This window comes from Coregonus clupeaformis, chromosome 1, assembly GCF_020615455.1.
Source record: "Coregonus clupeaformis isolate EN_2021a chromosome 1, ASM2061545v1, whole genome shotgun sequence".
NCBI classification, from domain to species: Eukaryota; Metazoa; Chordata; class Actinopteri; order Salmoniformes; family Salmonidae; genus Coregonus; species Coregonus clupeaformis.
The window spans coordinates 66,247,450-66,310,320 of NC_059192.1; the positions used below are offsets into that span (position 1 = coordinate 66,247,450).

General features: G+C 42.7%; 2 protein-coding genes and 1 pseudogene across 5 annotated transcripts; all 3 read left to right on the forward strand.

Moving 5' to 3' along the window:
* Positions 1-18,894: 18,894 nt before the first annotated feature.
* Positions 18,895-24,630, forward strand: LOC121583452 (annotated as a pseudogene).
* Positions 24,631-27,185: 2,555 nt separating this feature from the next.
* On the forward strand, positions 27,186-47,858 carry LOC121572177 (transforming growth factor beta-1-induced transcript 1 protein). Of its 3 annotated transcripts, XM_041884112.1 has the most exons (13): positions 27,186-27,474; positions 30,142-30,192; positions 30,577-30,734; positions 31,169-31,233; positions 38,378-38,517; positions 40,166-40,265; positions 43,176-43,260; positions 43,719-43,811; positions 44,396-44,578; positions 44,916-45,089; positions 45,447-45,528; positions 46,922-47,070; positions 47,253-47,858. In XM_041884112.1, the coding sequence occupies exons 1-13, from the start codon at positions 27,462-27,464 to the stop codon at positions 47,517-47,519; spliced, it is 1,560 nt and encodes a 519-aa protein (XP_041740046.1). In that variant the 5' UTR covers positions 27,186-27,461; the 3' UTR covers positions 47,520-47,858. The 3 variants fall into 3 exon arrangements, with proteins under 3 accessions (XP_041740046.1, XP_041740057.1, XP_041740049.1); XM_041884123.1 differs by lacking the exon at positions 43,719-43,811; XM_041884115.1 differs by lacking the exon at positions 30,142-30,192.
* Positions 47,859-49,003: 1,145 nt separating this feature from the next.
* On the forward strand, positions 49,004-60,472 carry patl2 (PAT1 homolog 2). Of its 2 annotated transcripts, none has more exons than XM_041899623.2 (19): positions 49,004-49,094; positions 49,377-49,533; positions 50,315-50,580; positions 50,772-50,831; positions 50,915-50,968; positions 51,121-51,276; positions 51,458-51,529; positions 51,698-51,846; positions 52,067-52,141; positions 54,269-54,392; positions 54,695-54,812; positions 54,948-55,045; positions 55,149-55,202; positions 55,884-56,023; positions 58,143-58,299; positions 58,568-58,714; positions 58,850-58,947; positions 59,100-59,240; positions 59,378-60,472. In XM_041899623.2, exons 1-19 carry the CDS (start codon positions 49,074-49,076, stop codon positions 59,409-59,411), a joined length of 2,121 nt encoding a protein of 706 aa, XP_041755557.1. In that variant the 5' UTR covers positions 49,004-49,073; the 3' UTR covers positions 59,412-60,472. The 2 variants fall into 2 exon arrangements, with proteins under 2 accessions (XP_041755557.1, XP_041755561.1); XM_041899627.2 differs by having other exon boundaries at positions 58,887-58,947.
* The last annotated feature ends 2,399 nt before the right edge of the window (positions 60,473-62,871 follow it).

Here is a 62,871-nt window from a genome sequence, read left to right on the forward strand (position 1 = left end):
CCCTTTGCAGAAAAAACAGCCCCAAAACATGATGTTTCCACCCCCATGCTTCACAGTAGGTATGGTGTTCTTTGGATGCAACTCAGCATTCTTTGTCCTCCAAACACGACGAGTTGAGTTTTTACCAAAAAGTTCTATTTTGGTTTCATCTGACCATATGACATTCTCCCAATCCTCTTCTGGATCATCCAAATGCACTCTAGCAAACTTCAGACGGGCCTGGACATGTACTGGCTTAAGCAGGGGGACACGTCTGGCACTGCAGGATTTGAGTCCCTGGCGGCGTAGTGTGTTACTGATGGTAGGCTTTGTTACTTTGGTCCCAGCTCTCTGCAGGTCATTCACTAGGTCCCACCGTGTGGTTTTGGGATTTTTGCTCACCGTCCTTGTGATCATTTTGACCTCACGGGGTGAGATCTTGCGTGGAGCCCCAGATCGAGGGAGATGATCAGTGGTCTTGTATGTCTTCCATTTCCTAATAATTGCTCCCACAGTTGATTTCTTAAAACCAAGCTGCTTACCTATTGCAGATTCAGTCTTCCCAGCCTGGTGCAGGTCTACAATTTTGTTTCTGGTGTCCTTTGACAGCACTTTGGTCTTGGCCATAGTGGAGTTTGGAGTGTGACTGTTTGAGGTTGTGGACAGGTGTCTTTTATACTGATAACCCGTTCAAACAGGTGCCATTAATACAGGTAACGAGTGGAGGACAGAGGAGCCTCTTAAAGAAGAAGTTACAGGTCTGTGAGAGCCAGAAATCTTGCTTGTTTGTAGGTGACCAAATACTTATTTTCCACCATAATTTGCAAATAAATTCATTAAAAATCCTACAATGTGATTTTCTGGATTTTTTTTTCTCAATTTGTCTGTCATAGTTGACATGTACCTATGATGAAAATTACAGGCCTCTCTCATCTTTTTAAGTGGGAGAACTTGCACAATTGGTGGCTGACTAAATACTTTTTTTCCCCACTGTATATATATTTTCTGTTGTATTTTTTGACTTTATGTTTTGTTTTACCCCATATGTAACTCTGTGTTGTTGTTTTTATCGCACTGCTTTGCTTTATCTTGGCCAGGTCGCAGTTGTAAATGAGAACTTGTTCTCAACTGGTTTACCTGGTTAAATAAAGGTGAAATAAATCAATAAAATATATAAATAAAAAAGTAGTGAGTGTACAGCTTGTATAACAGTGTACATTTGCTGTCCCCTCAAAATAACTCAACACACAGCCATTAATGTCTAAACCGCTGGCAACAAAAGTGAGTACACTCCTAAGTGAAAATGTCCAAATTGGGCCCAATTAGCCATTTTCCCTCCCCGGTGTCATGTGACTCGTTAGTGTTACAAGGTCTCAGGTGTGAATGGGGAGCAGGTGTGTTCAATTTGGTGTCATCGCTCTCACACTCCCTCATACTGGTCACTGGAAGTTCAACATGGCACCTCATGGCAAAGAACTCTCTGAGGATCTGAAAAAAATAATTGTTGCTCTACATAAAGATGGCCTGGGCTTTAAGACGATTGCCAAGACCCTGAAACTGAGCTGCAGCACGGTGGCCAAGACCATAGAGCGGTTTAACAGGACAGGTTCCACTCAGAACAGGCCTCGCCATGGTCGACCAAAGAAGTTGAGTGCACGTGCTCAGCGTCATATCCAGAGGTTGTCTTTGGGAAATAGACGTATGAGTGCTGCTAGCATTGCTGCAGAGGTTGAAGGGGTGGGGGTCAGCCTGTCAGTGCTCAGACCATACGCTGCACACTGCATCAAATTGGTCTGCATGGCTGTCGTCCCAGAAGGAAGCCTCTTCTAAAGATGATGCACAATAAAGCCTGCAAACAGTTTGCTGAAGACAAGCAGACTAAGGACATGGATTACTGGAACCATGTCCTGTGGTCTGATGAGACCAAGATAAACTTATTTGGTTCAGATGGCGTCAAGCGTGTGTGGCGGCAACCAGGTGAGGAGTACAAAGACAAGTGTGTCAAGCATGGTGGTGGAAGTGTCATGGTCTGGGGCTGCATGAGTGCTGCCGGCACTGGGGAACTACAATTCATTGAGGGAACCATGAATGCCAACATGTACTGTGACATACTGAAGCAGAGCATGATCCCCTCCCTTCGGAGACTGGGCCGCAGGGCGGTATTCCAACATGATAACGACCCCAAACACACCTCCAAGATGACCACTGCCTTGCTAAAGACGCTGAGGGTAAAGTTGATGGACTGGCCAAGCATGTCTCCAGACCTAAACCCTATTGAGCATCTGTGGGGCATCCTCAAACGGAAGGTGAGGAGTGCAAGGTCTCTAACATCCACCAGCTCTGTGATGTCGTCATGGAGGAGTGGAAGAGGACTCCAGTGGCAACCTGTGAGGCTCTGGTGAACTCCATGCCCAAGAGGGTTAAGGCAGTGCTGGAAAATGATGGTGGCCACACAAAATATTGACACTTTGGGCCCAATTTGGACATTTTCACTTAGGGGTGTACTCACTTTTGTTGCCAGCAGTTTAGACATGAATGGCTGTGTGTTGAGTTATTTTGGAGGGGACAGCAAATTTACACTGTTATACAAGCTGTACACGCACTAGTTTACATTGTAGCAAAGTGTAATTTCTTCAGTGTTGTCACATGAAAAGATATACTCAAATATTTACAGAAATGTGAGGGGTGTACTCACTTTTGTGAGATACTGTATGTATTTCAGAGTAAACTTAATTATTTTCAAAGTATTTGAAGACCAGGAGGAATCATGAAAGCCCAAAACAGATCTCTCTATTATAAGTTTTTGAAAATATGTTGCTGTTGTAGGTCTTTGGTTGGGTAGGCAGTGAATTGGAGAATTGAGCATTTTGAAAACCCTGTCAATTACTGAAACCAACTCTTTTTGCGTATTTTAGGGTTGTCTTTCGTAGTCGCGTATTTTGACTTCAGATTGTGTAGATGCTACACAAAATGTGTACAGGTTGGCAGGTTTGTGGAATGTTACCACCAGTTTTATCAGAACTAAACCCAAAACTACAAATTGTACCACATGCACATGCAATATATCTGTTGACAGTCAATAAAAACAAAAACTGCTTTATCTATACCCACAGGGCATGGATAACAATAACATGGCAAATTATCAAACTAATAAAGCTTAAAAGAAAAAGCTGTCAAACTCGTGTTGGTCAGCATGTAAAGCTGGGTAGTGTGCAGCTTGACTAGACAACGCATGAAAGAAGGAGAGGAGAGTATGCGTCAGCTGTCTCATAAGTAATGTAATATGAATAAGAAATACTTTTTTCTTTTATATGATGCATACTACATTTGGGGTTTGTGAAGCGATGCACTCCTATCTTCAACATTTCAATCAGGGTCAGTCAATATGGAAAATGTCAAGAACTTTGAAAGTTTCTTCAAGTGCAGTCACAAAAACCATGAAGCGCTATGATGAAACTGGCTCTCATGAGGACCGCCACAGGAATGGAAGATGCAGAGTTACCTCTGCTGCAAAGGATACGTTAATTAGAGTTACCAGCCTCAGAAATTGCAGCCCAAATAAATGCTTCACAGAGTTCATGTCAGAGACACATCTCAACATCAACTGTCCAGAGGGAACTGTGTGAATCAGGCCTTCATGGTCGAATTGCTAACAAAGAAACCACTACTAAAGGACACAAATAATAAGAAGAGACCAAGAAACACGAGCAATGGACATTAGACCGGTGGAAATTTGTCCTTTGGTCTAGTGTCCAAATTTGAGATTTTTGGTTCTAATCGGCATGTCATTGTGAGACGCGGTGTGGGTGAACGGATGATCTCTGCATGTGTATTTCCCACCGTAAAGCATGGAGGAGGAGGTGTTATGGTGTGGGTTGCTTTGCTGGTGACACTGTCTGTGATTTATTTAGAATTCAAGGCACACTTAACCAGCATGACTACAACAGCATTCTGCAGCGATACACCATCCTTTCTGGTTTAATGGGACTATCATTTGTTTTTCAACAGGACAATGACCCAACACACCTCCAGGCTGTGTAAGGGCTATTTTACCAAGAAGAAGAGTGATGGATTGCTGCATCAGATGACCTGGCCTCCACAATCACCCGACCTCAACCAAATTGAGATGGTTTGGGATGAGTCGGACCGCAGAGTGAAGGAAAAGCAGCCAACAAGTTCTCAGCATATGTGGGAACTACTTCAAGACTGTTGGAAAGGCATTCCAGATGAAGCTGGTTGAGAGAATGCCAAGAGTGTGCAAAGCTGTCATCAAGGCAAAGGGTGGCTATTTGAAGAATCTCAAATATAAAATATATTTGTTTAACACTTTTTTGGTTACTACATGATTCCATATGTGTTATTTCATAGTTTTGATGTCTTCACTATTATTCTACAATGTAGAAAATAGTAAAAATAAAGAAAAACCTTTGAATGAGTAAGTGTGTCCAAACATTTGACTGGTACTGTATATAAACTCAGCATAAAAAGAAACGTCCTCTCACTGTCAACTGCGTTTATTTTCAGCAAACTTAACATGTGTAAATATTTGTATGAACATAACAAGATTCAACAACTGAGACATAAACTGAACAAGTTCCACAGACATGTGACTAACAGAAATTGAATAATGTGTCCCTGAACAAAGGGGGGGTCAAAATCAAAAGTAACAGTCAGTATCTGGTGTGGCCACCAGCTGCATTAAGTACTGCAGTGCATCTCATCATGGACTGCACCAGATTTGCCAGTTCTTGCTGTGAGATGTTACCCCACTCTTCCACCAAGGCACCTGCAAGTTCCCAGACATTTCTGGGGGGAATGGCCCTAGCCCTCACCCTCCGATCCAACAGGTCCCAGATGTGCTCAATGGGATTGAGATCTGGGCTCTTTGCTGGCCATGGCAGAACACTGACATTCCTGTCTTGCAGGAAATCACACACAGAACGATCAGTATGGCTGGTGGCATTTTCATGCTGGAGGGTCATGTCAGGATGAGCCTGCAGGAAGGGTACCACATGAGGGAGGAGGATGTCTTCCCTGTAACGCACAGCGTTGAGATTGCCTGCAATGACAACAAGCTCAGTCCGATTATGCTGTGACACACCTCCCCAGACCATGACGGACCCTCCACCTCCAAATTGATCCCGCTCCAGAGTACAGGCCTCGGTGTAACGCTCATTCCTTCGACGATAAACGTGAATCCGAGCATCACCCCTGGTGAGACAAAACCGCGACTTGTCAGTGAAGAGCACTTTTTGCCACTCCTGTCTGGTCCAGCGACGGTGGGTTTGTGCCCATAGGCGATGTTGTTGCCGGTGATGTCTGGTGAGGACCTGCCTTACAACAGGCCTACAAGCCGTCAGTCCAGTCTCTCTCAGCCTATTGCGGACAGTCTGAGCACTGATAGAGGGATTGTGCATTCCTGGTGTAACTCGGGCAGTTGTTGTTGCCATGCTGTACCTGTCCCGCAGGTGTGATGTTCGGATGTACCGATCCTGTGCAGGTGTTGTTACACATGGTCTGCCACTGCGAGGACAATCAGCTGTCCATCCTGTCTCCCTGAATAAAAATGTAAGCTTTTCACGTTGCACCTTGGTCTGACCCGTCTCTCAACGTTCGTGACAGAAGATCCCACCACAAAAGGACCAAGCAGCGTGCCCAGAAGGAGCAAACGCCTGGTACTCAACGGGAGGCTACGTTGGTAGATGTCCTCCTCGGTATGGGGAGAATCACCAAGGAGGAGGCCGTCCGTTACAGTAAGGCAATGAAGGAGGAAGCCCGGGTAGGAGAGGATCAACGGCGACATCAATGAAGCCGGCCGAAGAGGAAGCCCAAGAAGCAGCCCCAAGAAAATGTTGAGGGGGGGCTCACGGGGTGGACGACGAGGCAGCAGGAGGCCGGGAAAGGGCTGACTAGTGAGGAGGAGGCTGCTATTTCAGAGGTCCTCCAAGACCTGCGGATCGAGAGAGAGGAGCCCCGACCACTGCACCCATTGGGGTTCCAGTTGGAGTCCCTACGACCATGGGAACAGGAATGGGAACACAATGGTGCGCGTGGTGAGTACATTGGAGCGATGGGAGAGAGGTGGCATTTCTACACCTCCTCCAACCACACAACTCACCCGACCTCCAGCGACGGTCCCCTGCAGGGAGCACTTTAGCGTGTCGGTGCCCAGTCTGGGGCCGGCAACCATCCCAACGACCGGGTTGGAAACCACCTCTGCGTCGGTGCCCAGGGTGGGCACGACGTAGAGCCCCGTTTTGGAGCAGGAGCTCCTAAACGTGTCGGTGCCCAGTCTGGGGCCGGCAACCAGTCCTATTACAGGGCTGAAATGTTCCTCTGCGTCGGTGCCCAGGCTGGGCACGGCATTTAGTCCTGCTCCAGAAATGGGGATGGAGACGGGTCCAGAAGTTTGCTCCACTCCAGAGCCAGAGCAGACCGTTCCACCGGTGCCTGATCCAGCTCCGGTCGGTTGCTCCACTCCGGAACCAGAGCAGTCTGCTCCACCGATGCCTAGTCCAGCTCCGGTCAGCGGCTCCATTCCCGAGTCAGAGCATTCCGCTCCACCGGGGTCCAGTCCAGCTCCGGTCAGCGGATCCACTCCGGAGCCAGAGCAGTCCGCTCCACCGGTGCCTAGTCCAGCTCCGGTCAGCGGATCTGTGGTGCGTGTCTCCAGTCCGGCCCGGCCCGTTCCTGCTCCTCGCATCGCGCCGAGGTCCAGACCAGACCAGGGGCGCAACGGGGAGGCAGAGAGGAAGAGGTCGTCACGCCCGGAGCCGGATCCGCCTCCGAGGCTGAAAGCCCATCCGGACCCTCCCCTAATGAGTCAGGTTGGTGCGGCCGGATTACGCACCTTTGGGGGGGGGGGTACCGACCGGAGCTGGATCAGGCACCGGTGGAGCGGTCTGCTCTGACCCGTCTCTCAACGTTCGTGACAGCCATACATTAAATACATTTTCTGAGCCCTACATTAAATACATTTAATGAGCCCAAGCCCAAAAAAGCCCAAATGATTGTGCCGTTATACAATTGGCTACATATATAGGCTACTACTGCACATTATGCAAGAAAGAAAAACTTAAAAGACCATAGATGTAGCTAGCTATATACTCTCTTGGGTAAATAAATGAAACTAGCTCCAGTAGATTAATCTTTTTGAGTGTGAACTGTATTACTGTACTGTATTGTATTATACTGTATTATATGGACTGGAATTACGCACATCCTGTGGTTTAAGCATTGTTGTGGACTTAGAACCTCCAATTTTGTTGTTTCTCTATAACGAAAAGTGTGATTTTGAGAGTGAACTTGAAAAACGATGAAAATCTGAAACCTAGAAAGAGAAAAGAAAGAGCCAAAAAATTAAATGATTTTTTATGTTCCTGGGTTAGTTTTATATATTTTGCAAAAACAAAAATGAACTACAGTAACTGTTGGCATTTCATTTTCCCGCTGTACAGAAACCGAACCGTGACCCCAAAACCGCAATATGTACCGAACCGTGGGTTTGGCGATCCATTACACTTGTAGACCTACTGCACAAACCTCATTCCTACAGAACTGTTCTTATTAGGTTAATGTTTCATAGGCATACATTTTTTAAGGCATGTTAAAAATATAATCTGAGTGGTAGATCTAGGCTTGCTTTTTGACTGTGAAAGTGATCTTGACTCAGAAAATGTTGGTGACCATTGGCTAGAGCTAGAAAAGATTGGAGCATGCATGGTGTGCTCGCGTTAGGGGACATAGGCTGTGCTGATGGACAGATTTGTTCCTCTCTCAATCAATAGACGACATGAGGCACATTTGAAAGAAGTACCAAAAGTAACAAAATGTCATGTTCTACACTGAACATGCAACAATTTCAAAGAGTTACAGTTCATATAAGGAAATCAGTACATTTTAATAAATTCATTAGGCCCTAATATATGGATTTCACATGACTGGGAATGCAGATATGTATCTGTTGGTCACAGATACCTTTAAAAAAAAAGGTCAAGACGTGGATCAGAAAGCCAGTCATTTTCTGGCGTGACCACCATTTGCCTCATGCAGCGCGACACATCTCCTTCTCATAGAGTTGATCAGGCTGTTGATTGTGGCCTGTGGAATGTTGTCCCAGTCCTCTTCAATAGCTGTGCAATGTTGTGTACAGATCCTTGCAACATGGGAATAGTGCATTATCATACTTAAACATGAGGTGATGGCAGCGGATGAATGGCACGATGACAGTGGGCCTCAGGATCTCATCACGGTATCTCTGTGCATTCAAATTGCCATCGAAAAAACCCACAGTTTCATCAGCTGTCTGGGTGGCTGGTCGCAGACGATCACGCAGGTGAAGAAGCTAGATTTGGAGGTCCTCAGCTGGCGTGGTTACACGTAGTCTGCAGTTGTGAGGCCGGTTGGACGTACTGCCAAATTCTCTAAAACTACGTTGGAGGTGGCTTATGGTAGATAAATTAACATTAAATTCTCTGGCAACAGCTCTGGTGGACATTTCTGCAGTCAGCATGCCAATTGCACCCACCCTCAAAACTGGAGACATCTGTGGTCTTGTGTTGTGTGACACAACTGCACATTTTAGAGTAGCCTTTTTAAATTGCCTCAGCACAAGGTGCACCTGTTTAATGATCATGCTGTTTAATCAGCTTATTTTTGTTGTTGTTGAATGTTACATTTTTGCATTTTCCAATTAAGAACATTCAAAACTAAAATGAGAAGACATTAGACAACAATATAACAAAGTGACAACCTTACAAAAACAACAGACACAAATGTAAATGAAAAATAAAAAAATGAAAAAAAGAGACATGGTCACCTGCAGTAGGCTACATATTATACATTAAGTGTGAAACATTACATGGATTATACAGAGATGCAATCAATGTGATGTGAGGGGAGATTCTCCATATAATCAATTAAGGGGTTGCCAAATTCTGTAAAATGTCTGACTTATTCCTCAAGCAGTAAGCAATTTTCTCCAGTGGGATACAACTATTAACTTCAGATAGCCACATTACAACTGCCAGGGGAATCTGATTTGCATTTCAAGGCAATACATTTCTTTGCAATTGCTAGCAAAATGTATGTTAGCTTTATAGTGTGGTTTTGCCTAAGATTGGAATTAGTAAAGTTACCCAGTAGACAGACCTCCGGGTCTAAAGGGAATGCAGCCCCAACGGTGTAGTTTTTAACACTGCCAAGTGGAATGGAGGAATGTTCCTTCATCTGAGCCACATCTAAAACATAGGGAGGAGATACCAGGGTTGAACTTGTGCAATCTAGATGGGGTTATATAGAGCGGATGGAGGAAATTATACTGGATCCGTCTGTATCTGGAGTTCAATGTGGATGTAACACCATCCCTCCATAGGTCACTCCATAGACACTCATCAAGATTAATACCCAGATATTTTTCACATCTAAGTCAGGGTTTATCTAGCTCAGGCAGTGGTAATCCTGCCATAAGAGCATCGTAAACAAGGGAAATCGCAACTGCTCAGCATCCGACCGTAAGGCGCTACAGAGGGTAGTGCGTACAGCCCAGTACATCACTGCCATCCAGGACGTACATACTAGGCGGTGTCAGAGGAAGGCCCAAAAAATTGTCAAAGACTCCAGTCACCCAAGTCATAGACTGTTCTTTCTGCTACCGCACGGCAAGCGGTACCGGAGCGCCAAGTCTAGGTCCAAATGGCTCCTTAACAGCTTCTACCCCCAAGCCATAAGACTGCTGAACAATTAATCAAATGCCCCCCTTTGTTTTTACACTGCTGCTACTCGCTGTTTATTATCTATGCATAGCTACTTTACCCCTACCTACATGTACAAATTACCTCGACTAACCTGTACCCCCGCACATTGACCCCTGTATATAGCCTCATTATTGTTAGTTTATTGTGTTACTTTTTAGTATTTTTTTTTTTTACTTTAGTTTATTTAGTAAATATTTTCTTAACTCTATTTTCTTGAACTGCATTGTTGGTTAAAGGCTTGTAAGTAAGCATTTCACGCTCCATTGGCCCTTGAGATTCACCCTAATAAAATGTTGTAGTTGTAGTTAACTGAAGAAGTCCTTGTTAGACAAGTGGTATTTCTGTTTCAGCTGTTCAAAGGACATAATAATTCCCTCCTCATAACAATGTTTCAGAAGAGTGATACCCTTATCAGACCATGGTCTAAAGTTACTATTCTGGAATGACATATGAATCAATCTATTGTTCCATAGAGGGGTTTTAGGGGAAAGAAATCCCTCTCGTCTGAACAGCTCATGCAGTTTGCACCATGTCAGGACAGAATGTATAATTAAAGGGTTGCCTGTGATAGTTGTTTTTATAGATTTCATGTCCCATTTGTAAAACAAATCTGCCCCAGTGTCCTCATGTACCTCAGACTTTTCAATGTTCAACCATGAGGGAGAAGGACCATTGTCAAACTGAGCCAGAAATCTAGACTGCGCAGCTCAGTAATACATTCTGAAAATGGGGCGGTTTAAGCCCCCTTGACTGTAATCAAGGGTCAGTTTGTCGAGGCTACCCTAGGAGTTTTGCCATGCCAGATAAACCGTCTGGTCAGCTTGTCGAGAGAGGAAAAGAATGCTGCGGAAACCAAACTTTTCCAAAACACGAAAGAGATATGGCCATTCGACCCTATCAAAGGCCTTTTCGGCGTCGAGGGAGACTGCAACACTAGGTATTTGGTTTTTGTTAGCAAGGTGAATTATATCAAAGAACCTTCTGAGATTATTGGTGGACAATCTATTAATTATGAAGCCAGTCCAATCTGGGTTGACCAACAGGGGGAGGCATGACTCCAGTCTCTTAGATCGCATCTTGGTGACCAGTTTACAATCTGTATTAAGGAGAGAGATTGGTCTACTGGAGGCGCACGTTAGCGGGTTTTTCCCTTTTTTGTGAATTACTGTAATCACAGTTTGAGAGAAAGACTCTGGAAAGCAGTTGTCCTCCCCGGCTTTCTTAAGTATCTCCATAAGGTAGGGTACCAATAGCTCCTAAAATTCTTTATAGAACTCTGGAGGGAAGCCATCCTCCCCAGGAGATTTATTAGAAAGTAAAGATTTAATGGCCTCCAACAATTCAGGGACTGAGAACTGATCACTCAGGTGCTCTATGTCTTCCTCTGACAGGCACAGTTGTGGAAAAAGTACCCAATTGTCATACTTGAGTAAAAGTAAAGATAACTTAATAGAAAATGACTAAAGTAAAAGTGAAAGTCACCCAGTAAAATCCTACTTGAGTAAAAGTCAAAAAGTATTTGGTTTTAAATATACTTAAGTATCAAAAGTAAATGTAATTGCTAAAATATACTTAAGTATAAAGTATAAATCATTTCAAATTCCTTATAGTAAGCAAACCAGACGGCACGATTTTCTTGTATTTAAAATGTACAAGTAGCCAGGGGCACGTTCCAACACTCAGACAAAATTTACAAAAAAAGCATTTGTGTTTAGTGTGTCCGCCAGATCAGATGCAGTAGGGATGACCAGGGATTTTCTCTTTGTGAATTAGATAATTTTCCTGTCCTGCTAAGCATTAAAAATGTAACAAGTACTTTTGGGTGTCAGGGAAAATGTATGGAGTAAAAAGTACATTATTTTCTTTAAGAATGTAGTGAAGTAAAAGTAAAAGTTGTGAAAAATATAAATAGTAAAGTGCAGATACCCCAAAAAACTACTTAAGTAGTACTTTAAAGTATTTTTACTTAAGTACTTTACAACACTGGACAGACATGGGCGGTTGAGCGAGGAGAGAAAAGAGTAAATCTCTGATAGATAATCGCTTGATTGGGAAGTATAGAGGTCCTCGTAGTATTTCTTAAAAGTATCATTAATTTCAGTAGGGTCGAAAGATATCTCATTAGTAAGAGTTTCTATAGCATTAATTGTCCTCTTACTTTCCTCTGCTTTCAGTTGCCATGCTAATACTTTGTGTGCTTTCTCTCCAAGTTCATAGTAACGCTGTTTGGATTTAGTAATGGCCCTCTCAGCTTGATACGTGTTCAGAGTATTATATTTCAGTTTTTCATTTACCAAAAGCCTGTATAGGGCTTTAGTCGGGCCTCTTTGGTAGGTTTTCTCTAGCTCCAAGATTTTAGAGTCAAGGACATTCAGTTCGGCACCATGTTTTCTCTTCAACCCTTTAGTATAGGCAATGATCTGTCCCCTCAGATAGGCTTTCAATGCGTCCCAAAGAATGAAACTGTCAGGAGCAGAGGGTTTGTTTGTCAAAGTAAAAATATTGATCTGCTCTTTGATGAATGCAGAATTTAGGCTCCATCTATATGCTCCATTTACCTTCGTAGGAATGAAGATTGATAATACCAGAGGAGAACGGTCACTAAGCAATCTGGGGAGATAATCTGTATCTAATGCTCAATGAAACAGTTGGGTTGATAGCAAAAAAGTATCTATGCGTGTGTGTTGTGTGGGTGTGAATAAAAAAAGTAGTCCCTATCCTGTGGGTGCATCTTTCTCCAGATGTCTAGTAAATTGAGATCCTTCATAAATGACATGGTGAGCTTGGTGGCTTTGGTAAGAGGGGAGGGTTTATCAGAGGACCTATCAAGAACTGTATCTAAACAAAAATGTAAATCTCCAGCCAGTAGCCATCCTGGTGGTGCTTGAGCAACCTTAAGGAAGACATTCTGAATAAACATATGGTCATCGAAGTTAGGAACATAACTATTCTATAGGGTCCAAGACTCCGAATACATATGCCCCTGCACCAAAACAAACCTGACTGAGGGATCAGACATGGTGTTGCTGACACAAAAGGGTATGTGTCTACTTATCAAATTTGCAGTTCCTCTTGCTTTAGAGTTAAAAGAGGACACAAAAACGACCCATTCCCTCTTTAATTTATTGTGTTCACTGGCTGTAAGATGTGTTTCTTGTAAGAACACAATGTCAGCCTTTAATTTCTTAAGGCATGTATAGACTATTTTCCTCTTAACCGGGCTGTTAAAACCTTTTACGTTGAATGTGCCATATTTTAGTGGATTAAGCATGGGTTGGGTTTCAAATATATACTACCGTTCAAAAGTTTGGGGTCAGAAATGTCCTTGTTTTCGAAAGAAATGCAAATGTTTTGTCTATTAAAATAACATCAAATTGATCAGAAATACAGGGTACAGTCGTGGTCAAAAGTTTTGAGAATGACACAAGTATTGGTCTTCACAAAGTTCGCTGCTTCAGTGTTATGAGATCTTTTTGTCAGATGTTACTATGGTATACTGAAGTATAATTACAAGCATTCCATAAGTGTCAAAGGCTTTTATTGACAATTACATTAAGTTTATGCAAAGAGTCAATATTTGCAGTGTTGACCCTTCTTTTTCAAGACCTCTGCAATCCACCCTGGCATGCTGTCAATTAACTTCTGGGCCACATCCTGACTGATGGCAGCCCATTCTTGCATAATCAATGCTTGGAGTTTGTCAGAATTTGTGGGACCACAAGTTCTCAATGGGATTAAAGTCTGGGGAGTTTCCTGGCCATGGACCCAAAATTTCGATGTTTTGTTCCCCGAGCCACTTAGTTATCACTTTTGCCTTATGGCAAGGTTCTCCATCATGCTGGAAAAGGCATTGGTCGTCACCAAACTGTTCTTGGATGGTTGGGAGAAGTTGCTCTAAGAGGATGTGTTGGTACCATTCTTTATTCATGGCTGTGTTCTTAGGAACAATTGTGAGTGAGCCCACTCCCTTGGCTGAGAAGCAACCCCACACATGAATGGTCTCTGGATGCTTTACTGTTGGCATGACACAGAATTGATGGTAGCGCTCACCTTGTCTTCTCCGGACAAGGTGTTTTCCGGATGCCCCAAACAATCAAAAAGGGGATTCTCAGAGAAAATGACTTTACCCCAGTCCTCAGCAGTCCAATCCCTGTACCTTTTGCAGAATATCAGTCTGTCCCTGATATTTTTCCTGGAGAGAAGTGGCTTCTTTGCTGCCCTTCTTGACATCAGGCCATCCTCAAAAAGTATTTGCCTCACTATGTGTGCAGATGCATTCACACCTGCCTGCTGCCATTCTTGAGCAAGCTCTGCACTGGTGGTGCCCCAATCCCGCAGCTGAATCAACTTTAGGAGATGGTCCTGGCGCTTGCTGGACTTTCTTGGGCGCCCTGACGCCTTCTTCACAACAATTGAACCTCTCTCCTTGAAGTTCTTGATGATCCGATAAATGGTTGATTTAGATGCAATCTTACTAGCAGCAATATCTTTGCCTGTGAAGCCCTTTTTATGCAAAGCAATGATGACGGCACGTGTTTCCTTAAAGGTAACCATGGTTAACAGAGGAAAACTTATGATTTCAAGCACCACCCTCCTTTTAAAGCTTCCAGTCTGTTATTCTAACTCAATCAGCATGACAGAGTGATCTCCAGCCTTGTCCTCGTCAACACTCCCGGAGTCGCCTCTTCACTGTTGACGTTGAGATTGGGTTATACGGGTACTATTTAATGAAGCTGCCAGTTGAGGACCTGTGAGGCATCTGTTTCTCAAACTAGACACTCTAATGTATTTGTCCTCTTGCTCAGTTGTGCACCGGGGCCTCCCACTCCTCTTTCTATTCTGGTTAGAGCCAGTTTGCGCTGTTCTGTGAAGGAAGTAGTACACAGCGTTGTATGAGATCTTCAGTTTCTTGGCAATGTCTTGCTTGGAATAGCCTTCATTTCTCAGAACAAGAATAGACTGACGAGTTTCAGAAGAAAGTTATTTGTTTCTGGACATTTTGATCCTGTAATCGAACCCACAATTGCTGATGCTCCAGATACTCAACTAGTCTCAAGAAGGCCAGTTTTATTGCTTCTTTAATCAGCACAACAGGTTTCAGCTGTGCTAACAAAATTGCAAAAGGTTTTCTAATGATCAATTAGCCTTTTAAAATGATAAACATGCATTAGCAAACACAACGTGCCATTGGAACACAGGACCGATGGTTGCTGATAATGGGCCTCTGTACGCCTATGTAGATATTCCATAAAAAATCTGCAGTTTCCAGCTACAATAGCCATTTACAACATTAACAATGTCTACACTGTATTTCTGATCAATTTTATGTTATTTTAATGGATACACCATCCCATCTGGTTTGCGCTTAGTGGGACTATCATTTGTTTTTCAACAGGACAATGACCCAAAACACACCTCCAGGCTGTGTAAGGGCTATTTGACCAAGGAGAGTTATGGAGTGCTGCATCAGATGACCTGGCCTCCACAATCACCCGAACTCAACCCAATTGAGATGGTTTGGGATTAGTTGGATCGCAGAGTGAAGGAAAAGCAGCCAGCAAGTGCTCAGCATATGTGTGAACTCCTTCAAGACTGTTGGAAAAGCATTCCTCATGAAGCTGGTTGAGCGAAAGCCAAGAGTGTGCAAAGCTGTCATCAATGCAAAGGGTGGCTACTTTGAATGTTACATATATTTTCAAATCAAATTTTATTTGCCACATGCGCCGAATACAACAGGTGTAGACCGTACAGTGAAATGCTTACTTACAAGCCCTTAACCAACAATGCAGTTTTAAGAAAAATAAGTGTTAAGTAAAAAATAATAATTAAAGAGCAGCAGTAAAATAAAATAACAGTAGGGAGACTATATACAGGGGGTACCGGTACAGAGTCAATGTGCGGGGGCACCGGTTAGTTGAGGTAATTGAGGTAATATGTACATAGAGTTAAAATGCAAATAGTCTGGGTAGCCATGATTAGCTGTTCAGGAGTCTTATGGCTTGGGGGTAGAAGCTGTTAAGAAGCCTTTTGGACATAGACTTGGAGCTCCGGTACCGCTTGCCGTGCGGTAGCAGAAAGAACAGACTATGACTAGGGTGGCTAGAGTCTTTGACCATTTTTAAGGCCTTCCTCTGACACCGCCTGGTATAGAGGTCCTGGATAGCAGGAAACTGGGCCGTATGCACTACCCTCTGTAGTGCCTTGCAGTTGCCGAGCAGTTGCCATACCAGGCAGTGATGCAACCATTCAGGATGCTCTCAATGGTGCAGCTGTATAACTTTTTGAGGATCTGAGGATCCATGCCAAATCTTTTCAGTCTACTGAGGGGGAATAGGCTTTGTCGTGCCCTCTTTATGACTGTCTTGGTGTGTTTGGACCATGATAGTTTGTTGGTGATGTGGACACCAAGGAACTTGAAGCTCTCAACCTGTTCCACTACAGCCCCGTCGATGAGAATAGGGGCGTGCTCAGTCCTCTTTTTTTCCCTGTAGTCCACAATCATCTCCTTTGTCTTGATCACGTTGAGGGAGAGGTTGTTATCCTGGCACCACACGGCCAGGTCTCTGACCTCTTCCCTATAGGCTGTGTCATTGTTGTCGGTGATCAGGGCTACCACTGTTGTGTCGTCGGCAAACTTAATGATGGTGTTGGAGTCGTGCCTGGCCATGCAGTCATGGGGGAACAGGGAGTACAGGAGGGGACTGAGCACGCACCCCTGAGGGGCCCCCATGTTGAGGATCAGCGTTGCAGATGTGTTGTTACCTACCCTTACCACCGGGGGGCGGCCCGTCAGGAAGTCCAGGATCCAGTTGCAGAGGGAGGTGTTTAGTCCCAGGGTCCTTAGCTTAGTGATGAGCTTTGAGGGCACTATGGTGTTGAACGCTGAGCTGTAGTCAATGAATAGCATTCTCACATAGGTGTTCCTCTTGTCCAGGTGGGAAAGGGCAGTGTGGAGTGCAATAGAGATTGCATCATCTGTGGATCTGTTGGGGAGGTATGCAAATTAAGTGGGTCTAGGGTTTCTGGGATAATGGTGTTGATGTGAACCATGACCAGCCTTTCAAAGCACTTCATGGCTACATATGTGAGTGCAACGGGTCGGTAGTCATTTATGCAGGTTATCTGAGTGTTCTTGAACACAGGGACTATGGTGGTCTGCTTGAAACATGTTTGTATTACAGACTCAGTCAGGGACATGTTGAAAATATCAGTGAAGACACTTTCCAGTTGGTCAGCGAATGCTCGGAGTACGCGTCCTCATAATCCATCTGGCCCTGCGGCATTGTGAATGTTGACCTGCTTAAAAGTCTTACTCACATCGGCTACAGAGAGAGAGTGTGATCACATATTCAATCGGAACAGCTGATGCTCTCATGCATGCTTCAGTGTTGCTTGCCTCGAAGCGAGCATAGAAGTGATTTAGCTCGTCTGGTAGGCTCGTGTCACAGGGTAGCTTGCGGCTGTGCTTCCCTTTGTAGTCTGTAATAGTTTGCAAGCCCTGCCACATCCGACGAGCATCAGAGCCGGTGTAGTACGATTCAATCTTAGTCCTGTATTGACTCTTTGCCTGTTTGATGGTTCGTCGGAGGGCATAGCGGGATTTCTTATAAGCGTTCGGGTTAGAGTCCCGCTCCTTGAAAGCGGCAGCTCTACCCTATAGCTCAGTGCGGATGTTGCCTGTAATCCATAGCTTCTGGTTGAGGTAGGTACGTACGATCACTGTGGGGACGACGTCATCGATGCACTTATTGATGAAGCCAGTGACTGATGTGGTGTACTCCTGTATGCCATCGGAAGAATCCCGGAACATATTCTAGTCTGTGCTAGCAAAACAGTCCTGTAGCTTAGCATCTGCATCATCTGACCACTTCCTTATTAACCGGTCACTGGTGCTTCCTGCTTTAGTTTTTGCTTATAAGCAGGAATCAAGAGGATGGAATTATGGTCAGATTTGACAAATGGAGGGCGAGGGAGAGCTTTGTACGCGTCTCTGTGTGTTGAGTAAAGGTGGTCTAGACTTTTTTTCCATCTGGTTGCACATTTAACATGCTGGTAGAACGGATTTCAGTTTCCCTGCATTAAAGTCCCCGGCCACTAGGAGCGCTGCCTCTGGATGAGCGTTTTCCTGTTTGCTTATGGCCTTATACAGCTCATTGAGTGCAGTTTTAGTGCCAGCATCGGTTTGTGGTGGTAAATAGACAGCTACGAAAAATATAGATGAAAACTCTCTTGGTAAATAGTGTGGTCTACAGCTTATCATAAGATACTCTACCTCAGGCGAGCAAAACCTAGAGACTTCCTTAATATTCGATTTCGTGCACCAGCTGTTGTTTACAAATAAACACAGACCGCCACCCCTTGTCTTAACGGAGTCAGCCGTTCTATCCTGCCGATGTAGCGTATATCCTGCCAGCTGTATGTTATCCATGTCGTCGTTCAGCCATGACTCGGTGAAACATAAGACATTACAGTTTTTAATGTCCCGTTGGTAGGATATCCTTGATTGTAGGTCGTCCATTTTGTTTTCCAATGATTGTACGTTGGCTAATAGGACTGATGGAAGAGACAGATTACTTGCTCGCCGTCGGATCCTTACAAGGCACCCCGACCTACGTCCACGATATCTCCCTCTCTTTCTCATGTGAATGACAGGGATTGGGCCTTGTCGGGTGTCTGTAGAATATCCTTCACGTCCGACTCGTTGAAGAAAAAATCTTCATCCAATACGAGGTGAGTAATCGCTGTCCTGATATCCAGAAGCTCTTTTTGGTCATAAGAGACGGTGGCAGAAACATTATGTACAGAATAAATTACAAATAACGCGAAAAAACATACATAATAGCACAGTTGGTTAGGGGGCCGTAAAAAGGCAGCCATCTCCTCCAGCACCATTTTTCTATGTAAAACGTTCAGGCTGCTGCACAGAAGCTATGGAGGCTCTAGTCTAGATTAGTGTTGCACGGTATACCGAAACTTCTGTACTTTTTTGATATTACACTGAACAAAAATATAAATGCAACATGTAAAGTGTTGGTCCCATGTTCCTCCCAGTTTCGTTCCATTTGCTCTGTTTGCTTCTGTTTGGCTCTTAAACGGTAAACGGTTTGCGTTGCAAGACGTAATGAATACACCCCTATTCTCTCCTCTCTCTCAGGATGTGTTCCTTATGATCCGGTGTCAGAAGACCACCATTTTCACAGACGCCAAAGAGTCCACCACCGTCTACGAGCTGAAGCACATTGTCGAGGGAATTCTCAAGAGAGAGCCTGAGTAACAGAGGGTCTTCAAGGTATCACAGGTTCTACCTTAGTAGCGAGTTGGGTTGAGGTGGAGTTATGTGATTGTTAATACACTACACCTGCTCGTCGAACATCTCATTCCGAAATCATGGGCATTAATATGGAGTTAGTCCCCCCTTTGCTGCTATAACAGCCTCCACTCTTCTGGGAAGGCTTTACACTAGATGTTGGAACATTGCTTTAGGGACTTGCTTCCATTCAGCCACAAGAGCATGAGTGAGGTTGGGCAATTAGGCCTGGCTCGCAGTCGGCATTACAATTCCTCCCAAAGGTGTTCAGTGGTGTTGAAGTCAGGGCTCTGTGCAGGCAATGGTGTAAAGTACTTAAGTAAAAATACTTTAAAGTACTACTTAAGTAGTTTTTTTGGGTATCTGAACTTTACTTTACTATTTATATTTTTGACTACTTTTACTTTTACTTCACTACATTCCTAAAGAAAATGATGTACTTTTTACACCATACATTTTCCCTGACACCCAAAAGTACTCATTACATTTTGAATGGCTAGCAGAACAGGAAAATTGTCAATTGCCTCTGATCTGGAATTGCTCATGGAGATCTTAGGCTTGTGTGTGGCTGCTCGGCCATGGAAACCCATTTCATGAAGCTCCCGACAAACAATTATTGTACTGATGTTGCTTCCAGAGCCAGTTTGGAACTCGGTAGTGAGTGTTGCAACCAAGGACAAACGATTTTAATGCGCTACACGCTTCAGCACTCTGCGGTCCCGTTCTGTGAGCTTGTGTGGCCTACCACTTTGCGGCTGAGCCGTTGTTGCTCCTAGACGTTTCCACTTCACAATAACAGCCCTTACATTTGACCGGGGCAGCTCTAGCAGGGCAGAAATTTGACGAACTGACTTGTTGGCATCCTATGACGGTGCCACGTTGAAAGTCACTGAGCTCTTCAGTATGGGCCATTCTACTGCAAATGTTTGTCTAAGGAGATTGCATGGCTGTGTGCTCGATTTTATACACCTGTCAGCAACGTGTGTGGCTGAAATAGCCGAATCCACTCAAGGAGATGATTGTGGACTACAGGAAAAAGAAGAGGACTGAGCACGCCCCCATTCTCATCGACGGGGCTGTAGTGGAGCAGGTTGAGAGATTCAAGTTCCTTGGTGTCCACATCAACAACAAACTAACATGGTCCAAGCACACCAAGACAGTCGTGAAGAGGGCACGACAAAACCTATTCCCCCTAAGGAGACTGAAAAGATTTGGCATGGGTCCTCAGATCCTCAAAAGTTATACAGCTGCACCATAGAGAGCATCCTGACTGGTTGCATCACTGCCTGGTATGGCAACTGTTCGGCCTCCGACCGCAAGGCACTACAGAGGGTAGTGCGTACGACCAAGTACATCACTGGGGCCAAGCTTCCTGCCATCCAGGACCTCTATACCAGGCGGTTTCAGAGGAAGGCCCTAAAAATTGTCAAAGACTCCAGCCACCCTAGTCATAGACTGTTCTCTCTGCTACCGCACGGCAAGTGATACCGGAGCGCCAAGTCTAGGTCCAAGAGGCTTCTTAACAGCTTCTATCCCTAAGCCATAAGACTCCTGAACATCTAATCAAATGGCTACCCAGACTATTTGCATTGCCCCCCCACCCCTCTTTTATGCTGCTGCTACTCTCTGTTTATTATCTATGCATAGTCACTTTAATAACTCTACCTACAGTTGTCGGAAGTTTACATACACCGTAGCCAAATACATTTAAACTCAGTTTTTCACAATTCCTGACATTTAATCCTAGTAAAAATTCCCTGTCTTAGGTCAGTTAGGATCACCACTTTATTTTAAGAATGTGAAATGTCAGAATAATAGTAGAGAGAATGATTTATTTCAGCATTTATGTATTTCATTACATTCCCAGCGGGTCAGAAATGTACATACACTCAATTAGTATTTGGTAGCATTGCCTTTAAATTGTTTAACTTGGGTCAAACGTTTCGGGTAGCCTTCCACAAGCTTCCCATAATAAGTTGGGTGAATTTCGGCCCATTCCTCCTGACAGAGCTGGTGTAACTGAGTCAGGTTTGTAGGCCTCCTTGCTCGCACACACTTTTTCAGTTCTGCCCACACATTTTCTATAGGATTGAGGTCAGGGCTTTGTGATGGCCACTCCAATACCTTGACTTTGTTGTCCTTAAGCCATTTTGCCACAACTTTGGAAGTATGCTTGGGGTCATTGTCCATTTGGAAGAACCATTTGCAAACAAGCTTTAACTTCCTGACTGATGTCTTGAGATGTAGCTTCAATATATCCACATAATTTGACTCGGTACTGGTACCCCCTGTATATAGCCTTGCTATTGTTATTTTTACTGCTGCTCTTTCATTATTTGTTACTTTTATTTCGTATTATTTTATATTGTATTTTTTTTTATTTTCTTTTGGTATTCTTTCTTAAAACTGCATTGTTGGGTAAGGGCTTGTAAGTAAGCATTTCACTGTAAGGTCTACACCTGTTGTATTCGGTGCATATGACAAATAACACTTGATTTGATTTGATTTTGATGGGGTGTCCACATATTTTTTTTCCACATATGATTTTTCAAGAGGGATAGGTCAGTTATATTTCAAACTTTGCCCCTCGGATCTCCATCTCACCAGAAAGTTAACTTCTCTAACTTTTATCAAATGTGAGCGTGCCTTTGCTTAAATAGTCAAGTAAATTATTTATTTTTATTTTTATGCATTGGGGTGCACCACCAACAGTGTCAGATATAGTCATCACTTTACAACATCATTTAGTGTCTCATGACTTTCAGTAACATTAGCAATTTTAATCATCTCTTTCTTCCCCCAGGATGACCAATTGCTAGAAGACAGTAAAACTCTTGGCAATTGCAGTTTCACCAACCAGACTGCAAGACATCAGGCCCCAGGCACTGTTGGACTGGCTTTCCGCATGGGTGTTTTGTCCATTTATACTAACTACTTCTCCAGCTACTTTACTGTCACCAGTCCCAGTGTAGTCCCCCTCCATTGGATTTTGATTAATTAGTTCTGCAAGATTTGAGAGCTTCAGGCTCCTCTGGTTTTTTAAATATTCTTATCAAACAAGGTACAGGCTTACAGGATTAACTAGTTTTATCTCTCAGACTTGAGGGTGCTTCTGATCAAAATGCGTTAAAAAAACAGCAACTCTATGGTTTTCAATGAGAGTGTCACGATCGTCTTGACGAGAAGTAGACCAATACGCAGCGTGTTGCACGAACATGGTGATCTTTATTATCTTTAGAGATAACCTATACAATACACAAAACAATAAACGACTCGTGAAGTCCACGGTGACAAAGACCGACAAGGAACAAAAACCCACAAACACAAAGTGAAACACAGACAGTTAAATATGGCTCCCAATCAGAGACAACCAGCACACAGCTGACACTCGTTGCCTCTGATTGGGAGTCACTCAGTCAAACATAGAAAATGACGAACTAGAAACACCCAACATAGAAACAGAACACATAGAATGAACACACCCTGGCTCAACATATAGAGTCCCAGAGCCAGGGTGTGACAGTACCCCCCCCTAAAGGCGCGGACTGCGACCGCGCCTAAATACGAGCAAAACAGGGGAGGGCTGGGTGGGCATTCCTCCTCGGCGGCGGCTCCGGCTCCGGGCTTGCCCACCACCCTCCAACAAACCCCCCATAGCGCCCCTGGTCTGGTCTGGCCCCGCTGGCTGGAGCTGGACTGGACGTAGCAGGAGCGGTAGGCTTCAGCTCCTTAGTGGAGCAGTTGAGCGGTACCTGAATTGGCACCGATGACCCAGGCACGGGTTGTGCCGGACTGACGACTCGCACCCCTGGCTTGGTGCGAGTGGCAGGAACGGGCCGGGCCGGGCTGGCGACGCGCACCGTAGACTTGGTGCGAGTGGCAGGAACAGGCCGGACCGGGCTGGCGACGCGCACCGTAGACTTGGTGCGTGGAGCAGGGACAGGCCGGGCTGGGCTGGCGACGCACACCGTAGGCTTGGTGCGTGGAGCAGCAACTGGCCGGACTGGGCTGGCGACGCACACCGTAGGCTTGGTGCGTGGAGCAGCAACTGGCCGGACTGGGCTGGCGACGCACACCGTAGGCTTGGTGCGTGGAGCAGGAACAGGCCGGGCTGGGCTGGCGACGCACACCGTAGGCTTGGTGCGTGGAGCAGGGACAGGCCGGGCTGGGCTGGCGACGCACACCGTAGGCTTGGTGCGTGGAGCAGCAACTGGCCGGACTGGGCTGGCGACGCACACCGTAGGCTTGGTGCGTGGAGCAGGGACAGGCCGGGCTGGGCTGGCGACACACACCGTAGGCTTGGTGCGAGTGGCAGGAACAGGCCGGGCCGGGCTGGCGACGCACACCGTAGGCTTGGTGCGAGGGGCAGGAACATGCCGGGCTGGGCTGGCGGCGTGCACCTTACACTTAGTGCGGGAAGCAGGAACGGGCCGGACCGGACTGGTGACGCACACCACTTGCTTGGTGTGAGGAGCGGGACTGGGTTTCGTCATAACCCCCCGCTCCCTCAGCTGCCTACCGAGTTCCTCTCGCCGTGCCTCATTTCTCACCCTTTCCCTTATCGCCTCCAAATGCTCCATCCTCTGCAACACTACCTCCTGCTCCCTCGTCGTCCCTGCCGTGTGCCCCCCCCTAAAAATGTTTTTGGGTTGCCTCTCGCCTGTCCGACGTTGACCCTGCTGACGCCGCTGCTCCTCTCTCCGTCGCCTCTCCACCGTCTCACTCCATGGCCGGCGATCCATCCCGGCCAGGATCTCCTCCCAGGTCCAGGACCCTTTCCCGTCTAATATCTCCTCCCATGACCAGGCTGCCTGCTCCTGGACACGCTGCTTGGTCCTGGTATGGTGGGTTTTTCTGTCACGATCGTCTTGACGAGAAGTAGACCAATACGCAGCGTGTTGCACGAACATGGTGATCTTTATTATCTTTAGAGATAACCTATACAATACACAAAACAATAAACGACTTGTGAAGTCCACGGTGACAAAGACCGACAAGGAACAAAAACCCACAAACACAAAGTGAAACACAGACAGTTAAATATGGCTCCCAATCAGAGACAACCAGCACACAGCTGACACTCGTTGCCTCTGATTGGGAGTCACTCAGTCAAACATAGAAAATGACGAACTAGAAACACCCAACATAGAAACAGAACACATAGAATGAACACACCCTGGCTCAACATATAGAGTCCCAGAGCCAGGGTGTGACAGAGAGCAGTGCGTTTGGGGAGGGCCTAGGATTGTGTTGTGCTGTTCGTCAGGAAAGTTGGGGACGTTAGGGATCTTATCAACCAATTGAAAACGAAGATTAGCCATAGACAGGTGTGTTATCACTGTTTGATTAGTCAGTTGACTAGTGAATGAATTTGCAGATACTACTGACCATCGTTTCAGTCTGTTGTCCTCAGTAGGCTGTAATGTCACTACGCTGTGTTATTGAGCCCCCTTTCTTTCTCCTCTCCCCTCTTCAGTTGAGATGTTTGAGCAGCTGCAGGTGGAGGCGTTCTCCAGCCCTCCCGAGCTCCCTGACGTCATGAAGCCCCAAGACTCTGGCAGCACTGCCAACGAACAGACTGTGCAGTGATGGAGGGAGGCATGGAAGGATGGAGGGATCGGGGATGGGAGAGGGCTGTCTACAAAAACAGCCAAGGAGGTATAGGTGGCAGGGTAGAGGATATGTACCATCATTTTGGGTTAAGATGGGATGGGGTATGTGTAACCAAACCAGGTTACTACCAACCACCTTCACCTTAACCGAACACTCCTGGATCCCTGTGAATGCTTTGCAAACATCAGTTACTTTTTGATAAGAACCCCCTTTCCTTGCTCCCCAGTCTTCTTGTCACGTGCACCATTCTGTTCAAACACATTGAGAATGAGTCTGACACCGGCGCCTTCTGCGTTGCCGCTGCTCCTCTCTTTACCGCGCCTCCTCTGTCTCCTCCCAAGGACGGCGATCCATCCCGGCCTGAATCTCCTCCCATGTCCAGGAACCCTTTCCTTCCAGGATCTCCTCCCATGTCCAGGCTGTCTGCTCCTGGACACGCTGCTTGGTCCTCGTTTGGTGGGATCTTCTGTCACGTTCGTTCATCGACGGGTCAGACCAAGGCGCAGCGCGATAAGCAAACATATTTACTAACACGAATAAACACACGACAAAACAATAAACTAACGACACGTGAAGTCCTAAGGTCACACACAACAAACCTTATACAGAACAAGATCCCACAACCCACTAGTGCCAATACGCTGCCTAAGTTTGATCCCCAATCAGAGACAATGAGCTACAGCTGCCTCTGATTGGGAACCACACCGGCCAACATAGAAATACACATAATAGATAAAAACATCGAAAATACAACATATAAAATCACACCCTGACTCAACAAATAAGAGTCCCCAGAGTCAGGGCGTGACAATGATCAATGGCTCATTTGAGAGAAGACAACCCCCTGCGTTATGAAATCGGCAAGTATAGAAATCTGACGTATGATAGATGTTTTCGCGATCTAAAAGTCATATTCCTATTAACTTCCAGTGTAGTGAGAACGGCTTTATTGCAATGCTATGGCATACCGGCCAAATTTCTGCCTGCTTGAACAGCAATAGCTCAGATACACATGAAAACATGATACATCATATATTCCTAACTGAACACTCCACAATGTTGTGTGCTGCTGAATGCAGCTCAGGTTAAGCCAGTTCCAGTGTGCATTTCTGAATATATGTCTTTCCACACTTAGATCTGGAAGGAAAACTCCTTTGCTCTGTAAGGCAAATGCTGTTCTCCTTCATTATAGCATCGTTATAGCTTATTTTATTTTATGTAATGTGGAAATTCTTCAATTTTCAGCCCCTTCACTCTTGTTTGTTTGCACTGAGACCAAAGGCTTGGAAACTCCTGGACTAAGCAGGAGAACCGGTTGGTTGAGGACATCTTTTTGTGACATTTAAAACAAAACTGGGCAGAAGATGGTATCAGCATTGGACTGGTCTTTGGGGTGGGCATGCCATACATCAGGTCATGTCACACAAAAAAACTGTCACAGTTTCCCCCCAAATCATAAAACATAGCCTGTAACTGTGAGCTTAAATAAATGTATTTTTCTTTTTTAAAACATGTTGGTTGCTCTATTTAATTGATAGTATTTCAATGTTTATATAATTTATTAGTGGCATACCTAAGACATTACTAACATTTAGTTGAGGAATGTCATTGTAAACCGTAATTAGTCATGCTCATTGCTTAGTCAATACAGAATTGAAATAATGTTTTTTCAGTGTTTTTGGTCATATCCACTATAGAGGAGAGGAGTGAAATTCTCAGTTCTGTAGCAACAATTCCCATACTTTTTCCTTGTGAATGAAGATTGACATCTCTAACCAAATGTGTTTTCTACATTACATTAAATGGGTGTAACTGTCACAATTTTTATCCTGGCAGACATGACATGAAGGACACTAATTGAAAATGGATAGTGCAAATGCACACCAACACCACTTCACAGCTACATCATTACCGTTAGTTTGGCGCTTGCCAAAAATCCAAAATGTTATATCCCATATATGGACTAAGAATGTAAAAGGTGACCTCATTTGTCGGGGGAAATGGGGGGTTGTAACCAATGCTATATATAAAACATGGATTGCTAATACTATGTATTTGCCAATGAGAGGTTTTGAAGGCACTGGTCGGCCATATTGGCACTTCCCAGAAGAACCAGTTCTCCATAGGAATGAATTGAATTCTACAGTATTTCAATTAAATGTTTCAAGGACAAAATAACATGTATTTAAGTTTTTTTTTTTATGTAGTGGGGACAGTAACATAACTTTTAAAAAAAGTATACTTTAAGGAAACTGTTTTTATATATTTGTTCATTTTTTAAATGTCTATGTTTAGCTCACATAATATACTACAATTACGCATTAAGGTGTTTATAATATAATATACGTGGCAAAACCAAATGTACACATTAATAAATGCATTTCTATTGCTTCCAAAATATTTTTTACGCCGGTGGGGGAGTGCCAAGATGGAGGCGCGGTGGCTTCAAAGCAGCACCCCATGGAAATCATCTACTGTGTATATATAAAGCATTGATTGTAACCGCAGTAATTTAACTACGCCTTCTCCAGTCTGTGGTACCAGTAGGCATAATACAGGAAGAGAGTCGTGGAGGAAAATAAACGGGACGCCCTTCTTTTTTATACTCGCATAGTTCGTGGATAACGGAATCCAAAAAGTTATTCGGGGCCAACGCAGACAATAGCCCTGTTACATAAATAATATATCCAGCCATACTATTGACGTTTGACGACCTAGGTTCAATAGACCATCCACTACAAGCTGATGCTGATCATATTCATTTTTTCTCACATCAAGAGGAAAAAAAGCTCATTTCAAAATTTACCATGGATGATTTGGGTATGTATTGCAAATTGACCCTCTTTGAAACATTGTAGCTACGTGTTCCGCTATCTAATGGGATTGAAGAAGGATGGTTGGAGTACTGAGGCGAGGAAAAAAGTAACATTTTTGTTTTCTTGAAAGAGATCAATCTTTGTTGGAATATGGAGCGAAAGGAAATGGTTATTGAAATGGAATAGTTTGGAAAACAATGTTTTTCTTATAATCTATGATAATAGATAGGAACACGATTAGGCATAAGATATTACCTATAAATAGTACGATGTTTAAAAATGCATCTTGGGTCCTATTTCTATTAATCAAGCAACATTTTACTTATATTAGGTCATTTTTGACTTGAAAGAAACAGCCCTTATTCTCAAGTCTTTGTTATTGTGCCTATTGAGTCAGCTTTTGAATTTATCAGTATATCTACATTAGATGAAGGCCTAGCTAGTAACTACTGTATGGGTGGTCTCTTATAATCCATGCTTATGAGAGATCCTTATCTAGTGAAAATCCACTGGTTTCAATTGAATAACGTTTTTAACAATAGAACAACTCAAATATGATCTTCCAACTAAAATCTTGCTTTCTCTACATTGTGCTCCTCCTTTTTAAGGGAGGAAAGAAGAACAGGAAAGGCTTAATTTGGTGACATTTTTGTTTTACCACTCCAGCCATGTAAAACAGCATGAGCCCTTAACTCTATGCCAGGAAAACAAGGAGTATACTAATGTAACTGTATCCTATGTCAACATGCAGTGTTTCTAACTCGAACCACAAATTCAATCAATTCAGTGAAATTTGATCTTGGACATCCTCTGTAGGCCCTCTCTGTCTATAATGCTATCGGCGAGTCAGAGATGGACTTTAGTGAGCTTCATAACATAATAAAGATCTCAATGTATTTCATTCAGCCATCAGGGGAGAAGAGTGTAACTAACATTAGTGTTAGTGAACTACTGGGTGGATTTAATAGTTAGAAGAGTCCCATTCGAATGACTATTGATACAGAGGTTGAGGAATACATATATCCCTCTTTTCTTAAAAATGGTGGCAACTCACTGAGTTGTTTCAGCATGGAAAGCAATGTCCCAGCCCTCTTCACCTAGCACTGAAATAGCCTAGGGCCACGATGGCTCACCAAGACTCATGAAATTCAGTGAAAAAAGGAGGGTTGTGTGGAGCACCAGACCAGAGAACAAAACATTTGCTCTAGAGGCCAACTCGCTCGAAGTGTAGTGTGTGCAACATATTTCAAAACGGAGGGATTTTATGCTTAGCAAGCATGAGGAAGAATGTCTGCATCTGGTCCAGCACATCTGGATTGGATTGCACTTCAAGGTTCAGTTGTTGCTGGGTGACTGGCGACGTGATTCTCAAATAGAGGGACGGTGTTTATGTCGGTGTGTTATTGCTGTAGTGTTGTGTGCTATGTTGTAAGTTGGTGCGTTCGGTTGGTGTGACTTGTGGGGTTTTTCAGCGAGACCACTTGTTAAGAGAGGCTATGGCCAAGTCAAACAGTCGGCAGGCAGAGCTCTAAATATGGTCATATTTCACATTCAGAGAATTTCAACTCCTTATATGAGCAGTCCAGTCTGTAAGTGTGTGTGTGTGTAAGAGAGGGAGAGAGTGAGAAAGAATGTTTGTGTGTGTGTGCGTGTGTGTGTGCATGTGCGTGTGCGTGTGTGCGCAAGCTAACAACATTCTCTCCAAATGTTTGTACCAGTGTGAATCATCAGTGGGAGAAATAACCACAGACAGTGATGATAAAAGGCAGCCTCACCAGCCCCAGTCATATGTAGGTTTAATATGTCTAACTCTTACCAAGACATTATGAATGTGACTAAAAACCAAATAAACTCTCAAATAAATACACTGAACTCAACTAAATATTCCAGTTTGAAAATGTAAAGTAGTCATTTTGCAAAATATCCTTATTTTGCTCTGAAGTTGCTCAAAAGTTGCATGAAGTGATGCTCTGTGCATCTTCCACAAATATTATTGTCAAAATAGATTTTCCTGGAAATATGGTTTGATAATTAATGTATTGTTTCAGATTCTGCATGGTTTGCAAAAGTAAACCATATAAGTTAGGAGAAAAGCTTATCTAATAATCCAATAAGACACATTGGCTTGGTTTTGGCCATAAAGGGGATACATCCATGATTTAATTTTTTTTAACATTTTAGTCATTTAGCAGACGCTCTTATCCAGAGCGACTTACAGTTAGTGAGTGCATACATTTTCATACTGGCCCCCCGTGGGAAACGAACCCACAACCCTGGCGTTGCAAGCGCCATGCTCTACCAACTGAGCTACAGGGGACTACAATTATGAGTTGTAAAATACAGTATGCCATGGAGGAATACTAAGTTGGCATGTACTTCTAATTTTTTTACATTGAGGGAGTGATAGTGAAAATGAGGTTTGAGTTCAATATCAGTTGACAAACACCCATCCTCCACTGCTTCCTTATCACTTTGGCATGTCCAGAAAGGTCTAGAGAAATGTTATATTTTTCATGTGACTTTAGCTTGTTTACTCGTTTGATGTCCCTTGCTTTGATTGGTCAACGTGTTATTCTCGCTCTAATTGGCCCGCCTCTCTGTGTCCTCTCTGCTGCCTGCGTCTGATTTGCGTCTCTCTGATTGGTCACTGAGTCCGTCTGTCTCCCCTCAGGAGTGCCTGACTCACCTAACTACCCTCTCAGTCCTCGTATTGTTGTGTTTGGTACGTAACTGTCTGTATGTGTGTTTGTTTGTGTGTTTCACCCTCTTTCTGTAGTGTCTCAGTGTGTCAAAATAGTTTGCTTGTATGTCCTCACCTCCTCCATGTGTCCCTTTGTCATTCCATCTGTTTTCCATACTGTTTTCCTTCTATCATTTCCATTCCCATTCCCATTTCTCCGCTTGCTTGTTTTAAACCAGCATTAACCATCCACATAGGTATCAGCCAATACCTGTGTACTAACCACCCACCGAGGCAAAATGTATGACTGCACAGTATGAATGACAACATCTTGAATTCCTCTACAAAAACTCCCCTTGAAATAGAATCTCAAAAAATCTATAGATTCTATTTCTATGCACACTCCCATCCTCTCTGACTCTGTAGACGCCCTCCTCGCTGACCTAGAGAGCACCAGCTCTCCCCTGGCCAGGTGCCCAGTCCTGCTTACCTCTGATCCCCCGGCGACATCTGACCCCGCCCCTGCCAGCCCTCAGGACCCCGCCCAGACCAGGCCACCGCCCCCAGCTTACACCCCCCAGCAGGTAAGAGGTTTGAGGTAGGACAGATTTTAAGAGGCTTGAGGTAGACTTAACAACTTGTATCAGATTACCTTAGCCCCAAACCTTAACCATTAGGAGGGGTGGAAATATATCTGAGCCTGAATCAGTGGTGAGGACCAACTTCTACCTACTCCAGGTGAGGTAAAAGAGAGAAGACAACACAGAACAGGCTGTTGGAAGTGTCTTATACTGTAGATAATTATCATATGCTAAAAGAGGATAGGTAGTAAGGAGGCATCAGACCCTGCTCAGAAACTCAACTTGCCAAAGTTAAATGTTTTTATAGAATAGTTATGAAGTACCATAACTCGTACTGTGTTGATGGGTGGGCATTGAGTTCAGAGCATAAGTGAGGATTGATTTTCTGGTTGAAAAACAAGTGAACTTTGTTTATAATGTGCAAACTTTTCTTTTAGACGGTTTCTGGTGCAATGAAGTCCAATGGTTCTCAGAACCCAAACCCAGACAAACAACTGTACAGGTACTATTTTCCTTTATTATTAGTTACTTTACTAAGTAAAACAGAATGGTCAAAGCAGCAGCGATTAAGCTGGTTCCACCAGGCTATTATTTTACAGCCCTATATGAAATAATATTATGGCCCTGGCTTTATTCATGAATATATAATGAATAGATTAATTAATTAATTAATTATACTGCAAAAACATCAAAGAACTGGCGCTACCCAAACCATCAAGGATAACATAATCAGGTCATGGACTTATTTCCATTGTGATGCTTTTACAAGAAAGATTGACAGCGAGATTGGTGATAAGTTGTTGCTCTCTCAGAGTCCAAGTTGTAACAGTCAAGAATTGAGTGAAAGATATTAGATAAAAGAGATAATATACCAGAAAAGTCTGACTTGTAAGTAAGTAATGAAGGAAAAGGAGAGAGATGTGCTTGCAGTGCATACTACTTTTAGAATTGTTTTGGTCTGTACAATCACCATTCTTCCTTCAGTACTCTTGGTCTGTGAGAGAAAACACTGCTGTTAGTTTCAGCCGTACTTTACTGTAAAGAAATATCCAACTATCCCTCCCTTACTGTCTTTTAAAAACATGATTATCTGTCTAACACCAGTCAGCTTAAATCTTAATGAATTTACTTCTGTAGATTGTTGTCAAAAGGCTGGGGCCCAACTTTTGGTGACATACTGAGCGTGTGCCACAGCTAAAGCACTGATGGGGGTCTGAACATTACCAATAAATATGTGTTCAAAAAAAGTGGGAGCTTTCCTTAGCTCAACAGCCCATTATGCTCCAGTTTTTTTCATTCGCTTTGGTGCTATTTTCACCAATAGTGTACAGCTGCAGCCTGCAATTCGGGGTGTTCCTTCACGTGGGCATTCCTGCATGCAGGAATGCCCACATGCAGGAACGGCCCAATTTGCATGCCGCAGTTGCACCCTTCTCATTTTCACAAGTACAGTGCCTTCAGAAAGTATTCACACCCCTTGACACTTTCCACATTTGGTTGTTACAAAGTGGGATTAAAATGGATTTAATTGTAATTTCTTGTCACAAAATACTGTAATGTCAAATTCGAACATTTGTAAAATAAAAAATAAAATAAAAAACGAATATATCTTGATTAGAGAAGTATTCAACCCAGTGAGTCAATACATATTAGAATCACCTTTGGCAGCGATTACAGCAGTGATTCTTTCTGGGTAAGTCTCTAAGAGCTTTCCACACCTAGATTGTGCAACATTGCCCATTATTCTTTTCAAAATTCTTCAAGCTCTGTCAAATTGGTTGCTGGTCATTGCTAAACAAACATTTTCAGGTCTTGCCATAGATTTTCAAGAATATTTTTTTTATTTTATTTTTTATTTAACCCATACAGTGAGGGAAAAAAGTATTTGATCCCCTGCTGATTTTGTATGTTTGCCCACTGACAAAGAAATGATCAGTCTATACTTTTAATGGTAGGTTTATTTGAACAGTGAGAGACAGAATAACAACCAAAAAATCCAGAAAAACGCATGTCAAAAATGTTATAAATTGATTTGCATTTTAATGAGCTAAATAAGTATTTGACCCCCTCTCAATCAGAAAGATTTCTGGCTCCCAGGTGTCTTTTATACAGGTAACGAGCTGAGATTAGGAGCACACTCTTAAAGGGAGTGCTCCTAATCTCAGTTTGTTGCCTGTATAAAAGACACCTGTCCACAGAAGCAATCAATCAATCAGATTCCAAACTCTCCACCATGGCCAAGACCAAAGAGCTCTCCAAGGATGTCAGGGACAAGATTGTAGACCTACACAAGGCTGGAATGGGCTACAAGACCATCGCCAAGCAGCTTGGTGAGAAGGTGACAACAGTTGGTGCTGTTATATATTATTATTATATTATTATTATTATATTATTATATTATCATTATTTTATTATTATATTATATTATTCGCAAATGGAAGAAACACAAAATAACTGTCAATCTCCCTCGGCCCGGGGCTCCATGCAAGATCTCACCTCGTGGAGTTGCAATGATCATGAGAACGGTGAAGAATCAGCCCAGAACTACACAGGAGGATCTTGTCAATGATCTCAAGGCAGCTGGGACCATAGTCACCAAGAAAACAATTGGTAACACACTACACCGTGAAGGACTGAAATCCTGCAGCGCCCGCAAGGTCCCCCTGCTCAAGAAAGCACATATACATGCCCGTCTGAAGTTTGCCAATGAACATCTGAATGATTCAGAGGAGAACTGGGTGAAAGTGTTGTGGTCAGATGAGACCAAAATGGAGCTCTTTGGCATCAACTCAACTCGCTGTGTTTGGAGGAGGAGGAATGCTGCCTATGACCCCAAGAACACCATCCCCACCGTCAAACATGGAGGTGGAAACATTATGCTTTGGGGGTGTTTTTCTGCTAAGGGGACAGGACAACTTCACCGCATCAAAGGGACAAAAGATGGGGCCATGTACCGTCAAATCTTGGGTGAGAACGTCCTTCCCTCAGCCCGGGCATTGAAAATGGGTCGTGGATGGGTATTCCAGCATGACAATGACCCAAAACACACGGCCAAGGCAACAAAGGAGTGGCTCAAGAAGAGGCACATTAAGGTCCTGGAGTGGCCTAGCCAGTCTCCAGACCTTAATCCCATAGAAAATCTGTGGAGGGAGCTGAAGGTTCGAGTTGCCAAACATCAGCCTCGAAACCTTAATGACTTGGAGAAGATCTCCAAAGAGGAGTGGGACAAAATCCCTCCTGAGATGTGTGCAAACCTGGTGGCCAACTATAAGAAACGTCCAACAAGGGTTTTGCCACCAAGTACTAAGTCATGTTTTGCAGAGGGGTCAAAAACGTATTTCCCTCATTAAAATGCAAATCAATTTATAACATTTTTTACATGCGTTTTTCTGGATTTTTTGGTTGTTATTCTGTCTCTCACTGTTCAAATAAACCTACCATTAAAATTATAGACTGATCATTTCTTTGTCAGTGGGCAAACGTACAAAATCAGCAGGGGATCAAATACTTTTTTCCCTCACTGTATACTTCAACAAAGTATTGACTCATGGGTGTGAATACTTATGTAAATTAGTTGTTTCTGTATTTAATTTCAATCAATTTGCAAACATTTCTCAAAAACATGTTTTCACGTTGTCATTATGGGGTATGGCAGGGTTCCCCAACTGGCGGCCCACGGGTGGTTTTATTTGGCCCTCCAAGTTTTTTGTGTTTTCATTGTTGGACATAAAAGACGGTAAAAACACCAGGAAATCAACTCCAAGTGATTTTAATTTAAGAGATCTTTTACCAGGTATTCCCACGCATAATAGAGAGACGTGATCGTATACAAATGTAAGGTTTGAAATTATAATGGTTTAGTCAAACATTATATCTGTTTGGGCTTCTAGCGGTCAATTTGCAGTCTAAAAATTATTTCTAATTATGTTCCGGCCCCCAGACCATACGCTCAAGAAAAAATCAGCCCGCGGCTGAATCTAGTTGATAATCCCTGGGGTATTGTGTGTTGATGGGTGAGAAAAAATATAAACGCAACAATTTCAAATATAGAACTTACAGAAATCAGTCAATTGAAATAAATTCATTAGGCCCTAATTTATGGATTCCACATTACTGGGCAGGGGTGCAGCCATGGGTGAGCCAGGCCCAGCCAATCAGAATTAGTTTTTCCCCACAAAAGGGCTTTATTACAGACAAATATACTCCCTCAGACGATCCCACAGGTGAAGAAGCCAGATGTGGAGGTCCTGGGCTGGCGAGGTTACACGTGGTCTGCGGTTGTGAGGCCGGTTGGACGTACTGCCAAATTCTATAAAACGACGTTGGAGGCAGCTTAGGGTAGAGAAATGAACAGCTCTGGTGGACATTCCTGCAGTGCTTACAATTGCATGCTCCCTCAAAACTTGAGACATCTGTGGCATTGTGTTGTGTGACAAAACTGCACATTTTAAAGTGGCCTTTTATTGTCCCCAGCACAAGGTGCACCTCTTAAGGATCGGACCCTTTTTTTCAATTTTCGCCTAAAATGACAGGAGCTGAAGCAAGGTTATACATATTCTTGATACCGTTTGAAAGGAAACACTTTGAAGTTTGTGGAAATGTGAAATTAATGTAGGAGAATATAACACATTAGATCTGGTAAAAGATAATACAAACAAAAAAACATGCGTTTTCAATTTTTTGGGGTTCTATCATCTTTGAAATGCAAGAGAAAGGCCACAATATAATATTGCAGTTTTGGCGCAGTTTAGATTTTGGCCACTAGATGGCAGCAGTGTGTGCGCAAAGTTTCAGATTGATCCAGTGAAGCGTTGTAATACTGGACTATTTTGTATCAAGTCTGCCCAAATGTGCCGAATTGGTCAATTGATACATTTTCCAGTACATAACTATAGAGAACATACAAAAATGATATGGTAATACAAAATGTAGGTTTACACACTCCCAGGAATGTCATACATGATGGATCATTAGCTTATACACTAACTTTCACACATCTAGATGGCCGGGCGGGGTGGGTGGGTGTGGAGCCAGAGACAGCAAGGGTTCAAACTGTAGAACCCAGTTCCCACATTTGAATATAAAAATGGATTTTATCAAACAAAACTATGATACATTTTATCTCTGGGACCCTCAGGATGACAAATCAGAGCAAGATTACTGAATGTAAGTACATTATTTACCTTCAGAGGTGAATGTATCAAACCAGTTGCCGTGATAAGTTTTTTGTTGTTGTGCACTCTCATCAAACAATAGCATGGTATTGTTTCACTGTAATAGTGCAGTTAGATTAACAATAATTTAAGCTTTCTGCCCAAATAAGACATGTCTATGTCCTGGAAAGTTTGCTGTTACTTACAACAGTCATGCTAATCACATTAGCGCACGTTAGCTCAACTGTCCCATATACGGGACACCAATCCCGTAGAGGTTAATCAGCTTCTTGATATGCCACACCTGTCAGGTGGATGGATTATCTTGGCAAAGGAGAAATGCTCACTAACAGGGATATAAACACATTTGTGCACAGCATTTGAGAGAAATACGTTTTTTGTGCATAAGAACATTTCTAGGATTTTTTATTTCAGCACATATATTGCGTTTATATTTTTGTTCAGTGTACTTTCTGAAGGCACTGTAGGTGTACTGTAATCAAATGAAATAATTGAAAGAAACAATGTTTAAAATAAAAAAATATATAAATAATGTTTTATTAGCAGGCACTAGTTTGCTTCAAGCCTGTCTTAAGCATTTGGCCATAGGTTCTCATTGACATCACAGTAAATGTCCTCATTGTTCATGCATCTGGGGTAAATTCTTTTGGCATGGAGAATCCAAGCCTGACATAGGTCGGGATTGATGTCATTGCATGCCTCATCCATGGCCTGAAGGAGGTTGGCACGCTCATGGGGATTGTATTTTACAGTATTGTATTGTACTTATGGATTGTAGTGGTCCTGTGTGGCTCAGTTAGTAGGAGCATGGCACTAGCAACACCAGAGTTGTGGGATTGATTCCCACTGGGGTCACATACAAAAATGTGTGGACTCACTGTTGTCACTGGATAAAAGCGCCTGCTACTTAAATGGCATATATTAGAGTACTGCGTTGCCCAATGCAATTTTAGTAAATCAATGTGGAACCCCGCCCCTCATTAAAAAGACGCTGGTAAGTTCATTTTAGATATATGTTTACTGTAATGGGGTTGCCTTTGTGACATACATCTCTGATCTTGTCAATATCAGATAAATAAATAAAATCATAATAGTCATCATCATAATAGTACATGTTAAAACCTTAACTTGTTTTTACTGTAACTTACTGGCAGCCGTTACCTGTAAGTTACTGTAAAAAAGTTACAGTATGCTACTGTAAATTCCAAAGAAACTTTGGTTTAACGGTACATTACTGTAAAGAAGTGGTTTCTTTACAGTAATGTACAAGAGCTCCACCTCGTTCTTCACTGGTCGAAGGGCCTCCAGCCGTAGCTACACCTCATTGTTTGTTGGTGGAAGGGCCTCTAGCTGGTGCTCCACCTCGTTCTGCTCTGGTGGAAGGGCCTCCAGGCGGAGCTCCACCTCATTCTTCGCTGGTGGAAGGGCCTCCAGCCGGAGCTCCACCTCGTTGTTGGTCGGTGGAAGGGTGACCAGCTGGAAAAAAAATTTATTTGCAGGGTGTATTGAGTTGATGATTCTGGGGTAGTTGCTTCACTGTCAGTCCAAAATTGCCAAACTGTGAGGTTGCATGTAACAAAGCATAATTTTACTACATAAACTGTGTTCAGCTTTGATATCATAATTGGCTACTGCCGCTTTCTTCAAATGTTGCTTTAGGTAAGCTTTGGCCTTTTGGTGCATAGTCTGCCCTGTCTGACGCGGTAGGATACATAACCTTCGATTGGCAACAGTTGGATAGAAGCATGCAATGAAGCAACCACCACAGAATCCTCAACTCAATAGCTCTTGCAAATAAAACATGTCCCTTGAGTTTTTTGGTCTCTGGATATGCTGCTAATATTCTCAAGTCTGGATCATTTGGGATCATGCCAACCCTCATTATCTCTCTTGGAAATTAATTTGCTTCGAAAGGCCTTCCATGAACCCATCTTATCCACAAATTATAATAATCCATTTAGGTTCACATGGGTCTGATATCAGATTAGAAAGACAACATTGCATGATTTCCCCCCAACTTGATTGAATTACTTTGATTGATGGCCTTTTGTTGAGGAGAAAAACCAGTGAAAGACTGCCGTCTGATTATTGGTTTTGCGGTGTCCCAATGTAAATGCTACATTGTAGAGTTTACACTTTATACATGATAGGGTTATTTTTCAGTAGTTTTACCTTAAGAGGGTTTGCGAACAGGGTCCGAATTATTCGGGTGCCAAGAATGTGCATTCCTGTAACAAACCAGGAGGGCATCAGGTACATTTTTATATACATTATATTTATGAATGTTTATAAAATATTTATATCATATTGTTGAATATATGAATGTTGGTTCAGTCCACTATTTCTACCCCCCCCCCCCAATTCATTTGTTTGTATTTTGAAGACCGTTTGAGTTATAACATTCTTTCCCCATCTATCTCTCCTTTTCACTCTCTCTTTCTCTCTCCCTCTCTCTCCCTATCTCCCCCCCAGCACGGTGAATAAGCCTCGCTCCCCCCGCACGGCGGACCCTCCCCCTCCAGCCTTCTCCTCCTCCTCTGTGTTAGGAGGGGGTCTGAGCGAACTGGACCACCTTCTGCAGGAGCTCAATGCCACCCAGTTCAACATCACAGGTCAGTATAGGCTTGACCTCACATGCCTACCACTTTGAAAATGCACAATTTTTTTTGTGTGTGAAATAAGACAAAAAAAACAGAAAACTTGAGTGTGCATAACTATTCACTCCCCCAAAGTCAATACTTTGTAGAGCCACCTTTTGCAGCAATTACAGCTGCAAGTCTCTTGGGGTATGTCTCTATAAGCTTGGCACATCTAGCCACTGGGATTTTTGCCCATTCTTCAAGGCAAAACTGCTCCAGCTCCTTCAAATTGGATGGGTTCCGCTGGTGTACAGCAAACTTTAAGTCATACCACAGATTCTCAATTGGATTGAGGTCTGGGCTTTGACTAAGCCATTCCAAGACATTTAAATGTTTCCCCTTAAACCACTCAAGTGTTACATTAGCAGTATGCTTAGGGTCATTATCCTGCTGGAAGGTGAACCTCCGTCCCAGTCTCAAATCTCTGGAAGACTGAAACAGGTTTCCCTCAAGAATTTCCCTGTATTTAGCGCCATCCATCATTCCTTCAATTCTGACCAGTTTCCCAGTCCCTGCCAATGAAAAACATCCCCACAGCATGATGCTGCCACCACCATGCTTCACTGTGGGGATGGTGTTCTCGGGGTGATGAGAGGTGTTGGGTTTGCGCCAGACATAGCGTTTTCCTTGATGGTCAAAAAGCTCCCACATGGCTTTTGGCGAACACCAAACATGTTTGTTATTTTATTTTTAAGCAATGGCTTTTTTCTGGCCACTCTTCCGTAAAGCACAGCTCTGTGGAGTGTACGGCTTAAAGTGGTCCTATGGACAGATACTCCAATCTCCACTGTGGAGCTTTGCATCTCCTTCAGGGTTATCTTTGGTCTCTTTGTTGCCTCTCTGATTAATGCCCTCCTTGCCTGGTCTGTGAGTTTTGGTGGGCGGCCCTCTCTTGGCAGGTTTGTTGTGGTGCCATATTCTTTCCATTTTTTAATAATGGATTTAATGGTGCAAAGTTTCGGATATTTATTTATAATCCAACCCTGATCTGTACTTCTCCACAACTTTGTCCCTGACCTGTTTGGAGAGCTCCTTGGTCTTCATGGTGCTGCTTGCTTGGTGGTGCCCCTTGCTTAGTGGTGTTGCAGACTCTGGGGCCTTTCAGAACAGGTGTATATATACTGAGATTATGTGACAGATCATGTGACACTTAGATTGCACACAGGTGGACTTTATTTAACTAATTATGTGACTTCTGAAGGTAATTGATTGCACCAGATCTTATTTAGGGGCTTCATAGCAAAGGGGGCGAATACGTATGCACGCACCACTTTTCCGTTATTAATTTTTTTGAATTTCACTTCACCAATTTTGACTATTTTGTGAATGTACATTACATGAAATCCAAATAAAAATCCCTTTAAATGACAGGTTGTAATGCAACAATATAGGAAAAATGCCAAGGGGGATAAATACTTTTGCAAGGCACTGTAAACAAGGTCATCTTCATACTGTTGAGAGTGTGTGTGTGTGTGTGTGTGTGTGTGTGTGTGTGTGTGTGTGTGTGTGTGTGTGTGTGTGTGTGTGTGTGTGTGTGTGTGTGTGTGTGTGTGTGTGAGCAACATTTTCTCAACATGTGGTATTCATGCGTTGTGTGCTCATCTTTGTCTTTGGTTGGTAGATGAAATTCTGGCCCAGTTTCCCACCACTAAAAAGGACGAGAGGGACAAGATAAAGGAGTTCCAGGGGTCCAGGGACAAGGTCACAACACCCTACCCCAGGTACCCATATACACCCTCTATATACCCTAAAGCAGGGATCACCAACAAGATTCAGCCTCGGGACGATTTCTTCTTGAACGGATGGTCGGGTGGCCGGAACATAATTACAAATAATTTGTAGACTGCAAATTGACCGCAAGATTCCCAAGCAGATATAATATTTGACTAAAACGATAATTTTGGACCTTCCTTACATTTGTATATGATCATGTCTCTCTATTATGCGTGTGAATACTTGGGAACAGATTTTCAAAATTAAAATGACTGGTAGCTGATTTTCTGGTGTTTTTACAGTATTTTATGTCCAACAATGAAGATTCAAAAAATATATACAGTACAGTCAAAAGTTTGGACACACCTACTCATTCAAGGGTTTTTCTTTATTTTTACTGTTTTCTACATTGTAGAATAATAGTGAAGACATCAAAACTATGAAATAACACATATGGAATTAGGGCGGCAGGTAGCTTAGTGGTTAAGAGCGTAGTGCCAGTAACCGTAAAGGTCGCTGGTTCTAATCCCCGAGCCGACTAGATGAAAAATCTGTCGATGTGCCCTTGAGCAAGGCACTTAACCCTAACTGCTCCTGTAAGTCGCTCTGGATAAGAGTGTCTACAAAAATGTAAATATGTAGTAACCAAAAAATGTTCAACAAATCAAAATATATTTGAGATTCCTCAAAGTAGCCACCCTTTGCCTTGATGACAGCTTTGCACACTCTTGGCATTCTCTCAACCAGCTTCATGAGGTAGTCACCTGGAATGCATTTCAATTAACAGGTGTGCCTTGTTAAAAGTTAATTTGTGAAATGTCTTTCCTTAATGCGTTTGAGCCATTCAGTTGTGTTGTGACAAGGTAGGGGTGGTATACAGAAGATAGCCCTATTTGGTAAAATACCAAGTTCATATTATGGCAAGAACAGCTCAAATAAGCAAAGAGAAACGACAGTCCATCATTACTTTAAGACATGAAGGACAGTCAATCTGAAAAATTTCAAGAACTTTGAACGTTTCTTCAAGTGCAGTCGCAAAAAACATCAAGCACTATGATGAAACTGGCTCTCATGAGGAACGCCACAGGAAAGGAAGACCCAGAGTTACCTCTGCTACAGAGGATAAGTTCATTAGAGTGACCAGCCTCAGAAATTGCAGCCCAAATAAATGCTTCACAGAGTTCAAGTAACAGACACATCTCAACATCAACTGTTCAGAGGAGACTGCGTGAATCAGGCCTTCATGGTCGAATTGCTCCAAAAAAACCACTACTAAAGGACACCAATAATAAGAAGAGACTTGCTTGGGCCAAAAAACACGAGCAATGGACCTTAGACCGGTGGAAATCTGCCGTGTCTTTGTGAGACGCAGAGTAGGTGAACGGATGATCTCCGCATGTGTGGTTCCCACCGTGATGCATGGAGGAGGAGGTGTGATGGTGTGGGGGTGCTTTGCTGGTGACACTGTCTGTGATTTATTTAGAATTCAAGGCACACTTAACCAGCATGGCTACCACAGCATTCTGCAGCAATACACCATCCCATCTGGTTTGCGCTTAGTGGGACTATCATTTGTTTTTCAACAGGACAATGACCCAAAACACACCTCCAGGCTGTGTAAGGGCTATTTGACCAAGAAGGAGAGTGATGGAGTGCTGCATCAGATGACTCAGCCTCCACAATCACCCAACCTCAACCCAATTGAGATGGTTTGGGATGAGTTGGACCGCAGATTGAAGGAAAAGCAGCCAACAAGTGCTTAGCATATGTGGGAACTCCTTCAAGATTGTTGGAAAAGCATTCCAGGTGAAGCTGGTTGAGAGAATGCCAAGAGTGTGCAAAGCTGTCATCAAGGAAAAGGGTGTCTACTTTGAACAATCTAAAATCGAAAATATATTTTGATTTGTTGAACATTTTTTGGTTACTACATGATTCCATATGTGTTATTTCATAGTTTTGATGTCTTCACTATTATTCTACAATGTAGAAAATACTCAAAATAAAGAAAAACCCTGGAATGAGTTGGTGTCCAAACTTTTGACTGGTACTGTATATATATATAAAAGTGTTCAGAAAACCTGGGGGACCAAATAAAATCTCCTTTGGGCCAAATTTGGCCCGCGGGCCGCCAGTTGGGGAACCCTGCCCTAAAGGCCTAAACACTATGTCTGCGTCCCAAATGGCACACTATTCCCTTTATAGTACACTGCTTTTGACCAGGGACCCTAGGGCTCTTGTAAAAAGTAGTGCACTATATAGGGAATAGGGTGCCTTTTGGAATGCATTCCATTTTGATCCAGGATACTGTCTATTTAGTGCTCTTACTATATTTTAAGTGTGTTTATTGCTAGGTGTTCAGTTAAAGGACCAATCAGCAGTTGAAGCAATAACAATGTTTTGGTAAAAAGCTGAGGGATGGGCCTGGAGAAATGTAATCACTCTCAAATTCGTAGTCTGAGCTATGGATGCAATCACTGACCATTTACAATGGTTTCAAGCATTGGAGTAACACAAGCTTATATTTGGGGTTCTTATGGGGTATAACAGTTGAACTAAGCTCATGAGGCATTTGTAGTTTAGATTCTCTTCAAGAATCAATGGGTATATATGATTAATGTATAAATCAAAAAATGGATGTAGCAACTGCAGATTGCCCCTTTAACTCCTTCCCGAGTTGTGTTCATTAGGGAAAGCTTTTATGAATGTTTTTTAACGGAAAATGAATGTTTCTTATTTTCTTAAGTCAAGGTAGTCCCTCCCTGTTTCAGTCCGTTTTCTTCCATTTGACTAATGAACACGATCCTGTACTCTAGTTGTGTTCATCCTTTATCTTTTGTTATGTCTGAAATGTTGTCTCTCCAACTGAAAAAGCTTAACCTGTGTTTTAAATGATAAAATAAATGTATTAATTCATTCAGTTCGGTGAAGCCGTCAGCCACCTCAGCTACACTTGAGCTGGACAAACTCATGGCCTCTCTGTCTGACTTCAGAGTCCAGAGCACAGTAAGAGCCCCAACACCAACCTGTACATTTCACATTAAACACTACATCCTGTACGCTACTGCACAGTCTAGTTCACAACAGGCAACATTTTTGTGATGCAAAAGAGCACAGATTTGTGACAAAATACTGTAAACCTCATTTTAATCTGGCAGTGTAATTTAACTTTAAACTTTTCTTCAACAAAGTGTGTGATCAGGTGACGGCTCTTTATGCATTGCTCAGTTTACTGAACACACATTGTTGTAGAAAAGTAAAAAATGAAATCACGCTGCCAGATTATAGTGATGTTTACATTTAATTTTTTTATAGCTCTGCGCTCTTTTGCACCACGAAAATATTGCAGATCATCTTATAATACTGTATATACAGTACAATGTTATTGATGCATTGCATTTATATATAGTCCTCTTTCTCTCTCTGCTTGTCTATCGTTATCCTCTCATGCTCTACGCATTAAGAACGCTACAGAGTTCAAAACCGCGGAGCCGCAGAGCCATGCGGTCTATTGTGACGTACGTCGCCCGCGACTCGATAACAGCCAGTTAAATGAGGTTCGTAAATGGGCCGCGCGGACTGTCGCGTCTCTGCGGCTGTGCACTCTGAATTTACCTCTACTCGCTGTATACAAGTATATGCTTGTCTGTCTCTGTCCTTCCATGTCTGCTTGCCAGTGTCAACGGTTGCGTTTCAGGTTGTCTTTATTGCAGTCGATGCTGCACATCTCAGATTGCCATATCATATTGATGTAGTTCCCTGAGATTTTACTGGTCTCAGGGAAGTATTCACAAAGCTTCCAAGAGTAGGAGTGCTGATCTAGGATCAGGTCCCCCCTCTTATTCATTATTATTTAAAAGGCAAAACCGATCATAGATCAGCACTCATACTCTGAGATGCTATGTGAATATGGGTTCAGATCTCACAATGCCTGATGACTTCACCAGGTATTGTGAGATCTGATAATCAGTGTAGTGCGACTGCAATATAGACGACTTGGAACGCCCATTCAGTTCAACTAATTCAAAAGCATGACAATAATCACCATGCACTCTCTGGTCCTAATGCATCCTAATCCCATTGACATTTGTGTCACACGTGATCATTGGTTTGTTATCTAACTGTCCTTCTCTCTTATTAGTCAGCTCCAGCTGTCACGCCAGTGATCACAGTACCACAGCAGCCAGTCCCACCCCCACAAGCCTCTTCCGGCGGCTCATTGGACAGTATGCTGGGGCTCCTCCAATCGGATTTAACCAGGCAGGGAGTCCCCACATCCTCCAAGGGTAGCTGCTCGGCCTGTCAGAAACCGGTTGTAGGACAGGTGAGCGCTCAACACTGTCCCATTGTAGAGATTCTTCCTGTACCTTGTAGAACATTTAAAAAAATGCTAAGAAAGTTCTTAACTTTGTTCTGTAATGCATCAAATTTGTGCTTAATCTATGGGCAAGCCAGTACCCTTTTCACACTTGTGCTAACCCAAACCCCACTGTGCTGGCTCAAATGTTTTCTTTTAACACTGTCCTGTGCAGCATGGTTCCAGTAACTATGGTGGATGCATAACCAGGCCAGCTCAGTACAGTTTGGTTTGGCTTGGCTCGGTTTGGTTCAGTAGTGCAAAAAGCCCTTAAATGACTAACCTTTCACCTTTGACCCTCCAGGTGGTGACTGCTCTGGGGCGGGTATGGCACCCGGAACACTTTGTGTGCTCCGAGTGTGAGACGGAACTGGGCAGCCGGAACTTCTTCGAAAAGGACGGTCAGCCGTACTGCGAGTCGGACTACTTTACACTCTACTCTCCCCACTGCGCACACTGCAACAAGCCCATACTCAATGTAAAAGCTCCACCTGACACTGTGTGTTTGTGTGTGTTTGTATGTGTTTGTGTGTGTTTGTGTGTGTTTGTGTGTGTGTGTGTGTGTGTGTGTGTGTGTGTGTGTGTGTGTGCAGGAGTGTGTGTGTGTGTGTTTACTGTCTACTTCACCACAAATGTCTATGTAATTACTGTACGTAAAACGGTGTCAAAATTAATACATTGTGTTTACCTACTGTATATAACACATTTCCTCCATTACACTCCTTCTCATTTTTCATTAACATGTCCAGTGATATTAGCCTTAGTTATACAGCCCTTACAAAAGTGTGTATGCCACCTGAAGCCATAAAAACTGTTTTCTGTGTTGCCTGTGTAGAAAATGGTCACCGCCCTGGACAAGAATTGGCACCCGGAGTGTTTCTGTTGCGTCAAGTGCAGCCGGGCATTTGGAGAGGAAGGTAATAAATCCCACGCTTCCTGCCAAGGGCCACACTGGGATGTAGACAATAATGAACCTCAGGTTGTTTTGTTACATGGTCCTCAGCAATACAACACCAGACAACACACTTACTGGGTCATTCCACGAAAAGAGTGCCTTTTGCAGCCCTTTGATATTTTAATTAGAAATTGTGAACCAATATTGCATTTTAAAAGCCTGTTATATTAAATGAAGTGCCTTTTAATAATATAAACCACATGGAGAATTGTTCCTATTTTTCTGACTTCAAGGAAGATTTTAACCCACTTAACACCCAAATTTCCCAAAGTTTTCACCATCTTATTTAGTTTTCATCTTCTTTTTGCCCTAGTTCTTTTGTTGCTTTGACAAAGTAATTATTAAATATTATTATTTAAGTGATTCATTTACATTTTAAGGTCAATCCTGTTATGTGAACTGAACTCTCGTTTTAATATGGGGAAACAATTCCTTAAAAAAAAAAATATTCAAAAGGAACATTGAACATGTAAGAGTCAAATCATGGTGTAAAAAGCAGGTGAGCTGGTTCTACTCTTTTTGGCCATTTGCTGGTGTTTTGTGGTAGAAAACGTTGAGGATAACACATCAACCCTGTTACCAATAGATAGAATGGATAGAAATGTTTTAACAACTTTTTGTTAAGCTTGCTTTCTATCACCACGATGGGAACGAGAAAGCATGTGCATGCTCGCACATGGAAAACTATCGCTCGAGTCCAACAAAATGGAATATAACATTACGGATAAAGTTCGGAATGACACAATTTCATGTGTACAACATCTAAAGACCTGCATCACTATACTGAGAGCGTTGCAGTTTCTAAAATGATGTATTTTGGTGTTTTGGAGCCTTTGTTCATGTTTTATCCATGCCCTGGCACTGCAGAACTAGCCTGAGAAAGTATATTGCTGGTGTGGTAAGTTTCTCAAAACCAAGTGAAATCGCCAAAAAAGTGTCTGGACACTTCTATAACATAAACAATTTAGATTTGGTTCAAAATAAGTCAACTTGTCCTTTAATTGGCACTTTACCTGTTATTTAATTTAACATTTTTATTAATTTGACCTCTTGAGATGGGAATGGTTTTTTATGAAGTTTACCATTTTTATAACAAAATGTTAAAATTGGGTGAAAAAAAAAAAATATTGCACAAATTACACTACGCAAAAGCCACTCTTTACATGGAGTGACCCTACTACTGTGGCTTACACACACACGCATTACTTCATTACTTCAATTTGGCATGTATTTTGGCATATATTTCAATGAGTGAATGTAAATGTACTACCATGTATTTGGAATACATTTTGTATATGCTTCTTGATTTGTTTTACATAATACTTAACCGCCTGTGTCCCCTCCCCTCTCTGTAGGTTTCCATGACCGCGAGGGTCAGCAGTACTGCCAGCAGTGCTTCTTGTCCCTCTTCGCCTCCCGTTGCCAAGGATGCACCCAGCCAATCCTGGAGAACTACATCTCTGCCCTCAACTCCCTGTGGCACCCGCAGTGCTTTGTGTGCAGGGTAAGTGTGTGTGTGTGGGGTGGGGTCTGTGTCCTTATGTCAATAATGAATATCTGTTAAAAGATTGGCCTAACAAAGACACTTGTTACAAATGTGAATTGAATACCACACAAACCACACATTTATTTTAATCACATGTTCATCTCCAACTCAACTCCTTTTACCCTTTGTCATGTCTACAGGAGTGTTATTGCCCCTTCGTCAACGGCAGCTTCTTCGAGCACGAGGGCCAGCCGCTGTGCGAGGCCCACTACCACCAGTCACGCGGCAGCATGTGCCAGGCGTGCCAACAGCCCATCCTTGGCCGCTGCGTCACTGCCATGGGTGCCAAGTTCCACCCGCACCACCTGGTGTGCCACTTCTGCCTCAAGCCCCTCAGCAAGGGCTGTTTCAAAGAGCAGGAGAACAAGCCCTACTGCCACCCCTGCTTCATCAAACTCTTCGGCTGAGCACCGAGAAGGACGCTGTCCCTCCTATGCTCTCTTGTTCCATAACTCCCATACCAGGTGTATGTCGTGTTCATTAGGGCACATAACGGGTAACAATATAAAATGTTTTGCAACAGAAAAAGTAAATGAGCATTTCTTATTGGACAAGTCCAGGTCCGTCCCTGTTTCAGTGCGTTTTCTTCCGTTTGGTGCCTAATAAACACGACCCAGCTCTTTTCTCGTTGCGAAGTCGAACAAATATCTGTCAGACATTTTGTTTTGTCACAGAGAATGAGAGAGAGAGATCAGAGCTGGACTCTTTCTGGGTTATAACATTTTACATTTACATTTTAGTCATTTAGCAGACGCTCTTATCCAGAGCGACTTACAGTTAGTGAGTGCATACATTTATTTTTTATTTTTCATACTGGCCCCCTGTGGGAATTGAACCCACAACCCTGGCGTTGCAAACGCCATGCTCTACCAACTGAGCTACATCCCTGCCGGCCATTCCCTCCCCTACCCTGGACGACGCTGGGCCAATTCTGCGCCGCCCCATGGGTCTCCCGGTCGCGGCCGGCTACGACAGAGCCTGGATATAAGACAATATTGGCGACTAGAAAGAGAAAGGGAGAGAGAGAAAAGGCTAAGACAATCCAATTCTCTATTAGACTGGTACCATGCAGGCAAAACTGGTTGAAATTATGTTATAATGAACATTTCAACCAGTTTTGTCCGCAGGGTACACAGAAATCTAAATGTGACAGAGGCCAACAAAAATATTTGAGTGAGAAGGGAGCATAGATCACCAAGACACACAGATGACCAATGCAGAAGCCATAACTACACTTTTGAGGAAGTTTTCCAAAGAGAAAATAATAGAAAGTTGTTATCACATGGTGTATGTAAATCCATGACCTATTGATTCAAATGGAATATTGACCACTGAATTGTTAGAAATTATTGAAATTTACATTTTTGATGGTATCGAATGGAAACTTTTTATGAACATTTTGATGAAGGATTTTTATTAAAATCCCATTTAATATATTTGCTTTACATTGCAAAGTATAATTATCACTGCTATTGCATTTATATATTGATATATTGAGAAATGTAGGCTACCATGAATCGCAGTTGTTGTAGTGCCAAAGATTTAACAATGTTTTTCACCATTGTGCTATGCAATTATGTATAAAGAATACCAAAGAGTAAAATAAACACCATTTTGTTCTGCCCTGACTTTGGAGTTGAGTGAATTTATTCCCGTTTCAATAAATACAAATCCATTCTACTTTGCATGTAGAAACAAGCAAAGTAACATTATTTTCATTTTGATCTGACTGTTGTTAACATGCTTATCACCAGTAGTATTTCAAGCTACAGCATAATTATGGCTCTTGCATGCAAAAATGCGTTTTCTAATTCACAGAGGGAATGCGCATGTATATTTTCTTTCAGATGCCCCGCCCCCGACAGGTGTGGTCATTTAAAACGGTAATGACCATGCAAAGACGTCTAAAAAGAGAAAGGTAAACCGATGCGTAGAAGTGTAATATTTTCCGAAAATATTCAATGAGTGACTCAGAACAACAAGTAAGTTGACCGTTTTTGCGCTTCTTCATGTGCAAAGCTGAGATACACATTCGGCTAAACCTTTCATCATTCTCAAAACAAATAAACCTTTCATCATTCTCAAAACATCTAGTCTACACGTGCTGCATCACATGCGTCGAATACACGCGAATGGTCATACATCAAAGTTGTTGTAGCAATCGAGTCTAGTTAATTCTAAATTGCATGTGAAGTTATTCAATTGCGGTAGTATCGACAGCAGATGTCACCCTTGTATTTTCCTCCCTATGTACCTTCTTTCAGGAGACTGAAACCACAGTCTCTCAACCTCAGTGGCCCGAGAACGGAGGCCAATGGAGCGATGAAGAAGGGGGGGCAGGCATGGACGAGTGTGGTTTGGCAGAAATGGCAGAGGAGGATGAGGAAATAGATATCTACAACGATGAGACGTTTGGAATGGGTATGTATGTTTTTTAAACTGTTTTAAAGGAAGAGTACTGACGCACCAATGCATCAATATAAGTAACATAATAAAACAATCCACATCAAAATCTGTCAATTTAAGCTATTTAAGCATCTCAATCTTCCCCACCTGCTTATGTCGGCCTTCCGCATATGCGGTGGAAAGGGCCGCGCTACAGCTGTGTTTGTCAGACCATGAGACATCCTGAAAATCGGTCTTCTCACGAAAACGTCTGTAGAGTCCGAACGGGTTGGCCTAAAAACTATTATTACTATTACCTCTCTATGGAAAGGGAAGACTCACGAACACGATGGTGTTCTATGACCCCCACAAGTGTCAAGATACTCCGCAGAAAGTAACCCATACAAACCAATGGAAGTATGGAGGTCATTTTGTGCCAACAAAAATAAGGGGTTAAATGTGTCCAAATAAACAAAAATATTTCCTGAGCTTTCTTATCTCCTAGATATAGGACAAACACTTCAAAACCTTATTCCTTATGATTAATTTTGTCTGTCTTTTTTTTGCCATTTATGAATGTTATTCAATGCGTATCTATGGGCTATAGTAGTAATAAAAAATATACCTAAAGGGGTCCTAAAAATCTAATGGCTAAATTATCCATGGTATGACTATCTTTAAACAATTCCATATGTTAGCTTAGTAACCTCCCACAACGGCTTTTTAGAGGTGACAGCAAGTGCCAAGAATAAAGCTAAATAGATTCAGGTATGACGTAAATGATTATTTTTAAATGTTTTACAATGGGCCTCTCTAGATATGGATACAGGAGTGGGGGAAACAGAAGGGGATCCCACCAACCCTCTGCTCCAATTTGGAGCACAGCCACCTGCCCCACCTGCCTTGCCATCCCTCTCCCCCAGCTCCCCCTCCTTCTCTCCCAGGGCCAGGCCACAACTCCGGGTCCAGGGCCCTCCGGGCCTACGGGGACGCGGAAGGGGACAGAGAGGAGGTCAGGCCATGGCGCAGATGTTTGAAGACCCAGCTGTGGTGAGGACTGTGGAGGGGCGACCGAGTTTGCAGGTGAGTCACTACTCTTGAGAGGTCAGTTGTGTCTAGTAGGAAGAAAATGTTTTGAAACGGGATGTAATACTTGAACTTGTCCAATAAGACACGTTTTTGTTTTCTATTGCAAAACGTGTCCTCATTCAACCATTTTATTCTAGGGTTTCTAGTTTACACATTACCATTTATGTTTGTTATTATTTCCTCAGAGCTTGGACAGCGCTATAGTGGATGTTGGGAGTGTCTCCTACTGGGATGATCCAGATGCTGTGAGTGTCATTTGTCACAACCCCATTCTGATGACAAAATATATTTACTGTCGTTTGACCTACTCTGCTCTTTTCTCACACAGTGGATGCTACAATCTTATGAGAAAACCAGACACACTTCTGGATCAGTATTACAGGTAGTGGGCATTACATGTGGAAGACTAACAATACAGTATATTACCACTTTTTCAAATAAATCTGATACCGAAAATGAAGGATTATGGCATGTTTAGTAGCATTAGACTCTAATGGTTCGTTTGGCACATTTGGGTGTTCTGTCTTTCGACAGGACCCGGCCATTGTGTGTGTGATGGACAGTCATGCCCCTGGCAGAGGACCGAACTACCTGGATTCTCACTACCCATTCTCCAACTCCAGTGGGAGGAGAGGGGGCCCAAGAGGGTCATACTTAAACAGACCATTTGGGCAAAGATGCCCATCTCAGGTAATTGACTGGTGGAGTAGTTGTCTTAAGACTTGGGCACAAGGGGGAGATGGCCAAAGATGGTCAATTGCTGGGAAGTTGGCCTGAATCTTTGGCACATTTTTGTTGAAAGACTATGGAACACACTGCCCAGTCTATGGCCGACGACAAATGTACATTTGTTTAACTTCTCCTCTTGCAGATTAATACCATGATGCCCAGCTCTCCCATCGTCTCCCAGCGACCTTTCACCCCACAACAGCATTATAACCAGGTTCCTGCCTTCGCATCAATATTTCCCCTATTGTGTACATTTCGAAATAATCTGCTCACAATTGGTATGAATTTGTTAATGTATCTGTGCATACCAGAAGCATGTAGGGAGATGTAATTCTTTAGTTCTGTTGGTTTGAGTTGTAATGGAGACGTTCTGTTCGCTCAGACTGGGGGCTTCCTCTCGCCCTCACCACGTCCCTGCCCCTCCACCCCTCAACCTCTGACCCCAAAGATGATGCAGCTTCGCTTTGGTGCAAACTCTCCAAGACCCTCTCCCTTCTACAGCCCCTCGTCAAATCGTGTGCAGCGATTCAGGTCTGTGTCGTATTAAAATTTTGTTCCAAACCTTTCTGAGTGAAGAACCTACAAGGACAAGAGTTGGGGACACCTGCTCTGGTTCTTTTTTCGCTCATCAGATTGTGGTCAGAGACAATGTGATCACATTATTTTATCAAATGGCTTATAATTCTACTGCAGCTTCTTAGAGATAAATATGGTTTGACATATAGTTGTTACTTATGTCTCTCCCCCACAGGTTCCCTGGTCCCGTGACACAGCTTCACCCCCAACACAGACGACTGTTGAGTCAAAGGCAACCGAGATCCCAAAGGTGTGGCATGTGCTTCTACTTATTTTAAGTTTACTTATATTTGATATTATTGAGTGAGTTTTGTCTAGAGATCGAATAAACTCTTATCATATTCAACCTGGCTGCTCTTAATATTGCTGCAAACGTGTTGCTTCTTGGATGCATTAGTTTAAACACTAACCTCTTATTTCCCAGACTATATTCCTGGACTAAAAAGCACTTTCAATGGAGATTCTCTATTGTGCTAGCTTTTTAGGACAGGATATGCTTGAGCCCTATTCGGACGGTATTCATTTTACTAGGGGAGGTCGTGTAATGTAATTATGTGCACGAGCGTAAAACACATCTTAATTTCAATCCCGTGCGAATCTACCATGTCAGTCATTTTTACATGGCGGGAGAGAAACAATTCCCCCCAGAATAACCTACTGTTTTTCTGCAAAGTCCTCTAATACTAGTCCTGAGCGTATCAACGTCCCAGTGTTTTCTGAGACATTAGAGTTTGACAGGTGTTGCTCACAGTTTGAACAAGAAAATAAGAACTGATTTGATATATTGATTCTTAAAACAAAGTGCTGCGCATATATTGCTTATGAATGGCCTGCATTATCGACTTTACCAGTGAATACGTTTGTTAATACGTTTTGTGCCAATGTATTGAAATTTAACATCGCCAAATGCGTCAGTTTATTAAGGCCTAAATGTGCAATAAAAATGTATTGTGCCCATGCCTATTTAATGAAACCCTGGCTGTTGATGAAGGCAATGGTTCGCAAAGCAGGGCATCCCTGACTCTCCACTGAGCTAAACTTTTTGGAAATGGCAAGTTCACTTTCTCATCCTTAAATAAGTATTGTGTGCAAATTCACTGTTCAGATGCTCACATCAGCAGGATGGAGGGCATTTTTATAATGAGGGATGTCTACCATGGATCGCTAAAATGGCCCTAATGATTATGATCACACAATTTTAAATATTATGGGGACACCTTTACATTTGGCAGCCAAGCACAAGTTATCAGTGTAGCCCATTATCGTCTAGACACACCTAGAATAAAAACCTCCAGGCTTCCGTCATGAGTCGAAATAAAGAATTACAGGGGGACGTTTGGAAAAACGAGTCCCGTGTGAATCGTGCTCTGGAATAACGCACATGCTGGGGTAACAATTACGTAACCGCTGTTCTCTAGTAATATTAGTCCTGTCCAAATGGGGCTTTAGTCTGTGTCAGGGTTGGGGTCAATTCGGAACTTAATTCAATGCATGAATTGGACACCACTCAGGAAGCAGAATTTTGATTAAACTTTATGACTCATGAAATTCTCATTCCTTTGACAATTTTTTTACCAAAAGCATCTGCCCCTTATTAATGCAAATAATACAGATACCATTTCAAATATATTAGCTTGATTGCAACTCGGATGTCAAACAGTATGTTTGTATTTTTGTCATGATATTCGGTTGTTCCCTTCAATTCTGGAGTTTTTGATGCATTCTGGGAATTGTATTTTCCTTCATATTTAATAATATGTAGGTGAATTATGAATTTTTATAGAGATCTTAGAATATTTCTAGACTACTGTAATGATTTAACTTGTTTTAGGAGAATGTCTATAAATGAAATGTTTTACGTAGTATTGGTCACCAAATGTCAAAATACAAATGTGTATAGTAGGGCGGCAGGTAGCGTAGTGGGTAAGAGCGTTGTGCCAGTAACCGAAAGGTTGCTGGTTCTAATCCCCGAGCCGACTAGGTGAAAAATCTGTCGATGTGCCCTTGAGCAAGGCACTTAACCCTAATTGCTCCTGTAAGTCGCTCTGGATAAGAGCGTCTGCTAAATGACCAAAAAAAATAAATAAATAAATAAATAAAAATAAAAAAATATAGTGATGTATTGAATAAATTAGGCCGTTTTGAATTTCATTGAATTAAATTCTACTTCCTTTTAATTCCAATTCAGGTTCCTGTGGGGTGTGGTAAATTCAAGAATTGAATGGGAATTAGAGCAATTTGCAACTTAATTCAGAATTGGCCCAACCCTGCTCGGTCTCCCATAAACCTGCCCCAAAGGAATTCGAAGGGACTCCTTCTTTTTGATATAAAAGATTTGATAATAGAGACTTATAATGACATGTTGCTCCCACTCTAGAAAACCAGACAGCTGGGACCCCTACTGTAACCTCATGTCTGCCAAAGAGAAAGAGTGGATCATCAGACTACAGATGATTCAGCTCCAAAGCGAGAATCCCCACCTGGACGACTACTACTACCAGGTACTGTAGGTTGGCTGGCACATCTCACTCCTCTCATTCTTTGTTGTCTTTAACCTTCAACCTCCGATAGGATTTAGTTCCCCACACTCTCCGAAATAGGATTTTAGTTCCCCACATACTCCTCCCAATGGCATTTTAGTTCCACATTCTCTTCCAATAACTTTGTATCCAATTCTCTTCTAAAACCCCCACAGCTATCCTTCTGCATGTTCTCTCTTTTATACCGTAACCACAGTTTAATTTTGAAATGTTTTCCAGAAAGGGCTGTTACATGATGGCTCTACTCTCACATTGTGCTGTAGGAGTACTATCGGCGAATGGAGGCCAAGCTGGCAGAGGAGGAGTTGGGCATGAGGGGCAAAAGGGAGCCGCCCAAACTCACCACCCCCTACGTCACCAAGATGGACTCATACACACCAGGTTTCTCCATATACCCCACATGCACTTGTCGTCATCTGTGCATGGTGCTGAAGTGTACTTTGGAAATGGTCATTGTTTTTATACTGCTGAATGTTTGCATTTTCCTTAACCCGAGTGATGCTGTTGCTCTTTCAGTGGTGCACATCGAGGGTTCCCTAGGCCAGGTCGCGGTGTCAACGTGTTTCTCTCCTCGACGAGCGATCAATGCCGTTGCAGCCCACTGTCCACACGAGGTGAGAAGAGGACATGCTTTGGGCACTTTTTGAAACACCATTTTGAAGAATGTACAACAGTTAAACTGCAATTGCGCTTTCTCTGAATGGTCTCTTCCAACAGGAACTAAAAGACATCAGGCAACAGCGATTGGACATCCTAAAGAAAATAGAAAAGGTAAAGTACAGAAAATGGCATGTTAAAGGAGTTTGACTTTATTTTAACCCCCCCAAAAAAAGTTTTTAATGTATAAATAAATATGTCATGTTCTAGAAGTGTCCGACACTTTCTTTTGCGATTTCATTTAGTTTTGAGAAACTTACCGCACCAGCAATAAGACTTCCTCGTTGCTTGTTCTGCATTATGGGGGACACAGATAAACATGCCAAACAAACCCAAATGTGTCCTTTTAGAAACGGCAAAGCTCTCCGTATATTGATGCATGTCTTTAATGTTGTACACATGAAATTATGTAATTCCGAACTTGATCCGCAACGTTATTGCATTTTGTTGGCTTTCTCGTTCCCATTGTGGTGATACAAGAAAGCTTTGACATTTCTAAAAGTACGATTTTTTTTTTTTTTTGAGCCTTTGTTCATGTTTATCCTTGGCCCCAACACTGAGAAAGTATATTGCTGGTGCGGTAAGTGAAAAATCGCAAAATAAGTGTCTGGACACTTCTATAACATGCCATTCACATAAATAGAGATTTGGTTTAAAAAAAGTGAACCACTAATTTAATGTCAATATGCCATCTTGTAGGATGTGGTGGTGGTTTCCAAAGTGAATCATTTTGACATGCAAAAAACTTGGCTGTTAATATGTAGGATATTAAATCCCCCCCACTGTCTCCTGTAGTTGTTCATGGTGCTGCTAGAGGTAGAAGAGGGGCAGAGGATGAAGGCACAGGTGCTGGGGGAGGGTGAGGAGAAGAGGCTGATGGAGAAAACTGGGATAAAAGTGGAGTACATCTACTCCCAGCTACAGCATCCTGACCTGTGAGTCCTGCTCTCTGCCAGTTGTATCAAGTCACCTTGAGCTGCAGTTCCTTCAGAAAGTATTCATACCTCTTGACTTATTCCACATTTTGTTAGTCTGAATTCAACATGGATTAAATAGATTTGTTTTCTCACCCATCTACACACACTACCCCATAATGACAAAGTGAAAAAACATGTTTTTAGAAATGTTTGCAAATTTATTGAAAATGAAATGCCGAAATGGCATTTACATAAGTCTTTACACTTTGTAGGATCACCTTTGGTGGAGATGACAGATTTGAGTTTTCTTGGGTGTGTCTCAGCTTTGCACATCTGGATTTTGGTATTTTCTCCCATTCTTCCTTGCAGATTTTCTCAAGCTCTGTTAGATGGGGAGCAGTGGTGAACAGCAATCAAGTCTTTCCACAGATTTTCAATGGGATTCAAGTCTGTGCTTTGGCTGGGCCACTCAAGGACTATCACATTCTTGTTCTAAAGCCATTCCAGCATTGCTTTGGCTGTATGCTTTGGGTCATTGTCCTGTTGGACTATAAATCTTTGTCCCAGTCTGTCGTTTGCACTCGGAAGCAGGTTCTCATCAAGGATTTGGCTCCATTCAATGTTTCCTCTATCTTTACCAGTCTCTCAGTCCCTGCCGCTGAAAAGCATCCCCATAGCATGATGCTGCCACCACCATGCTTCACGGTAGGGATGGTGTTAGACGGGTGATGAGCTGTGCCTGGTTTTCTCCAGACATGGCGTTTTAAAAATTCCGGCCAAAGAGTTCAATTTGTCTCATCAGACCTTATGATCTGTCTTTCACGTGCCGTTTTGCGAACTCCAGGCATATTGTCATGTGCCATTTTCTCAAGAGTGGCTTCAGACTGGCCACTCTCCCATAAAGCCCAGATTGGTGAAGTGCTGTAGAGACTGTTTCCCTTCTGACAGGTTTTCCGATCTCAGCCAAGAAACTCTGTAGTTCTGTCAGTGGTCATTGGGTTCTTGGTCACCTCCTTGACCAAGGTCCTTCTTGCCTGGTTGCTCAGTTTGGTCAGACAGCCAGCTCTAGGCAGAGTCTGGGTAGTTCCATATCTTTTCACATTGATGGAGACCACTGTGCTCTTGGAAACTTTCAACACTCTAGAAATTGTTTTATACCCTTCCCCTGATAAATGCCTCATCACAATTATATATCGGAGATCTACTGACAGCTATGGGATAGTTTCTGCTCTTACATGCACTGTCAACTGTGGGACCTTATACACTGATTGTACAAAACATTAAGGACACCTGGTCTTTCCATGACAGACTCACCAGGTGAATCCAGGTGAAAGCTATGATCCCTTATTGATGTCACTTGTTAAATCCACTTTAATCAGTGTAGATGAAGGGGAGGAGACAAGTTAAAGAAGGATATTTAAGCCTTGAGGAAATGGAGACATGGCTTGTGTATGTGTGCCATTCAGAGGGTGAATGGGCAAGACAAAATATTTAAGTGCCTTTGAACGGGGTATGGTTGTAGGTGCCAGGCACACCGGTTTGTGTCAAGAACTGCAACGCTGCTGGGTTTTTCACGCTCAACAGTTTCCCGTGTGTATCAAGAATGGTCCACCACCCAAAGGACATCCAGCCAACTTGACTCAACTGTGGGAAGGATTGGAGTCAACATGAGCCAGCATCCCTGCGGAATGCTTGTAGATTCCATGCCCTGACGAATTGAGGCTGTTCTGATGGCAGGGAGTCCACCTGATTGGAGTCCAACTGTGGTCAATTGTTTGGACATGATTTAGAAACACCTGTCTATACACTGAGTGTGCAAAACATTAAGAACACCTTATTAATATTGAGTTGCGCCCCACCTCCCCCTTCTAAAAACATGTTTTCACTTTGTCATTATGAGGTAGAATTTTTTTCCTCATCCATTTTGAATTCATGCTGGAACACAAAATGTGGAATAAGTCCAGGGGTATGAATACTTTCTGAAGGCACTGGTCTACTCTAAACACCAAATTCAAAAAGTAATCCCTGCGTCCATTATGAAATGTTCTTTAAACCTATTCAGATTTACTCAGAAATTATTCTTATGTTATACAGTGATGCATCACTTGTCAAGTACTTGTCATATATTTCACCCTAGAGAAGCAGGGGAAGAATTTCTGCCATGTCTCCTGGTGTCCAAAGGAAAGCGGTTACTGGCTCGGCTCCTCCCCTTCCTGTCCCATGACGCTGCGCTGAAAGTCTTAAGCATGGTGACATCACACCTGCCCGTACTCATGAGCAGAGACTCAGATGAGGTCAGTTAAAAATTTAATAAAAAAACATTTGTTATGGTGTATGGCACCGCGTTACATAGGGTTGTGGAACGTTCAGATAGAAATACATTATGTAGAACAAACATGCTTCTGACTTGACCTCTGACTAGAGTAAGGAATCAAGTCAGTTATTTTAGTTTTGCCTACTGAACATGGCCCTGTTGATATTTGTATGAAATGCTGCCTTCTTGACTGAAGAATAATCCAAACTCACTTCCACACGACCGTGGTGTTCCACACAACCCTGCAGTCTCTTCCGGTTTTGTACCCGTCTCTTCGAACTGTGATCGGAGGCATGACCTTCAGTCAGCTCATTGGGGTCCTCAAAGACTTTACGGCATCACTGCCCGACTCCAGCGATAGCAGCATGTGCCTCTCACTTGTGTGCCAAAGCAAGGTTTGTTATGCTTTTCACTTTCTCACATACAAAGCATGGTATGCTAGGCTACAATATTTGACTTTCCAATATTTTACTCTTGTGTGTTGCGCTGCCCTGATGTCTTGTTCATCATTCTCCTGTTTTACCTTTCAGTTTGGGCTCTCCTTACTCTATGCCCTTCTGTCCCAAGGAGAGAGGCTACTGTCCTCTGACATTCCTCTGGAGCCCAGCATTGGTGACTTTGAAACCTGGTACGACTGCCTTCATCCCTAGCAATATATTTGTCCATATGCAACACTGCTCCTAAGTTGTAAATAGACCTACTCGTAGGCTACAGTTAAGCGTGTCTGTACATGGTCCTTGCCCCTTGTTCATATTGACCATTTGTCATCTTTATCTCCAGGACAGACACAGTCTTCCTGGTGGCATCGCAGCTATCCCAGAGTGCTCTGGTGGAGCCCCTCCTCCTACCCTCGAACCTTCTCACACTCTTCTGCCGCTACCTGGACAAGCGTACCGTCCACCAGCTGAAGAGCAACATGGAGTGAGTTTCATAGAATTGACAGCAAATTTCTTTCATTTAAGAGATGTTCTATGTATGCATTGCAAACACAATGTAGTTCATCGTAACCAATCCCAAGGCGTATTCATTAGAAAACAACATGATTTCCTCCCATCTAGATCTGCGACTGGATACCTGGCTCTTCCGTCGTAGTAGGCAAGGTCATCTGAAGCAGAGACTGTGTTTTGGCTAATGTACAGAATGTAATTAGCACCAAAATGAAAACGAGTGGGCATGCATACCCTGAGGTATTCCCTCGGCCTAGATGTACAACAGTATGGCTGCGTTTACACAGGTAGCCCAATTCTGATATTTTTTCAAAAATGTGTCTTTTTGACTAATCAGATCAGCGCTGAAAAATATTTGATGTGAAAGATCTGTGATTGGTCAAAAGACCAATTAGTGGGAAAAATATCAGAATTGGGCTGCCTGTGTAAACGCAGCCTATGCTACCCATTCATTGTTCTCCTTGTACGCAAAATGTGTTCTTAGAACACATGAATGCCATTCTTCTTATTCCCTCATTTTTTTCTTCCCTCATTCCCTCACTTTTTTTTGCACCATTCCGTTGTCTCAATCTGTTTCCTTTATCTGCGCCTCCTTTTTATTTTATACTTTCCTCCTCTTAGTCTCCAGTCCAGCAACTCAGATTTGCTCTAGTCACCACAATTATCTTAATTTTTTACCTCTATTATCCAGTCCATAGTTTTAACTGCTACTGTACCATGGCACCACAATGTGGTGTAATGGACATAAGTTAGTCCTATGATGTAACACTCTCCAGCTAACTTGCCTAATATTCAAGTCAAAATGAAAGAATATCATCAATGAACGTGTAATATAGCTTAGGGAAGAGTAAGCTGTCATTTATCATTTGCATGGTTTAAAAGGTATTATCCAAAGAAATGGGTGTCTGAATCATGGAGGATTGTACAGTAATTTGATTGTGCAGTTGCACTTTGTTAGGTGTGTAGGTTACATTTTGTCATGGAAAAAAGTGTTTTTGTAAAATCAAATTGACTTCAAAAAAATATTTGCAAGTTTGGGTTCTTTCTAAAAGATAAATGTATATGGTTTTCCAAAGTGTACCCTCTATGCATATGTGCCGAATGTTTAAGTTGTAACTTGATAAAATGTAATCAGTTTAGTTGGAAACAGAATAATCACTCTTGTATAGCACTTGCAACATAAGAAATAAAATTCTTTAAAAATAATTTGTCTTTAGTTTGAACCGTGAACACACCTCAACATGCTCTGCAAAAGTAAACGTGTGTTGATGACCCTTGTTGGTTAGATATGGATCTCTTTGTAGGCACCTGGACAATTTTCTGTAAATCTATTTAACATACTTTTGTATATAGTGCATTCGGAAAGTTAGAGCCTTGTTCTAAAATGGATTTAAAAAATACATTTCCTCATCAGTCTACACACAATAACCCATAATGACAAAGCTAAAACAGCTTTTTAGAAATGTTTGCAAACGTATTAAAAATAAACTGAAATCACAGTTACATAAGTATTCAGACCTTCTACTCAGTACTTTGGCAGCGATTACAGCCTCAAGTCTTCTTGGGTATGACGCTACAAGTTTGGCACACCTGTGTACTTGGGGAGTTTCTCCCGTTCCTCTCTGCAGATCCTCTCAAGCTCTTGTCAGGTTGGATGGGGAGCGTCGCTGCACAGCCATTTTCAGGTCTCTCCGGAGATGTTCGATCGGGTTCAAGTCCGGGCTCTGGCTGGGCCACTCAAGGACATTCAGAGACTTGTCCCGAAGCCACTCCTGCGTTGCCTTGGCTGTGTGCTTAGGATCGTTGCCCTGTTGGCATAGCCAATCAGTGCTGCAGTAGGCCTATATGCAAATAGATCGGTGCCATTTACTTTGAACTGAACTGTGTTTACAGCTGTGGTCGTGAGTAGATGCGCTTGTTTTGAGATCAAAGCAAGCGCTGCATGTAGCCACCTCTGCACATTTTGTTCATATCCTGTGCTAGTTAGTGAGTTATTAGTCCAGTTATAGATCATTTGTAGTCAGCAGTAGGGGAGTGATTATTTCATGTACATTTGTTTGAAAAGCAAGTCAGGTTGAGCTTTTTTTGTCTTAAAGGGGCAGTGTTGTATTTTGAGAAATGTTTGAATAAGCTAAGTAGCCAATAGGTAGAGGGTAGCATAATTTGTCTGATTCTCTGTAATATGGTATAGGAATAATAATGCATTTTATTTTGTAAAGTGGTTTCTTGCATCAAACAACACAACATATTTTAGTCACCTTGTCTGAAGGACAAGTGGATGAACAGGTTAATGTCAAGCCCTGCAAATCTCATGGAATGTATGACTACATTGAACACCACACATTGGCTGCTACTGTAGGCTGAATGATAGAACAGCTATTTCCATGTTCAAATGTTAGCCTAATTGACCACTGTTAAAACTGTAACTTAAAGCGGGTACAGCCTCAGTGTTCACAGTAAACGTGCGCTGGGAGTTGCACAGAATTTTCACAATGTTCAAATTTGTGCTCAGCAGACCTGAAATTTGCTCAGTGCTGAAAAATACTAGAGGGAACATTGGTGCCTATCCACCATAACTATTTTGCTTAGACCTGTTGTGAGTAATGTTGCTAGGGACCATAATATAAGGTTGTTTGGGTCTCACTGTACCTCCTTTTGTTAATTGGTGTTCATCTTCAAGTACAAGTGAAATTGTACAAGTATTTCAACCTCTGCTCAGTTTGTATGTTTTCTGTTAGTGTAGTTTGACTGCGTTCTGTCAGTTATACAATTCTCTGGATTGTATTTTTGATGTCCAAGTTGGTTGACACCTTTCCCTAGGTGCGCATTTTCAAGGTTGTCTGGTATTTTGTCCCCTTTACTCGTCTGTGAAGCACTTCTCTCTGTTCTTTCTGGTTTACTCCTCTAGTTGGTCTGTCGTCTGATGTGTGACAGTCTCCTTGAAACAAATCAAACACTTGAACTGTCAGGGCCTCTTGTTGCTTTTGGCAAGCACAGCCTTTTACTGTTTTCTCACGCCCCTCAGGTGAAAAGCATGGACATACACTCTTAAGTACTCTCAATGACGCTAATAGTGGTGCTGAAATGGACCAGTGCAATGAGTTGACAAGTTTCACAAAGCTACTTTCAGAATGTCTGCCGATGTAGTTGGTTAATGGATGTTGAAGGACACATTGGCAAGTTATTTGACACAATATTCAAGACTAGATATACAGTAAAAGAGAAGACTTCATGAGGACATTTAAATCTGTTAAGCCATTCACAGTATTCATTTGAGAAATAACCCATTGCATACTAACATTCTGTGTAGTTCTTGGTAAATTGCTTGTTTAGATTTGTTATATACAGTGGGGAGAACAAGTATTTGATACACTGCCGATTTTGCAGGTTTTCCTACTTACAAAGCATGTAGAGGTCTGTAATTTTTATCATAGGCACACTTCAACTGTGAGAGATGGAATATAAAACAAAAATCCAGAAAATCACATTGTATGATTTTTAAGTAATTAATTTGCATTTTATTGCATGACTTAAGTATTTGATACATCAGAAAAGCAGAACTTAATATTTGGTACAGAAACCTTTGTTTGCAATTACAGAGATCA

What these genes read in the sequence shown, in the direction of transcription:
- LOC121572177 (XM_041884112.1), top strand. An exon ending in CACCCAGTTCAACATCACAG is followed by an intron (nt 38,518 to 40,165) that starts GTCAGTATAGGC and finishes TTTGGTTGGTAG; the next exon opens with ATGAAATTCTGGCCCAGTTT. An exon ending in GTCACAACACCCTACCCCAG is followed by an intron (nt 40,266 to 43,175) that starts GTACCCATATAC and finishes TAATTCATTCAG; the next exon opens with TTCGGTGAAGCCGTCAGCCA.
- patl2 (XM_041899623.2), top strand. Translation starts at nt 49,074, where the DNA reads ATGAGTGACTCAGAACAACAA. An exon ending in CAGCTACAGCATCCTGACCT is followed by an intron (nt 56,024 to 58,142) that starts GTGAGTCCTGCT and finishes ATTTCACCCTAG; the next exon opens with AGAAGCAGGGGAAGAATTTC. An exon ending in CACTTGTGTGCCAAAGCAAG is followed by an intron (nt 58,715 to 58,849) that starts GTTTGTTATGCT and finishes TTTACCTTTCAG; the next exon opens with TTTGGGCTCTCCTTACTCTA.